Genomic DNA, 72,089 nt, shown 5'->3' on the forward strand with positions numbered 1-72,089 from the left:
GCTTGCCTATTACACTGAACAACATTTGAACCCAATGGGTCATTATAAAGATAAAGTTGATGATATACCTGTAGGAAACTATTTTAAAATCATATTTAAAATCCATATCTGTACGGACAAGAGAAAAGAGTATGTCACTAGCTGAGTTCTCTGAGTGTATGGTATATGGTAAGTAGGTATATTGTGTCATAGCATAAACCTAGCAGTGCGAACAAGAATCGTTTTCTTGTTTTTGAGCATCATGCATTTAGTTCTTGGTCCCACCACATCCTCGGGACTTGAAGTGCCTTGATTTCTTGGGCTGGAATAAGTAAGAAAAAATCAGTGACAGTTTTTATTACTGAAAACCAACGTATGTTTATTACTTCTCTGTTAGTATTAAAACAAATAACAATTTTGACAACGTTTATTTATGTATGTATGTAGGGATAAATATTTTTGTCAGCCCTTAAAATAAACTGCCTGCAAAATACGTGGAAGATATTCTAAGATAAAGCTTTTTTCACCAACAACCAAGAAAAACTACAGTTCAGTGGCTACTAACCTCATAGTTACACTCATTGTCGTCCTCCTCAGATGATGATGATGATGACGATGATGAAGAAGATGACGAGGATGAAGATGATGATGACGAGGAAGACGAGTCTTTGTGATGATTCTTGTCCTGAAATATAAGTTTTGTTATTAAAATAGGTAGGTACAAAAGATTTTTTCAATTTTATTAGCCTAGTCAGCTTATGTTTGCAGTAAGGGTGCGTCAAACGGTGCAAGTAGCTGGCGCATGCTATGCGCAGATTACAAGCATTTTAAAAACATGCGGATCTATCGACTTGCGCGTGCGCCAGCGCAAGATACCCACCTACGGGCTCTGTTGCGTGCGCGCGGGTCACTTGTACATGTTAACTTGCTCCAGCTACATGCACCGTGTAGGCGCACCCTAACGGCCGACCTAACCGATGAAAGTAAGTAATTCCTTCGGGACGCGGATGAAACCAAGAGGAAAAGACTGTAAGTTACAATTAATTTTTCAATTCGATTTAAACTGATCTTTCTTATAGTAATAAAGCAATAATTCAAACTGATTATTTCCACTGTCGGTTTCAGTATTTAACTTGATTGAATTTGTTCAGCGAATTTACGAACTCAACTTGTGTAAGTGGGCCTTAACGAAATAGATTATTTAAATTATCAACATCGCTGTAATGTTCCACGGAATTTGTAAATTAACAATTCTTCCGATAGTCAAATCCATTTTATTGGTTTTCGTGGTTATTAACATTTTTAACATATCGTTCATAATAACTTGTTCTTAAAAACAAGTAGTGTAATTCACAATATGCTGTGCTGATTATTTCAGCTTTTATCGATTTTGTAAGCTTTTAAATGAAACATGTAAAATTAACTGTAAACCCATCTGCAGTTTCTACTATTACACTGAAAATTGGTTCTTGTACCGTCATAAACATATCTAAGAGCGACTCAATCAAGGGGAGTTCCCTAACCCCTGTTAAGGTGTAAATAAAATAAACCGCCGGTAAAAGTTAGGGAAACAGTTTCATCATTACTGCTCATTAGAGTCGCAATTGAAACTCGCTTCAAGAAACTTATAGCGGTTACATTCCCCTTGTAAAATATTTCATAGTTTCATTGCATTCTTCATACTTAGCTAGATATAAAAAGGGCTTAAAATAAATAAAAAGACTGTGTGTACTGGAAGATTATTAATATCCCAATACTCAATTTAGTTTATTTGGGTTGTAAGGAAGGTTTTTTAATTATTTTCTGTGGTATGTTCGAGCATCACACAATAATTGATTTTTTTTTACAACATAAAGTAATCAGATCCAAATAGTACCAAATAGTCCCAAATAGCCAGTTTCAATGTAATATATGTATATAGTAGGTAATCAGTATTTGTTCGACGCGATCTCCATAAACTACGTCAATGTAAATGTTTTATTTATTGGGACTTCCCTGCACATTGCACAGTAATACAATATGTCTTCAAGTGTTGAACGTGGAGAAGCCCAGACATAAGTGTTACAACTATTATATTTATTGAGTGGAGTGAATAAGTGAGGTATTTTTCTGCGTGTTTTTCCGTGTAATGAAGAAAAGTCAGTAAGTAAGAAACCCATTTAAACATAATATACCTATGCTGTATAATTATTCCTATACTTAATTACAGTTCTTACGAAAACGAAAGAGCATAGGTAACTTTTTCAGATACTTACCATGATAAGCGCTAGTTCTCTCTTTTTTTGTGCACCTATGACAAACTTCATATAGGGAAATAACGTAACATAGGACCAGAACATTTTTTTTAGCAGGCTGTTGTTGTGGGTTTTTTCTTTCTTAGCGTCAACATTTCGTTATATAAATATTTGTAAGTGACCTGATTATTTAACAGTTGACATAACATACCAACCACTGGGATTTTTGCACTTACGTTTATTTTGACATACTTACGTTGTCACAGTCGCCGTCCTCTTCAGATGATGATGACGATGACGATGAAGAAGAGGATGAAGATGATGATGACGAACTGGAATCGTCATCGCATTTTTTCCTCTGAAAAAATAATCAAGTGAACATATAAAGTAAATAAATAAATAAATATTTTTCCGGGTACCTAGGGGCAGTAGTTGTGGAACACAAGAGTCGGGTGAAACCGCGGGAATACGCCTAGTATTAGGTAATAAAGCAACAAATAATGAGTATTAAGTTATACCACAAGTTAACTGAATTCTACGGCATGAGTCAACCGTGTGCCCCTGAGTTAGATAAGTTGTAATAACTAAAAAAAGGTAATTCCAAAGTTTCAAGGTTATCAGTCTTCTCTGCTTCGTTTCTGTTGCTAACTACAAACAACAATAATCAAAATTGAGTCGCAAAATACTAATAAGCTTGATAACAGACAATTAAAATATATTTACACCGAAATATTTATGCAAACATGATATTGAACCAGATGTTTTGTGGGTTACAATAACAACCGCAACAAATACAGATTGTAGGCGTCGCAGTACCCTTCACCCGTGATCTGGTCTAAATTCCAGCTTAATATTATTGTATTATAGGTAGGAGATACCAAACGCGTAATTTTTCTAGAACTTTTTATACCATGATAACTATACCGTCAATTGGTTTTTCGTTACCTAACGTAACGTACGTAATTTATTTTAAAAAATATCGCGAACTTACTAACTACTACTTATCTGTCTTTGAGTAAGAACAATATAATTTTTAGTGTAAAACATAACCTTGTGTGAAGTCAACAATCCTATACATTAATTTTCAATTCTTTAAATGGTACTTATTTATTGAAACACGTGAATGACACAGACGACTCAAAAACTTTGTCAACATACAATTGATTCAAGGAAATATAAATTGAACTCATGCGCATGTGTTAAGTACTTACATCTTCGCATCTTGATCGCTGTACGCCACTGAAACGAAAAATAAGTAAATTTAATTCACCTAGAATAAATAACACAAAATTGAATTCTGAGAACTACGTAGGGTAGACTGGGTACAGTTGTGCCAATTTTCGTTTCATCACCAATAATTTTGTTATTTTACTAATTAGCTCGCAGAAAAGGAACTTGTATCGCAATTTAGACATTTGTGTACGTAAAAACACTAATATATTGTTCCTTAATACTATGGTTTACCCATAAGATCGATAAAAAAAAAAAATGGGAAAGTGTCACAACCGGCCACATACCAAGGGCGGTTGTGACATGCATAAACATATATCAAAATGGTCTATAATATCTTTTATTGTAGAAATGTTAAACATAATAAGCTTACAAACATAGTTTTAACAATCAACAAAAAACATTTACTGTGTTAAAACTTGTAGCTGTAGAAAGGTTTGTAGCTTGAGCTACACGTACGAAATCCCTTGCTTCACTTCTTCATCTTTATATTTTTTGATATCACACTGCACTCTTTCGGTCTTCCACAAACGTATTCTGGACATCTAAAAGCAAAAAATAATAATATGAGATTTATTATATGTATAGATATTCGACACAACCGTACCCAAAAAAATTGTCACAACCGTACCCAACGCATCATTTTGAAAACAAAAAATCGCCATGATCTTGCCAAATACTTTACGTAAAATGAAATCACTTGTAATTAAATGTTAATGTTCAACATTTAAAGAAAAAAATAACAAGATAATCTTTATGTATAAAAATAACAGTAATTAGGAAAAGAAATCGAACAAAAATACTTACTTTTGATTGTTGAAAAGCAATGTGGGCTCCTGCTTACGTTAACGTCCTGCGCTGGCTAACGCAATATTGGGGAACGTGTTTAGGCTTGTGAGCCACGTCTTTCTCCCTCACACCCTCCCCCGTATTACGTATAGTTTCGTTACAATTGCGACTGTCACTACCGTACCCTGGCACAACCGTACCCAGTTTACCCTATTTGTTCCTATTTTGAAATTTGATGAAATAATAATGAATTGTTAAAATACTTGACGTCAGTTGAGACGAAATAAAATAACATTACGTCAGAATTTGAGGTAAAGGATACTTAAGTGTCTTTTTGCTAATTATTTGCTGTGCAATTTACAACGTGGAAATGACTTAAACAATATATTTACTTCAATTATTATTAAAGGGAAGAGTTTGCTTAAATGCGCTAATGAAAAAAAACTTCCTCGATTTGAAAAAAAAAAGTGTTATATAGCCTATAAACGTTTGATTATAACAGAAGCTCTGGAAGGTCTCGAAGTCGGAATCACGATAAATGGCAAGATAGTCAATAACTTGAGATACGCCGATGATACAGTACTTCTGACCTCAACGCAACAAGACCTGCAGTATATATTGAACAGAGTTCACGAGTGCAGTCTAAGGGCAGGTTTGAATATGAATGTTACCAAAACTAAGTACCTGGTTGCATCTGGTACCCACATCTCGGCCCCTCAATTAAGTATTGCAGGCTTAGATCTCGAACAGGTTCAGCATTACAAGTATCTCGGTGCTTGGGTGAATGAAAAATGGGAAAGTGACGAAGAAATTTGTACCCGTATCGAAATTGCCCGAGCAACATTCCAAAAAATGCGGAAAGTTCTGTGCAATCGCAATCTGGGAATTAAACTGAGAGTCAGAATGCTTCACTGTTATATCTGGCCAGTAGTATTATACGGAAGCGAGGCATGGATGCTTAAAGTGAACACCCAAAAGCGGCTTGAAGCCTTCGAGATGTGGTGTTACCGCAGGATGCTACGCATAAGCTGGATGCAGAAAATTTCCAACGAGAAGGTACTTCAACGCGTCGGTGAAACCAGGGCATTGTTGCAGACCATCAAACGCAAAAAAGTTGCCTATCTTGGTCATGTACTGAGAAACGATAAATACCAACTGTTGCAACTAATAATGATGGGCAAAATAAAGGGTAAAAGACGCGTTGGAAGGCGCAAGAAATCTTGGCTGCGGAACATCCAAGAGTGGACGAGTATTGCCAGCGTTGAAGACCTGTTTCGCTTGGCACAAGATAGGAAAAAATTTGCTGAGCTGACGGCTAACCTCCAGTAGTGGAGAGCCATCCGAAGAAGAAGAAGTTTGATTTGGGCAGTAGTCCCCTTGGGTTCCCAGGTGAAACCGCTCAAGAAAGCTAGTTTTAAGTATATAAGTTTTAAGTATATGTAAAGAATAATTTTGAAGTTAAGAAAAAAACTCTGTATTGTCATCATCCTCCGAGCCTTTTTCCCAACTATGTTGGGGTCGGCTTCCAGTCCAACCGGATTCAGCTGGGTACTAGTGCTTTACAAGAAGCGACTGCCTATCTGACCTCCTCAACCCAATTACCCGGGCAACCCAATACCCCTTGCTTAGACTGGTGTCAGACTTACTGGCTTCTGACTACCCGTAACGACTGCCTAGGATGTTCAATGACAGCCGGGACCTACAGTTTTAACGTGCCATCCGAAACACAGTCAATGGTATCTAACATATACTTAGAAAGTACATACAAACTTAGAAAAGTTGCATTGGTACTTGCCTGACCTGGGATCGAATCCGCGCCCTCATACTTGAGAGGTTGGTCAAAGGACCGTGGTGGCCTAGTGGGTAAAGACCCACTAGGCCACCACTGGTATTTTAAAGGCGGTAATAATCACCATTTATTGGGTACAATTCCAATTGCAATCTCAAGCTGAGAAACACGTAAAAACCCAATTACAGTTTGTACGAAGTGGGAATTACCTATAGCCTTAGGATATTGGGAATGGAACAAAACTCTAAGATCGTGATACGCTGAGATTTAAAAATAAGAAGAAAACTCACCAGGATCTTGCTTCAGTCATCGCCAGAAGGGCTAATGTTGCCAGCAGTAATAATAGAGCTTTGTTCATTTTGGTGGTACCTTGAAAAATAAAATGGTTTTGTTAATAAAACCTCCTTAAACGAATGAGATTTCAGTTTTTTTTTCAGATTACTTTTTTCCACTTACTGAAATTGAATAAACAACTCCTTTCAGAAAGCCCAATATAGACGTGTGGTTTTTATTTGGATGGTAAATAATCTCTTTTCATCACAAAAACGTAATGTTAACATTATTAACATTGTACAACACGTACGAGTTACGACCTTTTGTTAATTCGCCGAGTTATTTCTAAAAATGTAAAGCCTGTACTGTTTTATGTACTCAGTTTATGAACAAATAATAAAACGAGAGAAATAAACGGGTCTCTATATTTCGACCCACCTGTCATTAAAACGACTAAAGAATTTCATAATATTAGGACCTTTAGACCCTTAGGCCCAGAGATAATTTAGACACTTAAATGTAGAAAATATTACCTATACACAATCAATAAATAATTTTTCATTTAAAGGGAACTTATGGGAATCGAACCCATATACAAAGTGTAGGTTCACGACACGACACGAAAGAAGAAGAAGAAGTGCAAGTACCCATAGTTACCCTTAACAAACCAGCAAAAACAAAATATCAATGCCCTTCTTACAAAATAAATAAATACCATATTCAGAAAAATAAAAAATACTTACAGAAAATACACAACACAGGTAAGTAGTCGATAATTTGGTTCTCACAAAACGTCACTTGAACTCAATGTAGCAAAGCAGTCAGTCCCGGCGATTTGCATCGACTGAATTTTCGTATTTATCACTATAATTTGGGTCAAATTTACTTAACTCTAAGGTTGGGTCACTGGGGTTATTACGATAGTGCCAATATAGCAGATATGTTCTAGCAAATCGATACAAAACTATATCGAACTATTCAATCGATATGTGTATCTAATATTACGTTTTGCTCGCAATATATGTAATCAAATGAGCCTACTACTTATCCGTCCTGTATTTGTATGTTTTTCCTCATTCGTAGTTAAATTCAAGACGCAAAAAAATTTAATCTTAATGGCCAAGTTTACGAGTTATTATTTGTTATGATTGACATAACTAACAAAAATAATAAACATTACAAACTCATAACATAATGATCATAGTGGGTACCTATAGTGCACCAATGAGTTATTCAATAACACTTTCTTTATTTCAATATAACTATTCTATGTAACCAGATTTCAAGCCCGACGGCTAAAAGACAATTAAAAGTGGATATGAATGATTAAGTTCATAGGTACCTACTTATTTGAAATCAAAGCCATTTAACCGTATTGAATTGTACCACAGTATTACGTTGGAAATATTAAGTTCTACGTGAACCTCAATTAACTAATCTGCCCTTTGGTTAGAAAAATATTTCATTCCAGGAAGAGATTGGCGGATAAAAGTTCATAGAAATGCAGCATCCCCTTCGTACCTATCCGCATTTTATTTATTCTTCGCCAGTATTGTGCACGCTCAATTCACTCAGCTTTATCAGGATTATTCGATAAACGTTCCACAGTCAGCGAGAAAACAAGCTCCTTACACAAATAGGGGATTTTAATATCCTTAAGTAGTGATGATACTGGCCTCTCGTATAAAAGACTTGCAAAGTAATCCACAGAGGGCACAGCTATCGCGAATCTGCTTGAGTCATCTCATCCTTTTCAAATAAATAGGGTCCGAAAGATGTCTGAAAAGCAACGTTTTATTTTTATCCATAATTCAATTGCAAACAGATTTTTAGGGGTTATGTTCATGTCTTCCTTATTCTGTGTTTGAGATAAACTGTGATATTTTGGAACCGCTGTTTGATGTTGTGAAAAGTTAATGATCTGATGACCATGACTGTGTTATTATTTAAGTACCTATTTTATGTACAAAAAGGCCACAACAGTGTTAATTAATTACAAAGATCCCAATGATCACAACGGGTTTCCCACACAAAGACCTTAAAGCTTGCTATTTGCGATACCAGTTTCGATTTGCATACGAAAATATTGCATTTAATAAAAATATGTTTGTGATTTTTCCAACGAGATAAATCATTTCCAACCCTTTCCAACCGCGCAGACACGGAAACAGTCATTTGGAAAATTCAGCAGTACAGGAAGCCATACGTCACATTAGGCACGGCGCTCACGGAGCAAAGCGTCCCCGCGAATGTGTTGTGTGTTCTGTTCCGCTCGGCGCTAGTATATTCAACTCATTATCAACGCCCCCAATGTACGCAAATAAATCGTTTTTATTGCCCAACTCGTACTTATTGAATTTACCTTCCAATACTAAACGTTACGTACTCTCAAGTAAAATTATGAACCGGTTTAAAACTTCTCGATGAAGTGGAGTTCGAAAATAGCATTATAAATTCACCGGTTTACAATCACAGCGCTACTTGGCGAAGGTAAAAAAACCTTGGCGGGAAACTCGTTCTAACTTTTCCTATTTTTCTGCGTTAATTTCACCTGAACCCATTACACTTTGCAACAATTCTTAGTGAGAACGTTTCTATTAGGCTGTTCAAATTGCATTTTAAATGACTTTCCGAGACTTTGGAGAGGACATCTTGGAGACATTGCGTGTCAGCTGATAACTTCTTATTGGTCGAGATAATAAACATTAAAATTAATGAACTTCCAAAATATTATGTGTTATCTTATTTAACTTCTTTTCTCACCAGCCAGCTTAAAGAGGTGGACTGAAGGCGAGAGATATAAATGACTATTAATAAGTTTAATCAGAGTATATAAACAGAATAAATAGTCCCTCAGTAAGAAAATACTGATACTGTAAACCAGTCAATCTTGTCTCACAAAGAAAACGTAGAAGTCCTTTAAAGTATTTTTGTTATGCAAATCCAGGGGCAGGAGTTAACGGCAGGTAATCATACCGTACCCATAAGGATGAGACGTGGAAAGTACCTAAAGCGTAAGTACTATCCAAGTTGAGCAATGAAATGTTAAGGATGAATAAGTTAATTGGCCCCCGGGGCGTATCGGCGGGCCCTCCTGTGGCACAGAGGAATGCATTTAAATTGGATTTTAAGAGTAGAAATCACCGGCGTTCTCTCCGCCTCTCCCAGCCTTGTTAGAGCCAATCTCAAAGTTTACGTAAACGAATAAACCTCCGCCGTGAAACCGAATTTATCGGTATCCATTCAAACTATATATATCTATGAGCGTTTGTCCATTTGAATAAACCTCTAATGGTTGCATCTGCAAGAGGCCATTAAATATTAATGATCACGTTTCTTTCAGAAAAATAAAAGCATTACACACAATACAAACTGCAGGATTATCTACCCATTTATTTAAATACACAAAATCGACATACGACCTTAGATTTTATTGGCAGTATTATACGCCTAAGTATGAATGAATAGCATGGAAATAAGATTAATATATACCTGTTATGCGTAGCCTCAGAAGTGATATGATCACCTGTCATGCATTCTATTGTAAGCAGTATCCCACGATTGTTTAACAGAGCAATCAAAATAAAGGTAACCCATAAACACATTAACCAACATTCATGATTCAGCTTTGAGGAAACACAACATTGCATTAAAAAAAACAAATAAGTATGAAAAAAAGAGTTATTACTCAAAGTTGAAAAAAAACATACTGAGAACCGTTTCCATATTTCGTACATGAGCGATAATTAAGTAATTCCACAGCGTTTAATTACTTCTGCTGCAAATATTGAAATAATTAAGTGTTGAGAAATTAAACGGGAGAGCTCTCGTGATTTTGCGTTATGTGCTAAGGACTTACAAGCGTTTATTTGTATGTAATCATTACAAGCTTACTGGAATGAACGATTAACAGGATTTTGTAGCTTTGTACTAAATTATGCTGAATAAATCACATAAAAACCTTTTTACGCTTTATGAAACGTAAGCAGTGGGTTTTTTTAATTGCATAGATGAATTCATGTTTATTTTACTTTTAATTCTTAATACGTTTTATGTTTTTATTATGTCTTCGTTTCATATTATCATTTATTTTCTTTAACGGACTGATAGTAGGTTTACCGAAATCAAAGTAAAATTGTGCTTAAATGTTTATTAATAAATCTGAAATATCTTACAAGTTCAATAAATTGGGTTCACCCTACCCTGTCCTGTTGTACTTACTAACATTTTGAAGGGCCCTTAAGTCGAATTAATGAATGTATCTCCGATGTACATAATTAACATTTGCGAGACATTACTCAAGTGACCTCGCCTTCTATAAATCTCCGCAAGGATCCGTCTTCTCGCTCGAAAAGGTTCTGTATTTTTAAATACAGTGTAAACACTTGGAAACACGCTTTTATGTTTTTGTTTTATTTGGAAATGTACCTTCATTAGGGACGATGCACAAGACTTCTCTATATCGGTTTTTCTTTTTGAACGCCAGGATATTATACCTATACTTAGTTTGTATGAGGCATTGTAGGTATGTAGGTAAAGGTAGGAACTCGTTTACTTTAAATTTTGTTCGCTTCTTTATGTTTATAAGTAGTTATCAATATTTTAACAGGCTCTTTAATAGGCCGCCTGTAACTAATTAATTTGATTTACGTACACAGATATCATGCTCATATATTATTTATAATATAATGTCGGGACATAATGTCGGGACACCGCGTCAGTTCCTTTTATACGTATATGTACGGCAGACTGGCCAAACTGATTGGCTAAATTGAATGACAGGCGGGGCGTATGCGGAATTCCAGATAATATGTTGATGATAATTCATCATCTACGTTCGGCATACTAATTTGAATTTATATTCATACATTTCACAGTATCTCGCTGAAAACGTACTTGATATTGCAGATAAACCTACACTAGAAAAGCTAACAATCTAACATGCGGAAAAAAGAACAAAAATATATATAAAATATTGCCCACTCAATGACGTACTCTTTGAAACTCATCACAATAGATGCTCAAAGCAATCAATATCATTGTGATGACTATAAAGCTACGTCTACATGGTAGCGTTTCATGCGTGGGACGATTGCGGGCCCGAACCGAAATGCCCGTGGGACGCCGTTCCTTTATGCTTTGTACGGATTAATCTTATAGGTGGTGTACAAAAAAATACAAACCTTTCAAAATCAGAGTGAATGAGTTTTGAAAACCAAATGATTAGTGTTTTGCCATTGATTGCAAGAACAAATAAAAATGACAATTCCGCGCATTTTCAATTCAGTCACTGCACACATAGCCTTATAAAACAATCTTTAATAAACATCGGTTCCAATTAATGACCTGCTGGCAAATAATATTAATCTCGCAATGATAATCTGAGATCGCTTAGTAAGTTAATTATCCTATCACATCTGTGATGGTCATCCATTCAGACATTACGGCAATGGTTCACATATGTCTGACGTTCGCACCTTATAATGACACATTAGGCCAACATCACACCTCGCCTACGTATATGTTTAATTAGCAATTATTTTTCTGCTTGCTCAATATTTTTGGTAAATGGAAGCAGTTCCGATAGCAGATGATTTAGGGCGTATTTAGATGTAGACGATTATAATTTCCTCACAAATATTATTAGAGGAAAAAATATTGATATCTATTCGCAGGTGTGAATTGAGGAGTATGGCAGAAAACAATGATTTTATAAACAAGTTTAAGTAAATAAAGCTAATGAAATATATAAATTAGCACCAGCGCCTAAATCGTTCCAAAACGGTAGAAAACACTACTCAACATCTATAAACAGTCTCCGTACAAAACAGTTGAAAACTATCAACTACTACGATAATTACGTGAGCATCGATCTGAGAGCGACGTATCCACGCTACATCTGTTTAGCTTATTATAGAGACGGTGAGGAGCGGTCTCGGGAGAAATTCAATGGTATTGTTGAATTTTCGCAAATGGCCTGTGCCGTTCACGCCGCACGAGTCGACTCGTGACAGCTAGGGGATCAGGGACACTATTACTTGTCTCATGAATAAGTACTTGCTGTGTATACTCCACTAGCTGACTTCTTGTCAGCTTGTCTCTAGACTGATGGTGCGTTTGGATGCAGATTGCACGTGACAGTTTTGTTTTTGAATTTGTCTTTAAAATAAGAAGAACAAATAAGAACCTATTTAACCTTCCTAGCAAAAATGCGCAATGTAAGTATTCACATAATTTTCATCAAATTATTCCGCATCAATCTCTCGAAATATAATAAGGAATTTACCCTACTACCCCAACATTATGTATCTGACCTTTCATGATACGATATTCCGATTTGTGTTCAACCCCCTGAATTTTTGTTACTCATCCACTAACCTGACCGGGGCCTGTCCACTTAACTTGAATAATGATGTGCGAGGAAAAAGGATCGGTGAGGCGAACCGGCAAAATGCGAACCTCCGTGCAATCCGCCTGCCGCCGCCGTCGAACTCACCGATTGAAAAACGAATGTAGAACTTTCCTTTTAATCTTTATTTAATCTTGAACTGTTCATTTTGATGCACTATTCTTTTTCAGTAAAAAAAGGAAAAACAAATGCAATGTTTGCATAGCCAACCCGTGTCTAGTGTACAACCATAATTAAAAATGAAATCTCGTATGACATAAAATTTGGATGAGGACTAATAATAAAATGTAAGCAGAAGGCGGCAATGTAGTTGCGGTGCGTAACCCCTTGGAAAGAAAACGGCCTTCTTTACGAGCTATTCCGCTGAGCCAATATTTCTCCGCGACAGTGCTTGGCATCATAAAATAAAACGAAAAATTCCAGCGCACTGCCTTGAGCCGCCATGAAATCATAAGAGTCGAGCTTTAATGCCCTATCGGCCAACACACTTCGTCAGGTGATTAATATCGTAAATAGCCTCATGTGGTCTATTTTTCTTCTTGGAGTTAAATAAATACATTACTGCATCATTAACACCATTGGTTCTGTGTTTCTTGTTTTCTTGATCTTATACATATGTTTTATCAACATGCTAAACACCACCAATACAATATGACTATTAAACTTTTGTCTTAAGATCCTTTACTTTATTTTATGAGTAATTGAGGAAAACCATCGATTTAAGATTTGAAGCTAAGTACACAGCAATAATAAATATTCTAATAGCAGGTAAGCCAGGTCTCGTAGCGACTAGTCGAATGGGCGTGTGGAGTGCACTTATTATGTTCTGCGCTCGAGTCGCGTACGACAACCGCTTGACAAAATACTCTGCCAATTGTGTCGGAGTACCGCCCTCAATTGTTCCACATGAAAAATGGCCTATTCGGATTGTTCCCGAACAAATGCGTGCCGTGCGGGTCATTACGCTTTGTTTTAGGTATAAGTACGACAAAAAATTCGCTGTGAAAAAGCTGAAATTTTCGCTTCCGTCCTCTTGAGTTGTGAGCAAGCAGTGTTTAAACTAAGGCCAATTGTTTCAACTTGAAAAATTATTTCCCGCAAAAGAACAAACATACCTATTCTTTTATTTGGAATACAATGGAGCCACATCATGTACTTCATATCTAACACGTAGTGTAACCTAAAGTCAGATGATTCCTTCACTTTCTGAGACGGAAATAATAATATTTAAGGATGAAAGTTGACGATGGAAATCATAACAGAGATTTTACTGCTCAACGAGCGATTGGAGCGAGAATGCCAAAGATTGTTTCAGAGCTCGAGCGGATTGGGGCGATAATAACAATGTCGTCACTTCCTCAATCTAACTTCTTCAATATTTCCTGTCGAACCGATTCGCTATAAATTTTTATCCGTCTGGAATATTTTTATTCGGAGCTGTTTCGGCGTACTTTCTTTTAAGTATAAAAATAGAATTTTATGAGAAGCATATTAAGGCGGAAGATGTTTAGAATGTGCTATCAAATAAAGATATTCGACAAGTCTATTGTTATTTATTTCAATAAATACAAGACTTTTGGGATAAGCTGATTGTGTACCTACATCTCCTGCAATCAAACATGTATTGAGACTAAGTATTTTGTCTCCGATTAAGACAGCTAAATAAATTCAGACATCCTAAGTAGGCAAACAATTTAGCAGCGTGTGGTGTTTACTGTACTGTAAGTACGGTCTAAAATATAGCAATATCTAGTAAATAAATACCTTCCGAAATCTACATGCTTAAATGCCAATTTAAACGCTTACGTAAATCAACCAATTAACACCCTGGCTTAATTTGATTAATTTGAACAAATAAATTAATCATGAAGTTAGAACTAATGTTTATTACTTAATAGCTGTAATTTAATATAATAATTATGTAGTAGATATAAATAAACACGCTTGACATGGGTGATCTGTGTAAACATAGTAACTATGGAGTGTAGACACAGTATTATATTCTTATCAAATCCAAACCATGGCTAATATGAAATATTTTTTTCTGAGCCATAACTGTCAAATTTAATAGCCATCAAAAGGGAGTAAAAACAGCGACCCTCATTCATAAGATTCGACAACCATAAACACACCATATATCTTAAATGTCCGTATTATTTTCCTCTCAATCCACCCTTATAAAACTGTTGCATTTATTTAAGTGCATATAAATATCATTACTTACATTTATTTAACAAACTTATGATCGCAATCAGATTTTAAGCCTCCTGCTTAATAAGGGACTAGATGTTAACGTCAGAAAACGTTGGACATTGAGATTGCCAATAAGGGTATTGTCTATTTTTTTTTGTTTTCTGATATCATATTAATTCATACATTATTTTATATCGCCGTTTGTTTATATGTAAAGCTTTTTGTACTCTTTCTACAAGTTTTTTTTTAGTTTCAATTAAACATTTCGCATATCTTTAAGAAGAAGGTAATCTTAATATGTACGTACCTATATCTATTTCTTTTATAAATACTTTTCTGATTATTACAATTATGTTCTTAATAGATATACGCCCAACGTTACTATTCACCGTAAGATCCGGGAAAAGGAAACTTTTTTGCCTGGACTGATTTATTTTCATAATACATCTATTATTTTTAAAGCTTATAATAAAAGTTTATATTTAGACTTTATGCTGGAAGAAAAATAACGGATTGGAAGTAAAATACATAAGTACATACACATATTACAACCTGTCACACATGAGATCTAAAGTAACATAATTGAGGGGATTTTTTTACTTGTTTGTACCCTAAAGGCTCCTTAACTACTGAACCGATTTAGAAAGGACTTTCACTGTTGGAAAGCTTGTCAATAAAACAAAAAAAAACTAAACGCAACCTGAGTTTAAAACATGAACACGTCAAAGTTATCGAGAGGAATGAATGGTCATTAATTAATTAGAGTGAACCCTTTGCGATGTGTCCCTCAGGAGTCGTTACTTAATTACCATTACTCATGGGCTGGTCCCGACCTCCGCTAGATACGTCAAGATAAATGACTACTTACTTTTATACCTGTGCGGCCGAAATACTACCTATGTCGGACAGTGTTAAGATAGTTTTAGATGGACTATACTATTGGCATCATTGACTCACTTACGCTATTTCATGTCAACCTGGAAGACTTAAAGTAAATCGATGAATATATGAATAGCAGAATGTACAACAACAAAATCTTATGAAACTACATAAAAGAACTATTCTCAAGTTCGCCTCCAAGTATCTATTCATAGTAGTTTAAGTGGAGCTACCCCCCACAAGGAGTATTTATTTTTAAAGTTCTGTGGACCGTAACAGGTAACGTATGACCTTGCTTTATACTGCTATTTTCCTCCACAGGAAAGAACGCGGCGCAAGCATTATTCAAAGCCAAACTTTACTAATGCATTTTATGGTCGAGGGTAATATTTACGAGGCCCAGGTGAACGCAAAAAACGTACGTAAGCACCTCATCGGGGCCGATTTTAATATTAGTTTAACGCAATATTACTACGAAACTCATCCCCAGCTTAAAAATAAAGTTTAAGTTATGGATATGAAAGAATAAAGAGAAAAATAATATAAGGTCCGAAAAAAAGCCATTCTGCCTCTAAATATGTAATTATTTTTTTATCACAGCATCCCAATTGCTTGTTATCTTTCTTTTAGCACCCAAGACTTAAGAAGCCGTTCTATAATCCCAGTATTAAGAGTTATACGTGGCGAGGGATTTGAAACGTGTTTTCCCCTATTTTCGGGGGCCAAGCCGTCGCGTCCCGCTATCCCTAAGGATTTTATTCCGAAAAACCTCCATAAATATTTCTTACTGTATTTGTATCTTCCTTGGAGTATCGTTAGCACAATGTTTCCCTTTTTCCGCTAAACCGTGTTAGCATCTGCTCCCACAAACTAGACCGAAGACACACAGGCTGTCGGACAGTACCCAAAGTCACTGTTGTGTAATGAAATATTGTAACTATTATTAACACTGATATCCCTCAAAAAGAACAATATTTTATATCAATTAGTTCGCTGTCGGCAAAAATATGAAAACAATTTATTTCTGCGAGAATAGTAGTCATTTGTTTTGATTACCCGTTGTAATCAACATTTTGTATCCGAAGATGTACGATTTGTGCAATGAACGAGCTTGCGAATAAAACAACAGTAAAGTAGCACTTTTGTGAAATCGTTTTCTAGTTAAGTGCTATTTGAGCTTTCTGCTGAGCTTATTCTAGTGCTCTTATGGCACCTGGCAGAGACTGAACATGACAAACAAATACACTTTAATACATTTGCTCCAACGTCATTACAGTTTATCGGTACTTTGGCGCGAACCCGAAATAAATAGCCGCTATCAAAGAGCGATTACACAAACTGTTCACAACCCCATAAAAAGACAAACATTACGAAATCTCTGATGTCAAAGAAAAATAAATCGCCAATAAAGTTTAACTGTTCAACAATAATGTTATAATGGTTGTAACAAAACCGATGTTTTATAATGTTGACCATGGCCTTTATGTGAAATTCGGCTTTTGACAAATATTCCAGTATCTAAGATATCTACTGTGGTTTCTGCTTTGTTTCCACAGTATACTAAATATGTAATTAACTTATTAGGTTGTATTTTGCCTTTTGATCTTCGTTAAATTTTCTTAACTTTCAGTGGCCTTCGACTTAGAAATAAAATATAATAATGTAACTACATAAAATTGAACTTTGCCCTGGATCTTCGTTAGTAATTTTAATAATTATATTGAAAGCCAGTAAACCTTTAAAACATCCCGTAACTGTAATAGCTGCGAGTTTAACGATTTCCGCTTTACTTTTGTATTATGCCATTTACCTACTTTGGCAATAGATTTTGTTCGGTAAGGTAATATAAATTTTATTGCATATATTTTGAAGGTATCGAAACTCGAGCTTAATTGCAATTCACGCCATTCACGTTTATGTGCTTGGCAAAAACATCTGGCCCCTTGATTGCTTACGTTTTTATGTGCACTTAGGAACTCAAACACCACTCCCGGGGAAAATGTATCCAGGTACCTAAATAATGCAATCACAAAGCTCCACATTTATTGCCATATCGTTATTTACTTATTTAAATTACGTGCGCAAACTGTTTCAACACACACACACACACACACGCTCGCGGGAAGTGTTCAACATAATTACGAAATCATAAAATAGTTTCATAAGGTCTGTGGATTGTAAAGAGCCACAGGTCTGGGTTGCCAGATTACAATCTCTGCCGAGTTTACGCCACCTTGGTTGGCTCCATTAGCAAATTAGCTATATTTCTGATTACATTAATGTCCCAATAGCTTTTCATCACGTCTGTTGGTTTGAGTGGTAATTTTTTAGGCTTTACAGGTGGTTCGGTAGGTAAACATCAATTAGGTTAAGCAACATGTATGTTGCATACGTCACGTATTGATGCTTGTCTATAGCACATATGGTGTTAAAAGTTAGTATCTCTAATAATGCTTTCGTAAAAGCGAAACCATGTCTCTCGATCCTTTGGGGGATTTTAAGTAACCGCATCGTAAGGGTCAACTGAAAGGTTTGACCATACAACAAGCATTTGGAATTGGAACAATGGATATGGACACAGATGAACTCTAAATAGCAGATCCGTGTTGTGTTTCACGAGCTTTTTTCACTAAACATGATGAAAGAACAAAAAGGACATTCAAACTTATTCGTAGTATTCTTGCATCGTTTGAAAATATTTTTGTGAGAAGAGTGTTCATATTTTATACACAATTTACTTTAAGCTGCACTATCTATTCATTTCTACAACCAACATTCCCATATCATTTGGCATTACAGTTTCAACGAACTAGCAAATAAAATATGAATTTCACAGAGCCCTGGCAAAAAGTTAGTGTAGCCATAAATTCATTTTTATGACACCCACTAAATAAGCTATCCATATGTATGTATATGCCGCTAGTAAAAATACAATGCAGACAGATGGACACTACGCATGTACGTGGGAGACCATTTAATTGAAAAATCTTGTTTAATTTTATTTAGCATTTTGAAACGGAAATCGGGCTAGCGCAGATTGTTTTTATTCAGTCGTATAAAACTTTCAATTACCATTTTCGATTCAATTTCTGCGTTCTTTTTGGAAAGTTCTAAAGCCAACGTTAAATTCGAAGTATGAAACTAAAACAAGAGCCAACATTATGCAAATAGTTCCCCAAAACTAAAATAATAAGATGTTGAAGTGTAACAACAGCCGGACACGGGATAAGGGCATTTGAATAGCCCCTAGGTGCGTTAGTTATTCAGCTCGCGACTCGCCGGCCGCCGCCGCGCGCTCGTAAATCAAACTCGCCATTCGCTTATGCATTATACAGTTTTATTTGTGCGAGTCCGCTGAATAGGTAATAAACTATGGCAGGTGAAATGCCCTGCGTGTTCGAATGCGCCGAGAATTTGAAACGTACGCAAATATACGTCTGTTTACTGCGGCCGTGCCACAACATATAGTGTTACTGATTGGATTACCTAGGTTAGTGGTTTGGTGACGTTTTGGGATGTTTTTTCATGTTTGTGTGATTTTCTGATTACTTTTGATTGGCATGTTACATTTTAACTTATGTCCCTAAAATCACAGCAACCAAAATTCTGATTAGATAACAAATATTTTGTAGCAAAACTAGTTCCGTACTTACCTACCTATACATCAACTTACAAATTATAGTCACAAGAAATATATTCCAGACTAAGTGTAATTAGTGTTTTTTAAATTCGATCTTCTACCTGTTTGCTACTAATTAAAATCGGCATCTCATTAGCTAGTGTAGAGCGCAGGTTATTAGGCATTTTCCGAAGGTCCCTCCATCTCGCGGCGCGACGGACCAGAAAATTCAGTGCGGTCCTCATTCCACACGAGACCGTATACTAGTCCGTACGCCTGACGCCGGCCTGCGCTAATCCTCTTACTAATTTCATTATCTTTGTATCAGCTTTTTTAGTTTTTTAAATCGTATTGATTTTAATTGAAAATGTCTCGTAAACTTTCGTTAGTTTTCTATCGTATGGTTATTGATTCAATATTACTGAATCAATTGTTGGTTGATATATCAGAAATTTTCTATGCGTCTATAGATTCATCTTTTTTTCCTGTATAAAGAAACACTCATCATGCAAAGCCGCACACGGCGAAACGAACACTTTATAGGTTGTATCGATTTTATTATGATTACACAACAGATACAATCCGGATGGCGATCACCATTCATGTTAATGAAATAGCAAATAAAATGATCGTAATTACGGGAACGTTTTTACCGTATTGTTGGGAGCCCGTCGCCGAATCACCTGACATTACCGTAGCGACAATATTTCCAACGAATTGGCCATTTATTCAAGTACCAGACATAATAACTTTTGTAATTACAATATCAACATTTACGGTGCATACCCTCGGCGTTTCACCCTAAGGGAGGGTGATGTTTAACATACCATTTTTGTGGGAAGCCGTCATTTTAAAGACTTTGTAAAATTAAAGAACGCTTTCTCCAAATATAAATTCTTAGACATTTTCAAGAATAAAGGGATAAGTTCATACAATCGTTTTTATTACTACGTGCTTACTTAGTTACTTTTATGTTTCGTAACCAATTGTATTTCATGTTAATTTTACGTAGTAATGAAATTAGAAATGCCTTTAGCATACACAGTTATGTAACTGAAGATCTGAGACTAAATAAACCTTGGAAAGCGTATCGCCTGAAGCCTTTAATTGATATTTTCAATTATAATTGATGTTGCTTATGAAACTACTTGTGTGGGTAGATTTGCGCTTCGTGTAGTAATCAGGTTAGTTTTTAGTATCCCGATCAATTTGTTCACAAGATGAAAGGAGCGTTTTGACACTGGAACGGAATTAACTCTTCGCTCACGGCGGGCGTATCGTAAGCGTATTGTGAGTATATTGTGTAGGCACAACGCTACGCGCGTAGCATGGTAAAGACATGCTTACGCTACGACGCCGCGCCGCGTGCTCAGTGCCTAAGTGAACGTTCTGCATTTATACTTGTGAACTAATTGCTCGATAATAGAGGATAATCTATACTAATATTATAAAGCTGAAGAGTTTGTTTGTTTGCTTGAACGCGCTAATCTCAGGAACTGCTGGTCCGATTTGAAAAATTATTTCAGTGTTAGATAGCCCATTTATCGAGGAAGGCTATGTGCTATATATTATCACGCTAAGACTAAAAGGAGCGGAGCACCAATGAAGAATGTTTCAAATCGGGGGATATTTTCCTATTGAGAGAGCTTACGCTGCGTGCGCTGCGTAAGCGGTTAATGTTTCGCAAAAATCATGTATGACAGAATTGTTCCCCTTTAAAAGTTCTAAAAAAATATCAGTCTATCTTTTAAGGTTAGGTCACTATAACCTTTTTTTAGCCCAAAATAACTATTCCACGCGGATGAAGTCGCGGGCGGAAGCTAGTGAATGATACAAATGATTCAAATAATAAATGTATTTTTTGTTCAAGTCAATGACTTTTAGCCACAAATATTTTTATATAAGCACACGTTTTCACCATGAACAATTTTCTCAATTACCTACTCAAGGCTCAAAGTCGCTGGTCGTTCATGTTTGTCTAACGTGCACTTAGTACGTTGTAATATGATATACAATGCGAGTGACAGGTAGAAACAGCATATTAAAAGGAATTTAATCGAGTTTCACTTGCCTGCCTGCCTGTGTGCCTTAAACACATTACATTAGGTACAATTGGAGCGTAAAAGCGATGCTTTGTTGTTTAAATATCTAATAATTAATGTTTTCACCGACTTCCAACGAGAAAGGTTCGAAATTTTTTTTTGTTCGCAAGTTTTATTTTCGATTACGATTTGATTGATATTGTTGTGAGCTTTATTACAACCTACATCTGCTTATTTATGTATTTTTAAAGTTGAGAACCAAATTTTTAAAGTATAGTCACACCAAAAAATCTGGAACATACATCCACAGGGACACCAGTAGAATAATACCAACCTTTTTGCTATATCTTTGAAAATAAATTAACATGAACATAGCGTGTAGTACACATTTCATAAAAAAACCCATCGGTCGTGTGTATTGAGTGAGGTTTATACTGAAAGTTTGTACGGAGCCATGCGGCCGGGCCCTAAGGACACACATTCTACTTTGTTCTTACACACAACTTTAAGAAGTTGCTTAACAGATGTTCCGCCTGACTTTTGTCCCCAAGTAAGTCATGTATCCTTGTAACATACGTTTTATATGCCGCGGAAATAATGTCTGCCGTATACGATGGGTGTGTTGCTAGGAATGCCCTAGGGAATTATAAACCCTTTGATGGGATATCTGCATCTATGTAAAAAAGAGGCTTTTTATATAAAAATTAGCCGCCATTTTCTTAATACTTACTTTTCGAAACAGAGCGTCACGTGAAATAACGTCACGCGCGATATGAAAGAAAGATTGATTTGTAAGAAAGGGTAAACAAATTTTTAAATAGAAACAAAACACACGCCAATGACGTCACGCACGAAATGAAAGAGATAGATAGATAGTCAAGAAAGAGTAAACAAATGTTTAATTATACAAAAGACATGCCAATGACGTCACGCACGAAATGAAAGAGATAGATAGCTAGTCAAGAAAGAGCAAACAAATGTCCAATAAAACAAAAGACATGCCAATGACGTCACGCACAAAATGAAAGAGATAGATAGATAGTCAAGAAAGAGCAAACAAATGTTTAATTAAACAAAAGACATGCCAATGACGTCATGCACGAAATGAAAGAGATAGATTTTTTAATTAGACAGGGATAAATAGATATCTAAAGTCATCATCATTATCATCATCTCAGCCATAGGACGTCCACTGCTGAACTTAGGCCTCCCCCTTAGATCTCCATAGATATCTAAAGTGAATCTAAGAAAACAATTTTCAGGAAAAACATAACTCCAGTTTCTTTTGACATGAGTATAACTGGAGGTAACTTCCTTCATACGAGTGCGAAAAACAGTTTTGAATAAATTATCCCGCGAACAAAAGGTAGGTAATTAGTGACAATATGAATATCAAAGTATGTTGTAATTGTACTGATGTAGGTACTACAAAATACTGAGTATCTATTTTGATTACAGTCGCGTCGACAAGTACCAGTACCTCTGACAGGCAAAGCATATTTTCAAAACTGAAGCAACTCACTCTGTGTTACAGGCGCGAGCAAAGTGGAAGCTCAAAATACTAGCTAAACGTGACTAGCCGATATTGCATCATTTGTACACCACATCCAGCAGCGACTGCACGTTCTCCTGATCTTGAACGCAGTGTTGTATCGCTCGTATGTATAGGTAAACACTACAATACTTTGTCATTCTTACTGCGTTATTGAACTGCAGCACTGAAGCACGCATTATTCATTTTAACATTGATGAACTGATTGGTTTCATAGAATATCGCGCCTGGTGAATAGAAAGCCCAGTGCACATTGTCCTTTCTAAAAAAGACCTCAGAATACGTACGTAAATATATGTACGTCTTATATGAAATAACCGATCCTGATCACAACCGGATTCCATAGGCAATTAAACTTTCTACAAAAGATAGTACCGTGGTTTAGTAACCCGAAGCTTTAGAAAAACATAATTGAATCTAGTGTAAAATTTTCGGAAAGCAAAGACCTCTTCGAAAAACTCTCTCGTGTAATGGAAATCGTGCCCCTCGGCCCCCAGGGCATCGCGGATTCTCTGCACAAAAGGCCCAACAAAAAGGTCCTGCCGTCACATGAACATTGTAAAACTCGGCCTCGTATTCACGTCTCCACTTACAAACCAATAGCGTCTTAAAATCTTCACATGTAAGATTCAATTTTGTTCCACCAAGATTGTTTTGTAACAGTTTTTTCCAATCCGATAATGCGACCTTAGCGTCGGGATCATGGTTTACTACAAATTGTATTAGAGTAGTAGATTTAACTATTTACGCGGTGTACGTCCGGCGGAGCAGTTGCGTGACTCCTCCCTGCCGTGTGGAATGCTGATTCTTTTGTTATCATACGTGGCGTAAATTCTTTACAACATTGCAATCCTGTGAAGTTATGTTGAAAAGTCCATTATTTTTTTGCCAGCAAGCAGACGATGCTTCTTGAAATGTATATCAGATCAAGGCTATCGAAGTACATAGACACGGAACTACGTCAGAGTAGGATACTCAGCGTAGCTTCATCTCGAGTGCATCTCTCACGATCACGGGAGCTTTTGCCTCTAAGGAATCGATTATCCGTAGACGTCTCGCATTCCTCAGATATCGTCTTCATCTCGGCGCCGATATGACGATGTGCATTAAAATATCTATGTATAATGTTGTGATGCAATCATGTTCTACTTAGTTTTCCTTGATAAGTTACTTAAAAGGGTAGGTAGTGGTATTCTACCTTGGAACTAAGATTTTTACTGTATGATTTTGCGACTGTGACTGCATATTTGTACAGTGTGAAATTCGCATTAATTATGTTTACCTCATGTTTTGCAAATATTTGGACGCCGTTAGCATTGACTCGAGATAAATACAGGTAGACGTATTTTTGTGGTTTGTGCACACTTTTAATATATTTTACTGAGAATCTCTCCTACAGAGTTGTTTGTATATTTACACAATAATTTTGTAATGCATAATTTCGGCAGCATAATAAGTAGCTGTACATATTTGTTTAACCTTACCTTTTAAATAATTACGGTAAACATTATTGATGTTATTACTAAGAAGTTAAACAGACGTTTGACACGTGTCTAAGAAAATATGGTATTCGAATTGTACAAAACGAAACCTTCTCCAATGCTTAGATATGATTTAATAAGCTTATGCTACGTTCAGACGCGCGCCGCGCAGCCCGGCGGGCTGCCTGGCGGGCAGCGCGGCGTGCAGCCCGTCGCGGGCAAGCGGACATTCAAGCTGTTCACACGCGCGCCGTCGTGTCAGTCAGTGCAAGAATGGCGAGCAGCGAGGATCTCGGTGTTGTTGCTGTCATAGCCTTTGGCTTAACTTATTTTTATTGGAAAAAGAATCAAAATGATGAACGACGTTAACAATTCCGCCATGTTGTAATCTCCGATCGTAGCGACTTTCTTAGAACGTTTAATCGTCACGAAAGCGCAGGAGAGACTGACCGGCCGCGCGCGTGTAAACAGTCGCCGGGCGCCCGCACATTCATCCTTTGAACTTTGCCAAAAAACCGACACTCGCCCGGTTCGCGGCATTCACGGGCACGGGCGCGTTCACGGGCTCGGGCGTACCGTTTACACGCTCGTGAACGTGACTGTGCCCGTTGAATGTCGATTTGAACGCGCGCGTGTGAACGTACCATAACTGGTTTATTGATTTTAAGAAAAAAATATCGTAGGTATTAAAAAATTAAAACTTTTAAAATATGGTCAAGAAAAAATAAAAACTAACTTTTGTATCTTTGAGGGCAATAATATTAGAACTCTGTTACAAGAGTACAAATAGGTTAGTGGAGTGTGGACTCACAAAATGATGAACTAAGCTTCTAGTATTACATAGCGAAAAAATAAGATTTTCCATCACCGCGTACCGTCTTACAATCCAAATAAACATAAAGCCATGAAAACACAACAACAAGCATTATCTCGCCAAAATCCTTGTATCGAGTTGTGGAATCGTTCGCATTGTTGTCCTTTGTGTTCGCGTTCGCATTCGTTTTCCATCGTACACCATTATTCACATTAAGTGGACAGATCTCGGGTCAGATCCAGGCACAAGAAAAGCACAAAAAGTGCCCGCTTTATCCGAGCATGATAAATCTACTTCAAATCCGAGAATAGCGTCTTTTATGAACGAAATTGAAATAAACCGACCGTGCGGATAACGGCTAAGTAAGAAGATCGAGATCCTTTTAGAATATATTGGTGAATCATTTTCATTCATCAAGCCTACTTAGAATACCGTCTATCTGCGCACTTGTGTAGGTGGGCCCTTTAAAGTAGTTTCCATAGAATTTCATCGAAGAACAGTTTGCTTGGTCAGCGTTCGAACAAATTATTTTCTATTCCATTCGAAAAAAGTAAGCATTTAATTTTCTTACATTTTTTTCTCAAACAAGTCGATAAGGAACATTTTCTTTGGTGTTATCTCAAAGATGACAAAGATAGCTACGTAAAGGTCTACCTATACTTTGTTCTGTACGAGAATCGAACACGCAACAGGCAAGCTATACCTCGGTCGCTAGAACCACTCCAAGCGCGCAAGCTTTGTATCCAAAGTTTGCTGTTCTCGTGAGATATTTAATTGTCATGTTTTCTATTAATATTTCATCCAACTTAATGACAAATGACACAACAATAAGATTTTTACAAATTGTTTACAAATATAACATTAAAATTATTTCAAAAATCACCTATTACAAACGTGCTTCATCCAATAAGAGCACATATTTTTATTTCACACTAAAACATTTATTTTCTTTTTCTCTTATTCCACATAATAGATCGTTCGGAAGATATGTCCCTATTTTTAGTGGTGGAGATGAAATCGAGCGTGAAATGGTTACCACACGGAGCGGTTGTCTCGTGAACAAACGAATACCGGATCGCCGTTTGCCGCCGGGGCGTTTGCCGGAAAATTGGCTGGCACACCACTACGCTCCGGCTTAATAATAACAATGTATTGAATGTCTGCCCTCCCCGTGATGGGCAACTATCTGATAGAAACCGGCAAGAGTGTGTTCGTAAATTAAATGAAAGATTTGAATGTTCCTTTTAAATCACACTGAAGAAACTGAAATGTTTATACTTTGCAGCGTTTTCAGGCAGGTCGGTTTTGTAAGGCGCGACACATTCTGAGCGACAAAAAGCCTGTCGGTTTTACATGTCATTGTTTGAACCGAAACTCGTCAATTGATTGCTCGTTGGGGTGTCGTACGATCGGAAAAGCCGAGCGGAAAATCCGTCAGTATGAAAACTGTAATAAGTCATTAATGCTGCGCATGGCTGCTGCTAATTATTTACTACTGTAGGAAGAGGTTATTCTACAACGTTTAAAAATCATGCATACCCACTATCTCATTGCTTCCTGAAATCCTCATTCATCGCAACACAATTTTATCAGAAAGGATTATCTTTTGGTGATGTTGGATATTTTAATGGCTATAATTTCAAAATTTTAACATGAATGTGCTATTGGAAGAATATTAATAGTATTAAAAAATCATACGCTACACGGAACAAGCTGCAGTAGGGACTGCGCATCTGGTATTGCCTTACAAATTAATCTCTATTGACTATTGTCTTTGACTAATTGATTGACAGAAAATGTCTATATTTTATTGAACTTTTTTGATGACTTGTCAATTTAAATTGCTTACTTTTACAATTTATATATTTTTACTATCAGGCGTTTTTTTTTACTTCAATAAGTAGGTAAATTTCTGTTTTTAATAGTCTTAAAAAGGTCCTCTTATATACTTCTACATTTAAAGTAGAATAAACTACTTGCTAGATATGAATACAGAAATGAGTGAGGATGAAATGGAAGCTAACAAAATGCGAAATGCTCTTACTGCTATCGCAAATGAAATGCAAAAGTATGTACCCCAATGTATCAGTGCTTTAATTAATGTTCAACATCACCTTTATTTACTGTAGGGAGGTATATACCTACGCGAACATTGGTCACCAAAATCAACCTAACGGAATTTCTAAAAGCAAAACTTCTCGTCCCCCTCAATTGAGCATGTTGCCAAAGCCTTTAACAAAGGTTGTCAGATAGACGTATCTAAATTTATCTAAGTTGACCAGAATCTGAGAGTTAATTCGAATCAGAACAATCCACTGAAGCTTTCTCAGAAATTCCATCAGGTATTTAAACTTGTAATGATAGCGTCTAGCGTTTCAAATATACTTTTACTTACCTATACTTCACTTCTTCCTAAGGCTACACAGTGAAACTGCATCTTCAAATGAAACAGAAAAGAATGAAAATGGAGAAACTCTAAATAAACTTATAAAATGCAAGACAAATCTTAATTTGAGAAAGATTCAAATTAAAAAACTAAAAAGAAATCTCCGAACAGCATGTGGTAAGAACATCAGTAGATAATTATTAAAAAAATACACCTAAATATTAGATAGGTAGGTACAATTAGGTATATAATAATTGGTTAATTTGGAAAAATATATTTTCAGTCGTTGCTAAAACTATGTCATCAGCTAAGGCAGCCGAAACAGCATCACTCAGTACCCATTTAGATATCACAAGAAGTAAATATATGGACTTAGTACACCAACAGAGTGAAAAAAATGAAGTAATACACCAATTGAATGGAGAAAACCGTGCTCTCCGTAATCGGCTAGATTTTTACAACAACATTATTCAATTAGGCTATAAAGAGTTACAAAATATGCGAAATGAATGCGAAGAAAATATTTCTTTTGCCGAACAATTGAAACATATTATTGTTTGCTGTGGACAGTATTACGCAGATCATTTTAATGAACATGAGAGATGTACTCGATTAGAACAGAAAAATAGGTTCTTGAATACTAAAATAGTCATAATGGAAAGTAATTTGAAAGCAGCTACAGACGAACTCCGAAATCTTCGTACTTGCATAAAACCTTACCGTGAGAAAAGAGACACTCCAACAAATTCACGGCATTGCATTGACGTGGTGTGTTCGGAGTACAAAATGGGTTCTCACCAAAGAAACTTTGCAAATGTAACCATGACGTTTGAACTAAATAATTGCTCTTCACCACCTTCTATGAAAGATCTAGACCTAACCAGCCACTTAAAGACAGTTAAAAAACTTCTCGATGATCAAGATAATCTCATAAAAGATCTGAAAAGTCTTTCAAAGGGAATAAATGTTGATGAAACATATTTTACTTATTTTATTTACATTTACTTACATCATCTGTAAGTACCCATCCTAAAGGCTCTGAAACTCCTAAAGCTATTCGATTTTTTTTTTAACTATTGGTAAGCCTACACTATTACCAGTTGACAGCAATGTCAGGCTATGTTTAATGGCGGAACGGGAAGAAGTTCCCGCGCGTTATGTAGGTATACAGCGACCTGCCTAGACTGAAACTCCGGCTACACGACAGACCGTGGTGACCGAGGCCGTTGACAGCTTTATCATAGTGGCAGCGATAGCAATATTTTGGCCAGCTGTACAGTAGTTGGCTTAAATAGTAACTAAAGTTTGACATACATTTGGATCATAGCTTATTACCGGATTTGAATCACCAACAATTAAAAGAGAGGTTGTCATCCCTAAGTTTAAGCCAATTCAAGTTTGTTTTGTACGTGAAATAGTGTCCTTAGGTCCTAGGCCTAGTACCTAATCAAATTAGTATATATATTAGTATATCATTAGTAGTAATAAGAAATTCCATCTTTTCCTATCTCTATTCCATATTTTCTACTTATTCCAATTACTTACGCTGGGATGTATCTACCTGGGTTTGAAAAAGAGTTTTATGAATTTTAAGAGAAATACACTAGGTACTAGCTACTAGTTTTTCATTTTATTTATGTGTATTTTTTGAGCTTTTATCTTACGAGCGAAGCGGACGTACCTACCTACAGATCATTTCGAGATTTCCAGGGATAATACAGAATGGCAAAATTTTCAGCTTTTTAACCTTTTGGTGAGATTTGGTTCTAGCTCTATTTTTTTATTTTATTGAACTCATACGATAGGTATTTTTCGTGGTTGATTCTCTAACCAGGAAAAATATCGTATTATATTCATAAGTTTTAATCTAACGCCATCTTTACTTTTGTGTACGTACGAATTTAGTTTATTACTGTTATTGTCCACAAGATGGCGCTGTTTTTGCATTGTCAAGCTTTGACGTACTACATACACAGATAAAATAACTTTGATTGACATTCACGTTAGTGACATTTTGACAATCAACAACCAAATTATCGTCATCGCACGTGTATATTATTTGTAGCCTGTGACTGTGAGTGATTTATACTTGTATATAGGACTTGGCTACATAAATATAATAACGATTTGTTACATTCATCTAAATATAACACAGATGCATGTTGCTTAAAGTCTGTGCATCGTCAATATTGAAACACAGTGCTACAGTTGTAAACTTACGACAGTTTTGTAGTAAAAGCGCTAAAATGTCTTTAGAAGAAGCTAAACAATTTGCCGCTCACCGGGCTGTTAATGAGTACGTAACAAATGATTGTATATTCGGCGTCGGCAGTGGATCAACTGTTGTATACGCGGTTCAAAGGCTCGCTGAAAGAGTGGAAACGGAAAATTTGAAGGTGACCTGCATCCCTACATCATTTCAAGCAAAACAGCTGATCGTTAAGCATAACCTAACATTGGGCGAGCTCGATACGAATCCTACGATAGACGTGACAATCGATGGAGCCGACGAGGTGGATGCTCACATGACGCTCATCAAGGGTGGTGGCGGTTGTTTACTACAAGAAAAAATTGTTGCCTCTTGCTCCAAGAAGCTTATTGTTATAGCTGACTACACAAAAGATTCTAAAAAGCTAGGAGACAGATACAAAAAAGGTATACCAATAGAAGTTGTCCCCATGGCTTATGTACCAATTCAGAATAAGATTGCTGCTCTTTATGGAGGGGAAGTGAAGTTACGCAAAGCTGTTGCCAAGGCTGGCCCTGTAGTGACTGACAATGGTAACTTCATTCTCGACTGGGTGTTCACAAACCAAGACTTGGATTGGGACAAAGTAAATAAGTATATAAAAATGATTCCTGGTGTTGTAGAGACTGGTTTATTTGTAAACATGTGTGAGAAGGCATACTTTGGACAGCCTGAAGGCAATGTAATAGAGAGAGTTGCTGTATAATTTAGCTGATAGTTCCAATCATGAACTCTGCTATTGTGTTATGTATTTTTGGTGTTCTTGTTTTAAGGATCAATTTATCAATGTTAAGAGAACTTAAGTATATTCCTAAAATAATGCAAGCTATACATTGATGTAATTAAGAGTTGAAAAGTACTAGCTAAGCGAAAATATTTTTGTATGATTTTCTGTGTACTTAGTACATATAAAAAAAGCTATGAGTTACATAACTTTGTGTTTTTATGAATTTCGTCATTTTTTTATCAGCATAAATATTCTTTATCAGCAAAAAACATTGACCAATGTTGATTTCACAATCAAATGCCTTAGTGGGTGGTAACAATATAATAATATGTATGATAAGAATTAGTTTCACTGATAGTTAAACAGTAGTTTACTTGCTGGTCCATTTACTTAAGACACAATTTAAAATTTTCAGAGGCTAGGTCTGTGTTCTTGGAACAATCTTCCAGTTGGATCTAAATAAATATTCTAAATATGTAGTTATTAGAAAAATAAATAGATAAAGTTTCAAAGATTTACTTCCTCCTCCTTGTTAAATGTGTACTATGGATTACCCTCAAACTTAAATCTCATAGAAAAATATTGTAATAGAGGTATTACACTAAAAAAGCGTCAAAAAACTCCTCATCACTGTTGACCACAAGCATGCCCAAAAGGCTGGCAGCATTGCCATACTGGATGACAATGCTTATCCTTTGTCCAAGGTTGTTAGTAGCTAGCCTTTTGGTCATGCGAGACGTCAAGCAGCCTTTTGGAATCTCATAATATCTACTATCTCTTCTATGTGTGGGTTATTCTTAAGTAGATACCAACTCTTGTTTGTCATATTAATGAATGTGGTTGTATAAATTCTTGTTACTGAAGTGAGCATTGTTGTGTTTGTGTCATGTCCTGGATAATATTTTCAGGTACATTACAATATGGGTAAAAATAAATGATAATAAAAGAAAAACTCTATGATACTTCTTTGATTTAATCAAATAAGAAACACACTTTGGCAAATTAAAATTTTAACTTGTTTAAAAGTAAACAAATCTGTGTAAGAGGTAGAAAAAATAAAATGTTAAATAGACTTATCATAGTATTAGGCCTTGCACTTAAAAACTAAATTTTTGTTAATTAACAAGAACTTGTGGCAGATTTTTTATTTGCTTAACAATAAGTCTTTTGTAAATAAACTGTGTGATCTAAACAGATATATAATTCAGATCTTCTATTTTATAGCATTACATTCATATAGATGCCCAAGAACATGTTTTATTATACATATATTTAGGGAATGTAAAACAGTTGCTATTATAATAAAACTTAAATGCATTTTTACATTGTTCTTATTAATAAATATTCCACTCTTCTGTACACATTTTTACAAAAAATATCAAGCAAGAATTTTATTTCAAAACACTTAAATTGTGCAATCTGCCTTTAGCTTGCTGGCACTATGAGTTATCATAGGTTGATTTAAAATCTATTCAAACTAAACACCTACAACAATATGTTATCTTAACCAGACCAATTAAGAATAAATTTCGATTAGGGGGACTGAAAAGGTCATGTCTATAACATATTTCATTTAGCACATTACTTTAGTAATTCATTTGTTAAATGAAATTTTACATTTACTATGAAAGAATACAGTGGTCAGAACCATATCTTAAAGCATACAAACCAATTTTGTCAAACCACACTAAAAATAATAATTTGTGCTCTAATAAGCGAATTTCTGTCTTGAAGGTATCCTCAATGAATTGTAACAGCTTGATTTGAAAACGCAGACCCTTTTTAATAGTGTTAACATGAATGACTTGCAGCCAGTTTCTTCATCAAAAGTTAAAGCCAAAGTAAAAGTCAAAGTAATGTCTACAGTAAAAGTAACGGTCAAATTCAATTTTTCTATTAGTTTTGCTGTCACTTTAGCCTTGAAAAAACGTACTTGACTGTTACTTTTACTTTAGACATTAATTTAGCTTTAACTTTTGATGAAGAAACTGGCTGTTAGAAAGACATAACATTTAAGACATAAAGCTTCTATTCTCTATCTATGACAACAATAAATTGACATACACATTGAGAGGGAAATGAAGGTTATACAAAAATGCCCAAACATTAAAAATTGGGGTGTTGAAACAGGAATAACCAGTATATTCAACCTATCTACATTACACCAAACATTCAAATATATTTAGATGATGATAATAATAAGGGCTTCAGATAATACTGAGGAACTTAAAACCTGGACACCCTGTGAAAATCATCAGAGTAGTAAATATTTTGTCTTTTCAAACAAACAGGTACTTTTTTGTGAAACTCTAAAAAAATTGCATATTTCTGTGTATCACTAAAACATTCAGTTGCAGTTGAGAATATTTAAAATGTAAGTGAACACACATCAACAGTATAGTGTAAGTATAGTGCATCTGTAAATGTCTAATAGAGACTTGTTTTTTTCATGATGCGTAAGAATTCTTCCTGATTGATTTCCCCATCACCATCTCTGTCAGCCTCGTCTATCATCTCATGAAGTTCTTCATCTGTGAGGTTCTCACCAAGCTCTTTAGCTACTCTCTTCAGATTTTTAAATGATATCTTGCCTGGAAATATAAAATTATAACAAAATTAAACAAACCAAGTTAAACTCTAATAGTGATATGCATTAGACTGCAACTTCAAAGGTTCTACTGAAATAATTTATAGGCACCAAATAAAGCCACACTATTTGATTAGAATTGAGCTGAAGGAACCAACCAGAAGGTCATGACACAAACGAGGTAACTGTTCACTAGACCAAGACAAGTGGAAAGGGCAAAGAGACAAGTATGCCTTCACTCGATTTACAAGCTAAGGTGATCTTCACACTGCCCCGCATCACGCTGCATCTTGCGTGTCGACGCACCTACGCGCGTTCCTGCGGGAGTGCAGATCTGCATTATCGTGCGGGTTTTTCACGCACTCACGCACGTAGGTGCGTTTCGTAGATTCACGCAAGGCGGCTTCCATTTTCAAATATACTCGTCACGCCCATTCAAAATCACGCGCGGCAATGCGGGATTCAGTGTGCCATACCTTGCGTCTCGCCCCGCACCTACGCGCGGGGGTGCGTGTTTCTCCGCATGTATGTGCGTGATCCGCATGAACGCGCGTGGATGCATTTTCAGTGTGTTGGACTATGCGTGTTTTCCATACAAACGGAGATATTTCCATACAACGGAAAAAAAACGCATCCACGCACTACGCTGCATTATGCGGGGCAGTGTGATAATCGCCTAAGTCCTATCTAAAGCTTTAGTGTACAATAACTTACCAGTTTCGTCATCATCAAAAAGTTTGAATGCTTTCATTATCTCTTCTTTAGTATCCTTTTCTGCCATCTTAACAGTCATCAACTCTTGGAAATCTTCAAAGGATACCTTGCCATCTCCCTTATCTATTTCTGCAATCATCTTTTTAATTTCTTCTTTTTTCGGCTCAAAACCTAATGCTCTGATAGCTACCTTCAATTCTTTAGTATCTATTTTCCCTGTATTTTCTGTGTCAAAGAGATCAAATGCTTCTTTTATATCTCTTCTTTGTTCGTCTGTCAACTCAAACTTAGGTCCTGACTTCTTGCGTACTCCTCCAGTGTTATTGGAGCCAACATTTTTCTTCTGAATATTAGCTACAGCAGTTGCCTGTAAATACGTAGCAGCACGTATGAAAATGGACCAGAATACAACTTAAAATATAGCTTATTCTATTATGTATGCTTATTATTTATCTTTTAAGGTAAATGGATATAACTACGAAATGAAAATGAATAATTGAGTGCTCTTCTAACACTTACCATCGTGATAATTTGTAAAATAATTTGCTGCCTTGAAATTCGTTACCCACATACAAAAGTTGTGTTAGAAGCTAACTATCATGTCTGTTATTCGCAAGGAATAGTAATCTTTCCAATATATTGATCCAATTTCTATGTTTTCAAAATGAAATAATCACAACATTGAATTAAAATCGTCCATTTATTGATACAATCGACAAGTTTAAACCATTTAAACAAGTTTTTTTTTGGAGCAATGTCAGTGTCAGTGCTGTCCTGTCAAGTGTCAGTCAGCTTATTCTATTTTTGTTTATGGCAATCGATGCCGTTGATGCTGATGTCGACGATTCTGCAATTTGCAACACACCGTGTTAGGGATAACGGTGAAAGGTGTAATAGGTAACAAGTGTAACAACCAAGAATTTTGATACTGGTTCCATCCAGAGGGCTTTCACGAAAGAAGTATCGCAGACGCAACGCTATTAGTGTCTATGCGATAGCTCAGTAAATACGAACAAAAATATATAGTTCCATTTTCCGCGGGATTTCTTTCGTGAAATAATAGATCAACAAAAAAGGTATATTATATTTAAATAGAATATTTCTTATATTTAAATAGAATTCCTTTTTCCACCTCATAGCCTAGCCTTGTCTCAACTACGTTGGGGTCGGCTTCCTTCCAGTCTTACGGGATGCAGCTGAGTACCATGCTTACAAGGAGCGACTGCCTATCTGACCTCCTCACCCCAGTTTCCCGGGCAACCCAATATCCCTTGGTAAGACTGGTGTCAGACTTACTGGCTTCTGACTATCTGCAACTACTGCCAAGGATGTTAACTGACAGCCGGGACGTAGGTCCCGTAGGTAGATAGTTTAACGTGACCTCCCGAGATATTATTTTAGTTATCCCCGTTTTCAGCCCACGTGTGTATCTTCGCTATCGTGCCGATCCGTACTGTGTGTATAGGCTAATAAGGTTATGAGCAACCGCATGCATGGCATTTATCGATGTTGAATACATAGTCCAGGTAAAGTAGGCATGTACAAAAAAAAACGAAACACTTATAAAAAAAAGAATTCATTATAATTTATTACGATATCAATAAATTTGATTCATGCAACAAACAAGTATCTATACATTTGTTCTGTAGGCGGAACATTAGTGTTAAGGTGCAGAGGGCATGGTGCCGATGGACTTCATGAGGTGGTAGCAGTGTGGCAGGCGGGAGCGGTGGCCGATCTTCTGCAGGGTGGCTGCGGCCTGCGCCAGCATGCCGGCGCGTTCCCCGGGCGCGGCGAGCACGGCGGGCGGCAGGTGCTTGCACGCCATGTACAGCGCCACGGCGCGCTCGCCCTCGCCGCCGCCGCCCTCCAGCGCGCGCTCTGACGAACATGCACCAAAATAACTTATTAGTTTACTTGCTTAATTATTGTTTTTGACATCTAATTTGACTTAGATATAATCCGCTTTGTTAGTTAGCTACGTTAGTTGAACATATTTTTTATTGACTGTTTCATATTGAGGAAGGCTGTCAATACGCCACAGAATGTAATAATATTAATTGTAGAAGCAAAGCCTACCTTTAAATAAAACTACTTTTTACTACGGATTTTATCGCGGATATATTAATATTATTTAATTCCGACGTTTCGGATTCTTTACAGCATCCATGGTCACGGGTAGTCTGCCCGTGACCGTCACCGTAAAAGTAGTTTTATTTAAATGTCTAATATTCGCGTAAGTGTCAGAAATCAATAAAGCCTACCTTTGCCACAAATGATGGAGGAGCGATTGAGCCTCGGTCGCAGGCTGCCGTCCAGCAGCTGCTGTGTGCGTCTGGGCGCTGCGCCAGCCATCATTCGGCAAACCGCAGATTGCAAGAAAACGCGGGAAGTCACCCACTGCAAATAGATTAATAGAATATTAATAGGCTATAAGTAATCATCGAAGTCGTTTCCCCGTAAAGTCTTGAATACATAGGAAATTGAATTCAATTCGCTTTAATACAAAAAAACACCATCTCTTATATTCCAAAATCTTTTGTCCCAACCCAGAAGACACAGAGAGAGTAGGCTCGGGTTAAGCTAAGCATGTATCACACATAATAATCAACTTCCACATAATTATCTTGGAAGCCTACCCCAACATTGCTGGGAAAAGGCTCGGAGGATGATGACATAATTATCAACTTCATCTGCATTGCCTATCCCAACTATATTGGAGTCATCTGCCAATCCAACCAGATGCAGCCGAACACCAGTGTTTTACATGGAGCGACTACCTATATAATCTCCTCAACCTGGAAACTCCCTAAATAAAAATTCAAATAACAAAGAGATGCTTACCGGCAAATTTTGCGATATTCTCCTCAAAGAGTGCAGGTCTCGTTGGAAAGCGCGCAACTGTACGTGAGGTGCAGGTCCGCAGAACGTTTCCGCGGTGACGGCGCATGCGCGGTCCTCGCTCGCCTCCCACACTCCCGCGCGGACTTCCAGTAGCCAATCGCAGCAGAGAACTTGCATAAGCTGCCGAAAACAATATTATATTTGTTTTAATCCATTTGGATAAAAAAGTAAGACATAAAATAAATCGTATAGTTTGGCACAAAAATAGAGAAAATCATAAAAAATATACATAGATTAGATCGATTTTTTTTAAACTACCACTTCAATTACGTAAGAACTCATTCACACACTGTTAAGCCATGTATTCACTGGGAAACAATGTTTCAGATACACAGTTTCTGAAACATCACGTAGATGTTTACAGCAACAATGTTTCGGAAACTGCCGTCCACACCGTCAGATGTTTACAATATGTCGCCCGAGGAAGTAGTGTTGTTGTGTGGTGCCTACATTTATTTGCATAAGTCCATTTCTAGTAAAAAGAAAAGAGAAATTACTTGCTATGAAGACATTTATTTGACATTTACAAACAAATGAAACACGCGTCCACACTTGTATCCATATGTTGCGCAACTGATTTGTTTCTGTGCTCCCCGCCACGGGTGGGGAGCACAGAAACATTCGATAAACACGTAATGTTTACAGAAACAAAATTATATGTTTCTGAAACAAAATTATTTGTTTCAGAAACACGTAGATTTTGTTTCTGAAACAGTGTTTATAAACAATTGTTTCTCAGTGAATACATGGCTTAAGGTCAACATTTTGTACAATAGACACATTGGTAAAGTTCTCGTCAAATAAACTCGCAGTTCTGAAGTTGGCTATAGGTGACTTTATGATGCTTAAAATAATATGAACAAAACGCTACTTCAAAAGAGCAAAGCTATTCTCGAGGAATGTAATATTTATTTGTGAGCACAAGTATTTAAAATAAAATAATATGACAATAACTATTGCAATTAAAAAATTGAGTCAGCAAGTACAATGCCGCCATTGTTAGGTATGCTATCAAAACAATGTCACATATTTTGAAAATGTATAGACCATAGGACAATAGCATTGTGCCAAGTTTTTTTAATAACAATGTTAGTGTATTTAACAACATTTGATTTAGATTCTATACATAGCATCTAATACATACATAATGCTTCATTCACTTACATGAAACAACGCAAAAAGAAGCACCTTCAAAGGACCTTTTATTTCCTGTATATCATTCACTTGAATACAAAAAAAAACTTCAAAAACTCGTGATCGTACATTATACTAATCTTATTTTATAAGGATAATATTGGACCCACCAATAGGTTGGAAACATGCACAATATGCAGGTTTAATTAAGCTGTGTGCTAACTGATTGATTTGCAACTTTATTTCAAATACATTCATTACAATACAAATATATACAAAACTACAGAATTTTCTTTAAAAAATACAAGTATTCAACTTGCTCCAATTTAACTTCTTTACCGATAATACACGTACAACAAAGCCAAAATAAAATCTATACTACATCTTAAAATCAAAAATATAAAAATTAGAAATAAATAAAGAAAAAAAAATAAACCATGCAAGAAACAGCTCCGATGCGATGGATGCAACTAATGCGAGATTTGCCTTGTAGTAATATTGCACAACTCGTGTAACCAGTGCAATGCAACTACAATGCACTCCCGTAATAGTTATATCTTCAAGCTTCTTCTAGTAGCTAATCACATTAAAAAAACAACTGAAATAAGCAAATAATAAGGTTTAAATTGTAATAAAATAATAATGGAAGATTTTATACGAACCAACATAAGCTGTGTAGGTTTGCGGCAGCAGTAGTAAGCTAAGGAATCCGCTAATCTGGTTCCAGCAATGTCGCACACCTGGAATGTTTTAATAATACATTGTATAAATCTAGTACTAGTAGTAGAAAATTCAGTATTAGTCCAATAATAAATTCATTTAGTTAGGCCCTTTACAATAACAATAAAAAAACTGTTACATATCACAGAGTCAGTATAAAAATTAACCACCACAAATAACAAATACTTTAGTCCTTTCTTAAATATTCACGAATAATTCACACACGAGACAGTTCGCAATGAGCAATAAACACTGTTTATAATAAGTAGCACACACCTTGAGTATGGTCTCGGCGGTCCTGTCGAACGAGTGCTCATCTCGGCACTGAGCGAGGCTCAATAGCCCGCGCCGGCTTTTGTATGCCATATGCAATGCCCTACGAATAATAGTACAATAGCTATATTTTCATCAGCTCATGTTTATGCTATGAAAGACAATAGTTATTAATACAACAACTATAAACTATACACTTTTGTTTTATAAACACCAGTGCGACTAGAATTTCTAAGTTTCGCTTGTATGAGAATCTTCTCATTGTTAATTAGACTGCTGTTGAATAATTATTTATTTTAATTAACATGTTATTGACCCGCATTTTACTGTATTGGTTTATCACTTTGTGTATCGAAACACGTGTTGTAATGTGCTAAACGGTTTTGGTGATTTTCTGAACAAAAAGACACTAAAACTACTTCATTATAGCTGAATAGCAGGTAAGATAGTTAATATCCCAACCATATGAATTTTAATTTAATGTAAAACTTTGTCATAATTACTTTGTATAGCATCTATTAGCAATATTTCCATCTCACAGCTCTACAAGAATTATAATGTTACAAAACAATCTTGATACTTTACATACCCTGGTAAAGGATCTTCGCAGTTGGCGAGCGGTTCGGGCAACATGTTGAGTCGATCGCCGATTTCCACGGCTTTGCCCGTGTCGGCCAGCAACCAGGTAGCGGCCACACCCACTAGGTTTGCCCACCATTCCATTACAGGGTCCCAGCAGCCTGTAGGTTAGTAAATTGTGTTTTGTACTATAAAATGAGGAAGAAACATGGGTTTCTTTCGTATAACAGGGTTTCGGCCATGTCTAAAAACCTATAATCTGAAGAGATTGTTTGGTTGAACGTCCTAATCTCATACGCTATTTCAGTCAGATTTGAAAATCTTTCAGAATTTGATAGCTAATTTATCGTGGAAGGTCACTTTTATATAAATAAAACGTCGTTTAGTAAACAACTTGAAAATAATAATATCAAAATCAGTTTAGTGATTTATCCGCGTAAGTCAAGAACCTAAACAAGTAATTTGTAAGATTTTGGTTCCTAGCTCTAAAACTCCAAAATCCACAAAAAAAACATTACTTTAAAAGCTTCTTGTAGGTACAGGACTCACCAGTATGCTGAGGGGCATCAGTAGACACGTCATCAGTGATCAGTTTGATCAGCTCCAGCACATCGCGGGTATTGCTTCGCTCGTCAGCACACAGCAGCATTTGCAGACTCTTTTGAAGAAGCTCCAGATGGTAAGCCTACGACAGTTAATAGTAAAAATTAGAACTCCCAAGTACTCCCAATAACCTGTTGCAATAAGTACTAAAACTATGCTAAGTGTCACTGGAAATAAAACAAAATAAGTATCTTTTCCTTTATTCCTAATGAGACTTATACTAAACTGACTTAAAGGCTCTATACTTTAAAATGGATCATTGCAAGAATAGTTTAATATCGTCCTTTGTGTATCCATTTGTTAAATTACATTCATGAAGATAGAAAATGCAATTTAATAATGCAGATTCCCTCGATTTTTTATATATAGTATGGTACCTATATAAAAAATTCGAGAGAATCTGCATTATTAAATTGTATTTTTGAAAATACCGTTGCTAGCTATAAATTATCTCCTGAACTTATCTGAAAAGACTGATCTTATTTCTTCTATAGCTGTTTAACCATATCTTAAAGAAGTGGGAACCATATCTATAGATCCTGTTTATTTTATACATGCTTAACCATATCTAAAGAAGTGTATAGGGAGTGTAGACATTTGTTTATTTTTATAATATTTAGAAATCCGATACTTTTCAGTATCAAAGTTTAATATTCAGCTTCATTAGCAAAAATAATAAAACCTTCCGTGTGAACATTCCGCAGCCCCTTTCTAAGGATTATCTAACACCTTTATTATAGTTTATATTGTAGTCAAAAGATAAGCTATTATGTCATAATATTGATATGTGGAAGCTAAACTATGTTCCCCACCTGATTACACCTGAGTCATCAGTGTAACAATCAGATTGTTTTAATTCATTTCGTCCCTACCAGCTGCTAGTGACGTCACATTCATAACAAATAAATTGTTCTATAGTAAAACAGTGCTAGTCTAGTACACGAACGACTTCTGAACAACACGTATTAATTAGGTTCTTCGCCGAATATACATATTGACGGGTTGCAGTCTTGAGTTAGTCATTATGTTTCATATTCCTTGTAGAAGTACATAACTGTCATATCTGCTATGAAGTGAAGTTGTGATGATTATAGTGCACAGATCACCAACCAAAAAATGCAGGTAAAACAAGTGACTGGCTAAAGTTAAGGTGCAAAACACTTTCTTGTGGAAAATAAAACCACAAGACATCCAAAAGTTGGCCTTTCCATAGGGCTACTCCCACAGTGCCGCCGGGTTTATGCCGTGCGGCATGCCACCATATCCAAGCAGTAAACGTGAAAGTAATACGCGGTTGGGCTACCGGATATTTCTTTGCAGCAATGCTGGCTGCCGATTCACCGTTACTGTCGCCCTCATGTAGCTATTGCATTTAGCCAATATTACATAGATTTAATTAAAACTACGACTCACCCTCATAGCATAAGCCAATGGATCAGCAGGGTCAGGCAGCCTGCAGAACAGAGCTGCAGTAGCTGGGTTACGTTCGTAAGTCCAGCGTCGCGTGCGCAGGAACCGCATGCCCCGGGGGCTGCCCACCCAGCGTAGACGCACCGGCCATTCCGAGAGAGAGTCGGCACATGACACGCGGCACAGGCTTAGGTAATAACTGGCGACAGAAATTATTGTTAATGTATTACAGGCCTTCCCAATTTTCTATTTATATGTTGTTTTGCTTTATAGAGAAAGAATTCCGACATAAACTTCATACAAACAATGACAAATTCCTATCCCTAGTAAGAAAAACTTGCTCAATTATTCTCCGTGTGAAAGGAGGTCTGTGTGAGTGGGACGATAAAAAGGCTGAAATTTAATTTAGTAAGAAAAACAACAGACAGATTATTGTAAACGGTCGTTAGAGATTATATCTCTACCCTGATAGGTAACTATTATTGGTTGCTAATGTTATTTATTTAAAGTAAGTATATAGTTATGAATTCATGCTATTTTTATAAATAAAGAGAAAAACGGGAGAAATGTGGAATGTAAGTCATAGTGTATTCCAATTCTCTGATGTCTAATTCCAACAGTGGTATCATGTCGTAGGCAGTAAGTACCAATAATGCTGCAGTTTCAACACAGGAAGTGGTGAAGGGTAGGCAATTTGGAGCTCCCAAATTGCCTTTTGTCTCACGTTTAAAAAGTGCGGTTTTACTGCCAAATTATATAAGCTTGAGTACATATATTTGCACTTTCCAAAATAAATTAGTATTTTTTTGTTCAGTGATTTTATTTTCCCTTTCTTAGCCCCCCATCCAAACACTTACCCACACAACCAATTGCCGAACTTGGGCATATAATCCTTGAAGACCAGTGCTGCGGTAACATAGGTATCAGCCAACAGATGTCTGTTGCCGGTCACTTCAGCTAAGTTGACTGCTTGTAACGCTAGAAGCACTCGCTCGCTGCGGCCGCTGTGGCTTGACAGTATCTCTAGCTGTGCGAGACGGTGGGATACGGTTGATACTTCAGCCGCCCAGTGTTGCGTAGCTCGGCGTGATGGGCTTCGGAATGGAATGTTTGATTTATATATCATATATAGTCGAGTAGCTGTGCTTGTCTGAACTGCTGCTTGAGTATCCCCAACAGCAAAAATGTGCGAAATGACTTCATTGCGTATGCGAACGGCGTCTAACTACAGGAGGCAGAGTTATTTAACGGGGACTTTACGACTCCTTTAGCGTGAATTAAACCGGTAACAGGAAGTAAGTTGAATCCCAGGGGGATTCTTATTAACTTTGTATCACTTGTTTAAACATGAAACGATCTAGGTAACAGTAACAAAAATATAAATATTCAATTAAATAATAAAACTAAGTTGTTTTATTTACTGCTTTTTATTTGCTCAAAATGCTTAGTATAAAAAATAAATGAACCTACTTTTTTATTGCTTTTCATTGATCTGTTTCATTTCAATGCACGTATTTTTACTGGGTATTCTAGAATTTCAATGTAAAAAAGAAACTAATGATGTTTAAAAAAGTTTGCATCCCAACCTGTCACTCCACAAATCACCAGCTCTCCTCGCAAGGAAGGCACCAAAGGGCAGTCGTTGTAGCATCTGACGTAATACAGCGGCGATGAGAGCAGAGTACTTCGCGTGTCCCTGCCCACCCGCCTGCACACTCTTGCCTGACACCGCCAGACTCCGGTGCAATTCCAACCGAGCGTTTTCTAAGTCACCCTGCCAAGTATAATGAAGTATGATAAGAATTTATCATGTCATTTTGGAGTAAATGTGGTGTTTTAAAGTAAGTATGTAATAGGGGTGTCTGCTACTGTCTCGATTGTCTAGCCTTTTCCCAACCACGTTGAGGTGGGCTTCCAGTCTCACCGGTTATACCGGAATACAGGTATTACTATTAACTCACAATCCTACCACAGACTAAATCAAAAACCCGCACCATATTTTCGAAAACAGCAGGTTAAGTTTCCAACGCAAAGATAGGAGGGTTTTAATCATATTCTTATTGCAAAGATTAGGTTCTAATTGTATTCTTGTTGGTATGAATATTAACTTTTAAATAAATAGAAAGTGAAATGCCTTCAGGACAGCAGTTGTAAAGTTACAGATTAGATGAGTTGGTTTGAAACAATATTTGCAAAGAGGAAGCATGCTTTTATTGCTTTATGGTAGATAGAACATATCATATCAAACAATCTTCAATAAAGAATCAAATATATATTCTCACCTTTTTTATAAAATTGTCCGCTTGTCGTTTATGTTTGTAAAAAAGTCCAGCTTCTTTCGATTGTGATTTTGGTACAGAGTCGCCATACACTAATAACTTGATCAGACATCCTCCCAATACAAGGAAATTTATCATGTATATGAAGAAAGTACTGAATAACCAAGCTCCCCATGACATTCCCGTCGAACCTAAAATTTACAAACAATTGTTAATAATAAGAAAGGCATAGAATAATAATACTATTATAGACATATAGATATTATTACCCATTAAAAGGTACTTCTACTTCTAGGACTGGGGTGTCGCTTTTGACCTATTTAATTGTTAGATAAAATGGTACTTACTAAAATCATCATCAGCCAATATTTTCCTTTGATCAACCCTTGCAGAGAAATCAGTGACAGAAGACTCCATCATGAAGTTACCAAAGAATGAACTGAATGGGTTGAAAGCTATTAAACCAACCATAAAGGCACACAACGCCAGCCGGGAATGGTCGCCCATACCCATAACAATCTTCGAGTTTGAGTACTTATCTTCAACCTGGAAATAATTTAACAATAGATCAGACATATCACCAGAATTTCACATTCTGGAATAACTTAAAATTTTATAGGATTTTTGTTTCTTACAAACAGATTCAAAATTGTTACCACTAACCAATTTGAAAAGTTATCTCACTGTTATACTATTCTCGATTAAACATAGGCTATATTATATCCCATTATGGCATTATGTCAGTATTACCCATGGGATATGAGTAAACCACTGGAAAAAGGCTACATATAGTAGCAAATAACCAATCAGAGTTTCTGGTACACATTTTCGAGTACATGATTATTTTTTGAACCAACATCCTATTAAGGAAGATGTTCTCAATTGGAATGTATATTTTTAAGTTACCTTATACTCAGGCGAAGAAGGTGAATCACTGTCAAACCCGTGTGGTGAACTGGACGGTGATGAGATGTCGCTGTGCGGAGGAGTGTAAGTAACATCAAACTGTGGCTCCTTCACTCCAGACTTCTGGAACGCCAGCTTTAGAGCCATGTTCTCTTGTTTTAAACGAGTATTCTGATTCTGCAGGTACTTTATGTATTCTATTGTTTTCCTTAATATAGCTGATTTGTTCAACTGGAAGTAGGGAGAAATTAAAATCATATCCAATTAGAATCCATTGGACTTCTTTTGATCTCACCTATAAACTTATTGTTATCCTATAGAAATATTGGAAAAAGCTTGATAATAAGTTGACATACTTATAAGAAAAGTAATTCACATATCACATGATAATACCATTACACATGGTAAATAAGAATTGCATCATGTCATAAACAAAGATGATGCAATACCATTAAGTAACAAAAAAGGTGATACAAACTTTCGCTTCTTCTCCGACCAGCATATTCTTGAGTTCCACTATTCTATCATTAATACTAGTTCTATAACGTCTTTCAATAGCATTGTGCGCACTCCGTTTCACTTCCTTAACTTTAGGTACACCCATGTTGGGTGCCTGACTTAAAGTTATCTTTTCACCATCGAGAACTACTGGTATGCCTGTTAAGAGAGTTGGTCCATTGTTGCTGGTGAAGAATGTATGTATGGGCCGGTTCTCTGTACCTGTCTTAGTGTTTGTGATGATACCTTGCGGTGTTCCTGGAAAATATAGGTTTAGACATTAACATAAGCTGCATAGAAAGGAGGTTCTATAAACAGCACATGAACAAGATTCAAGTTATTTATTTTCTAGGAATTCCTGTATGAATCATATTTTAAGTATTTACCTTGTACAGGAGGACTGGTGTACATAAAAGTCTGAGTCTCAGGATTTATGATATTTGACTGCAACACAACTGGAGAAAAGTTTGCATCAGATGTTTTTAAAAGTAATGGTGTTACTCCTTTGGCATTGTTTTGTATCAGCAGAGGCTGGCTTGTAGGCTTTCCTTTTGCTTGCTGGTTTACATTCATTTGTGTATTTAAATCCATCTGTTGCACATTTGGTGCCAAATTTACATAGACTGGACTCTGGACAACCTGTTGCACAATCATGGGGGCCTGTGCGGGCATTCTCTTGCGGCCATGCTGCGTGACATCTGGCAGCGGCGCGCCATCGTTTAGCGGCAAATTATAACTCTCTTCTCTGGCGTACACTCCTTGGACAGGGCTACCTTTAGCCTGAGGAGGGCTTACAGGCTGTGTCTTTGCTCTGTGCGTATACTGTGACACCATTGGGTTCCCCGTAGGGTTGTAGCATGGCGACACTTGAGGCTGTGTTGCTACCTCGGATTTTACTTTAGTATCAACACTGAGTAGAGGCAAATCATCTACGCGAGCTAGTTCATCTTCAAGTGTTTTCATAAAATCTCCATCACAACCACTCAGAAAGTCTGAAATTGTTAAATAATTACTTCTATTACTTATAACTTTACGACGTAAGAGTTAGCTTTCTAACCAACAACAAACAAATCACTTACCTTCGATTTCTGCGATATCATGACCGTTGAATACATCCGAATTTATGAATAGATCATCCTGCTCCATTTTGAAATCCATCTTTGATTGATTATATTAGAAAATATTTATTTCCACATTGAAAATACACTTGTTTACGTTTTTTGGCATTTGATATCTAATATATAGTCATTTGACATTTGTCTGATGATTCTGTTCAACCAATCAAAATAGAGAAAATAGGTGGTGCGATATGACGTCATACATTTTCGTTCGGAAATATCATTGGAAAAATTATATCTTAAAATAAAACAATCAGTTCTTATCTTTTTTTTTATTAAAATCGATTGAATAACAAAACTCTGCTCAAGATACTATGCAACGCGAGAAACTGCCCTACAAGCCCACCTACCTTACCACTATGCACTGTCATTTGCCGGTAATTTACAAAAGATGGCGCTTTCTTCATGCTTTCTTCACAATTGTATCCATCGATATATATGTACTACGTACTAGATAGAACGTTCCGAACAAAAAGCTTACCACACTGAACTGCACTGCAGACTATGCAGTGCCCAAAATGGCAAATCAGAGCGATTTTGACACCTGCGTCAGATGGATGTCTATGAAACTATATACAATTATAAAATAGAAAATACATATCAAGGTATAAACTTACACATATAAACTATTCGAGAGTCAAGTTAGTAAAATTACACGCTGTTCATGCTATTACAACGCTTGTATATCATACTTTTCATTTACAATTCAATTTTACAAATATGCATTAATTTGTTCCCGCCCGCCATCTTGAATTATGGATTAAGAAAATCGTGCAGAAACAGATGTGCCATAAAACTAGCAGTAGGTAAAATATCAATGAAAACAGACTTCACTTTGTCATGGTATGTTCTTACTTTCAAGAAAAAATAATTAATTTCCCGAAAATTTGTGATAGCCCTCTTAAGAAAAAAAACATCGTAATTAATATTAAAAACCCTAAAAATAAGTTCCTGGTTTTAATATATTACATGATTTTGCATTCAATTAGATATAAATAAACTTTTTGATATATTACATGATTTTGAATTCACTTAGATATAAACTTTTTGAGTAATGAAAAATGTAGGCAAAATACGAGCGACACTTCTGCAATTAACATCAATGAGGATGACTACATGCCACAATACGTCAACGAAATGTCAACAGACGACATAGCGGGTAAATTATTTGTATGGATGTTCTTGTCTATCGCTAGAATATATGTCAATGATTGTATCATTGTACCAAACAGAGGCTTAAATATTTTTTTATTAAATTACTTTTACTAGATTGTACTTGTGGTTAAATGAATATCAAAGATGAAATTAGAATTGATGATTTGCTGGGTTTCGCTACAGCAACAATGTTAGTTGGAGTATTTAATTATTATAATTGTATTTGAATGCGCAAAAAGCCCATGCTTTGAATCTATATAGAACTATATTTTTTACAACAAAGTAAATTATTTCTTCACTGAAATCAATACGATTCAAACAAATAAAGAAAATGTTATAAGCACGCATAACGGTATGCGCCATCTGCTGTTACAATTCAGCACCTGTACAAAGCGTTGATGTAGCGCGTAGCACTTTCGTAGTCGCAGCGTAGTCATCGACTACAAACCTCACCATAGCAGTCACTGGATGGCGATGTTGATGGTGTGCAACAAAAAGTATAATGTTTTGTTCATTCAATAAGATATATAATATTTTTAAAACAACTTATTCAAACTATTATTCAGACAGAAAAAAGTTTTTTTTTTTTCTTAGATATTGCTTGTTTTTTTTTGTCTTTTTATTTAGGATACGCTATGCCACTGTGTCCTATGTAGTTAGCAAATAAATTATTCAGAGTATCATTAGCACGGCTAATTAGCTGTTGTTGCAGTGCTGTACAGATTTTCTGTAATTTTTTAATCACGTAGCCTACTTACTCTACTGCCAAAACCTTAGGTTTCCACAAGGTATTGCTACGCTTTATATTAGTCATGGTGTATTCTTTTATTTAAAAACGTAATTTTAATTATTTGATTTCAAGAGTTCCTGTTGTATTTACTGGTGCTTTCAGTTAGAGTTAGCTTTCAGCACTGTTTTCGAGGATTCATTTGAGGTTTTGTGAAAGGAAAAATGAAATCATGATTGATATTAAACGTTTAATTTATATTTATAACATTATATTATCTGTAAATATAGAGTTCTTACTATAATAATATGTAGTTACGAGATAAACAAACTCGATCTAATATAACTTAAATGTATACATACAGTACAACTACATATTAAAGTACATACGATATTTTCAAATTCCAACTTACTTGATGAACTATAGTGCGATAACATCATACTTAATAACATTTATTTATAGGCACAAAAGTGGATATATAATAATTACATTATAACATTTGATTTAACAAAAATGTGAGGTATTTAATTGTTACGGCGGGCACCTGTAGGCACCAGGTCTTCAGAGTGCTTCGCCGATGATCAACCACAAAACACAAGAGTGCATATAAGGTACCTACTACTGGAATGTCCTAACATAGATAATGTTTTAATTACAACAAACAAAGGCACAAAATAGTGAAACCTACTAAAGTGTAGCTTTTTACACACACCATCCGTGATTAAATTAATTAATTACACATTGCATTCGCAAAATTAATGTAGACACATTCGTAGATATCTATGGCATTTTCAAACTAGACTAAAGTAACAAATCAGTCTTCCAAGCAATTACCAAATAATAAGTAATGTATTTATTAACTTAAGAGTAATATAAAATTATATGTTTTCTTAGGACTTTATTATATATAAGTATTTAAGAAACCAAGTTAGTAGATGTGATAATAACATGAGCAGAAATTACTGAGAAGTGAAAATGTGCAATTTTTACATTTAGAGTTTTCTTATTAGAAAAAGAGTTTACACTTCGAGCGAAACACACGTTGTTACACTCATACCTAGATCAAATATGAAAAAATAAACTAGACATTTTACGTATAACAGCGCATCACGACGATTTTTACTAGTTTACCACAAACCTAATAATAACATTGAGCATTCTTAACTAGGTGTTGATGAAATCTCTTAACTCTAATATGAACCACCGTGCTTGTGCAAAACACTTTATATTGAGGATATGGTGAGTACACCTACATAATTAACAACGAACATTTATGGCAATCGACGAACAAATCAATAAATTAATCTAACCCGTAACGTAAGGAAACAACATAGAATAGATCGGTACGAAGATACGTCGCTATCCGCGGTGACATGAGCGTCGCACACAAGGTTCTGTTCAACATGCATCGTTACGAATAAATTAAGGATATGATAACTGTTTCACATGGATAGTATGGCATGGTGCGACGCGGTGGACTAGAGTAGCTGTAGCGAGCGTGAGGTAGTAGCGGCATTTCAGTCTATAAACATCACAGTCGCGGACAACAAATTGCACAATAACTTGTCTGGGCGAACCCGCCCGAGGTGCGGCGGCGTGGCCGGCGCTGCCTCCTTGCCCTTCGGCCCTACAGAGTTACCAGTCCAACTAAGACAACATTATATGCTAGTTAAAGCTAACTTATTCTGCTATTCATTAACAAAGACGTAAATGTTATAAAACAAAAAAACTAAAGAAGAGAAAAAACAAAAATAAAAATCACAATAAGGCGTTGTTCAGCATAAAACGGAAATTTTATTTCGTTTTCAGGCTTGAACGAACGCTTTGAAATAAATAGAGAAGAAGAGAGGTAGAAGAAAAGTGGCCGCGGGGCCCATTGCAATCGCCCGGCCGGAGCGCCCGGTCATCGGCGGCGTGCGCACGCGGCACTGCCTACCAGTTAGCCTACCAATAAGTGTCTTACTCCTAACTTTGTACGCCTAAGTCAGTCTTTTCGAATGTACATTCCACGATGTCGTATCGTTCAATCTCTTTCGCTACCACAATCTAAAGCGAAATTACGCGGCGGAACTATAACGCCAGGTGGTTGATCTATGTCACGTCGACGAGGTACTGACAGGTCTTCGACGTGATCATCATCTTGCACGGGTGACCGCGGCGAATGTGGCGGCGATCGAGGTGGCGTACGGGGAGCCAAAGCTGCGTGTGCGGCCGCGGCTAATGCCATCGCGTGTAGAGCCTCTCGTCCACCGTCTCTAGTCGCTCCCTCTAATGCTTGCTGTAGGAATGACGGATCAATAAGGGGTGTAGATGGATTTCCATCTTCACCTGTGCCTCCAGTTCCACTCAAACCATACGGGAATGCAGCTCCGTTTGACTCTCTTTTGACCCCTCGGCTCATTGGTCGGCTGGTCGTTATGCCGAGTTTCTTTACTTTATCATACAATGTACGTGAAGGAACGCCGTATTTACGCGATGCTTGTAGTGCGCTCATTCCATTACGCACACATTCGATAGCTGATAATATGTCGGATCTTGTGTATTGTTTGTATCGCTTCCATTCAGGTTTCTGTTGTGGTGGGACATATGGTGCTAATCCGGCTCTCACGTCTTGTTGGAAATTCGTAGGCGGGGGTGATGGATGGAAAGTGCGTTGGCTTTCATCTTCGAAAGATCTTTCTGTGTATGGAGAATGAGCATCTTCTGACCGGTCTGATCTATTGTAATGGGGTGAAGAAGCTCTTGATGAGAGTCTACGTGGGCGGTAGTCGAAAGGACGATGCGGGCTAGCAGCGCGCTCCGATTCATGCGCAGACCCATTAGAATGCAGACGAGGTGGAGCGTGTTGGCTGACGGGGTGGCAAACGAGTGACATTGGTTGCGAAGAGTCCACAGGTGAGGTTTGGGCCAGGACGTTCCTTAAAATGGGAGTGTCTCTAGTAGCCAACATGCTGGATAGTTTCTTACGTTTCAGTGGGTTCATGTCAGCAGAGTCGTAGGCGGCGGAGAGTACGGGTGCGGCGGGTGGTGGTGGCCAGCGCGAGGGAGGCGCAGGTGCAGGCGGTGACACGCTGGAGGGCGCGGCGGGCACCACGCGCGGCGGGGACGCTGCCGGCGTGCGCTCCGTGCTGCCTGGCCGGCGCCGCAGCTCCGTCATGTCGAACAAACCTTTAACCTCTAACTGCTCGGCCACCTTCATGATATGCGGGATGTGAGCCTGTGTCACGTTCACCTCTCCCGTGTACATGTACTCAAGAAGGGCTCGCATCTCAAAATCCTTAACTCCAGGGAAAAGGATGCTGCAGTGGTCCATTGGGACATCAGCTAATATCGACTGAAAGTACGGGGAGTTAGCAGCAAGGACAACCCGGTGCGCCTTGAACGTCACCTGGTCGTCGACCACTAATGTGCAGTCCACGTAGGTCTCTCCCTTTATCAAGGCCTCTAAAATCTCCACTAAGTTGGTTTTGTGGTGATTCCATTTCAAACAAAATGTTTGCGGGCCTTCGACGCTCCCCATCTTTCTCAGCTGTGATTCTGTAAGAGAAAGAAACAAGCTATAGCATTTTGCATATAATGAGATACTTTGTCATATGGGCGTAAATACGTACATAACTATAAAATCTCAAAAACCATCATCTAATGGTGGCCACGTTTAGTAGGTATTACGCGAAGGCAAATATTAATTTAAATGGACAAACTAAATGCAAAAAAAAAACTAATAAAAAATGTGGAAAAATAATTAAAGTGAAATGAAACATCAATGTTAATTATAATAAAAAAAAAAAAAAACAGAAATTCTTTCTTCAGCACAGTTTCAGAAATCTTTCATACAATCACAGCTAATCACAAAATCGCGCATTAGTCACAAAATATAAAAAAAAATATGAAAACTTGAATAAACAAAATAATGAAATAACAATAACAATAAAATAATATCTGATATATAGGTACCTGGCAAAATTTCGTTATTAGTAGAGGCGGGATACATCGTAGAAAAATATTCCAAGTCACGCACTAGTCGGTCAAAAGCGATACGAATCCTTGCGACTTAGTTCGTGCAACCTGTACGCGATGCGCATCGCTCTGCGACGCACTGACTGACGACGTATGCCGCGGCCCAGCGCGACTGCCCGACTGCACCGCCCTTCCCCATTTACATATTACGCTCTATAGCCCTTCCATACTGCCAAATTGACTTTTTACCTTTTATTCGGCAGGTATTATTAAAGTTAGGGGACCGATGAAAGCAGTCACGCTGGAATCCCTCCTGTTGTGTTTTCTATAAATTTTGCACCACACCGGCTCACGTATTTTCGTCTTTATTTTCCAGAAGCTTATGCATAAAATGGTATAGCCAAACTACGGCACTTATTTAATTCACACAAACCTTGAATATAAAACAGGTCCTGCGTTATCAGCCGGCTACGAAAGCGTAGCACCTCTACGAAAGTAAAATTATAAACAATAAATGAAACTTACCTCAAGGAAAGTTAATCCAGCGTCTGCACGTAAATGTGGTTGTTGTTGAGAATTTTGATATCAGGAAAACTCATAAGAAAATGTTCGCACACTTGCACTTAACAAAGTTCGTAGCACGGTCGGGGTTGTTTCGCGCGAATGGAGAAGTGTCGGCTACGCCCTGCGTGTGGGGGCGGCGTGCTCTTGCGAGCGTCTGGCAGTGACTGTGTTGGTGGAAGGCGGCCGGTCGCGGCAAGCTTGTGTGCGCCTCCTCCCCGCGCCTCTTGTGTGCGCTTTTTACGCACGCAGCGCAGCGAGCCGGAGTGCAGTGCAATTGCGTGCGGGCGGTGGGCGCGGGGCGCGGGCCGGCGCGCCCGACGAATTGCAGCGCGCTGAGGAGGGCTCTCGCGCCTGTGTGCGTGAGTGCGCACGCGCATCTATACAGCAATTGTCGTAGTATGCATCGCGAGCGCTGCCGCTCGGCGTCAACACGATAAAATAAAGCCGAAATCAGCTTATAAAAAATTAATGCCGCGCCTCGCCGTGCCTTTGTATGTTAAAGTTTGAACTTCGCGGCTTGCCTTCGGAATCAGGAAAAGAACTTCATCAGTTTTCTAACAAACGGTTTTTATTAAGACCCTCGATTGAAAGGACACGTTTAAATGTTGTTAAAAACATGTACCTGACACAGCACCGATACAACAATTAAAATTCAATGTAGGTATTAGATAAAGTAAAACATAATGTAAAAAGACACTTCTTACATAAACCTTATAATTGTATATATCAGTATGTATACAAATATTCAAATCAAGAACTTTCCTTATTCGTAAATTCCGCCACAAAGTTCTAACAAGCAATGAATTCCGACGCGCAATGTTCAACATTTCGATACAAACATGACCGTCCTAAAATTCCCAAAAGTGAGTGAACAACGCCACCAATCGGGGTCATTGACACATTGCTCGCGTAGGGAACGCCAAAATAGCGCGAAATGCACTCAAAAATAGACCAAGCTGTGTGTGCAATATTTTTTGTTAAGCGATGCATGCGTGCCTGTCTTCCGCCAAACTTTGGGGGAGCATGTTTGTTTACGTCATTCTTACTTTTATAAGATACATCTGAACATTTTTTAGAAAGAAAATTCCTTGTAGGTAATAACTGTGGTTTGAATTTCATGACCCATGTGATTAATTAGTATTCATAATTGATTAGGTTTATATCAAATGGCATGCCTTAATTTAGGAGTGTGTGATGGTACCAGAGAGTCTAAGTATTTCCCAAAAAATATACAGGAAAAATTTATACTTAACTCTAATAACAGTTCAGGTACATAGGTATTGTGTTGATCGAAAACTAAAACGATATGTGTATAAACACATAACACAATAAAAGTACACGTTATTTACTCTCCTAAAACTGCTGCGAATTCAGTTAGACAATACAATGGACCATAAAGTAAGTAATAATAAACGATATTGTACTTGAATAAATGCTGAATTCACCACAAATTAACAGAATAAAACGTCAATCTTCATGATCGGGGTTAAACATCCCACAATCAAGATGATACGGGACGCGAGAACTTCCCGCGAACACAATAGAATGAACACATATTTCGGATCATTAATGGTATTAACTGTCATATTATACCTATATAGAAGCGAAGCACATTGCGATTTTGTGATGTGTCTCAAACAGGATCGTAAAAAAATGCTAGCCGGGTTTTAATTAAAATATATTTTGACGTGAAGTTAGAGAGTTAAAAGCAAAAATATTAGAGAGGTGTAGGGGTTTTTTGTACCAAGTTATACTGTAGGAAATCGAAGAGTGAGGCAATTTCATCAGAAACACAAAAAATAATAATTTAACCAGTCTTAATTCATTACATTCATTCCTTTGACTTTCTCACGAAATATGTACATGCAAAACCCCGAATTCCTAGTCTAAACAATGGCAGCGAATGTCAGAGCAATTCTCTCCTATCAATGGCGAAGTGTGGAGTGCACTCAAACCTTTCAAGAACCATTTGCATATCGATACTGGCCTCCACTTCGAGCACCAATTGTTAATGATTCGATTACTAACGTAAATGTGGGAAAATTTGGAGTTAAGAGAAATAGTTTGAAATGATTGTTAGACGGACTGCAGCTAAATAATTATTGAAACTATTGAAAGTCTGCGGTAATTTTTATGATTTGATCTTCTTATTTATTTAAGAAAGCCTTTTGGAAGAAAAATTATAATGAATTCCGTGGCCTTTTTGAAATCAAATTACGTATCTACCAAAGTAAACCAATATTAAAACAGCAGATTGAATAAACAGATGGCTGAATGGACCGACTGACAAACATATCGACAGCAAAAAAGAAACCCAAAACTCCGGAAATAAAAGCAAAAATTATTATCATCCGTGTACAGAATTAGCAACTATTTATATCAATTTTGCGGACAATGGCTTGCACCAATTAAATGAAAATGTATAAAAAATACGCATTTCGTAACGTCAGCGGTCAACCACACGACCGTTAAAATTTCACGATAATTTGGCTATTGCTCCGGAAACACGAATGCAAATGTGCCATTGTCAATACTTAACAGTTATGACCTTTGATCGAACTGCGCCGTCTGTAATTAGCTTAGTGATTCGCGGAAGATGTCACATTACGTATCGAGGAGGCCAATAAACTTTGTGAACCGTTCACATTTGCACAAATTTACACAAGTAAACCAATGAACTTAGGTACATAAATTTTAGCGACAATTGATGAACAATGCGCTTAGTGGGGGATAAGAGTGTATTATGCTAATACCAGCATAAACAGGAACGCATCGCGACCTATCCCACGAACGCACGCGCAACAAAAACTGCGAGACGGGGGATAGAAAAAGCTAATAAAAAAGCAATAATGCGATCCCGCATGGTGGCTTGTTGAGACCCGAAATTGACGAGACTGATGAACCGTAAGGGACATTTATGAACGATAGCTGAAACTTAACCCACAGAGTTTCGATTTACCATTTTGCTTCAGATATTAAAAACAACTGAATTTTTATTCAGTTAGTAATAACGCAAATAAATACTTAACAAAACATGAATTCGTGTTAAAAACATAATTTTAACATCCACTATCAATGGGCATTCCCCATAATCATTTACGATATTTATTTGTGGTTCCAATGTAATCTAACAGCTAAGAATTAATGGTATAAATATTTAAAAGTATCCTGGTTATCTACGCTGGTAACAATAAATGCGTTAAGTTTGCATAATGAGCCAAGGGTTGCCAGCATAAAGAGATAATTGTAATTTTACGCGTCCTCGTTATTTGTCACCAGTATCCTGCCACGCGCCCTGGATAAATTTATTATTCTATATTATCTGGGGTGCTCTACCCTTATCTACAATTAACTATTAAGAGATATTAAATAATAGACTGTACAGAATCTATTATTTTGCACACTTCATTATTATTATTTTTTGTGTTTATTATGATTATAATATATGTTTCAAATGGGAACTTATTTTTGCACTTAATTAAAAAAAAAAAAAAAAAAAAAAAAAAAAAAAAAAAATGTCGGGACACCTTTTTCACACACGGTCGGTTAGCCCCATGGTAATAATACAAATAAATTACTTTTCCTGGTTTCTTTATTGGATAGTTTGGTTTACTGTGTTTATCTCGTAAACCTGCTACGAATAATTAACTAAATAAACTTAATACGGTATCTACTGCCTTCCAAGAATGTATGTAAGCTTTTAAAGCTTGCAAGGTACATAACCGCGATGATGATATAAAGACAGAACATGCTGGCCTGCCTAATATATTCAGTTTGGGTCTGTAATCGCTGTCGTCCACGCCCGGCGACCCCGGATGCGGTTCATTGTAGCGAAACTCCCCGGACCCCGAGGTGAAACAATACACTCTTTCCTTCTATTGTCTATTGCCTGCCCGCACAAGCATTCCTATTCATATTTTTATGTTTAAATGTACACATGTACCTATGTATAATGCGAAATTAAATTCAAATGTAATGTTTATATTCTCAGAAACAAATACTTTACGTAGGCCCAGGTTTAACAATACAACCTTACCTAGTTCGTTATTTTATTTGAAATTAGAAAGATATAATCATATTAAGCACCCCAGAATATTATAAACATAATTCAACTCGTAGTAACGAAAACGTCATTTTTTTTTATAAAAAAATAACATCGGTTCACTCAAAAACCGGTCAAGTGGATACAGAAAAAACTATTAAATTAAAAAAATGGGCGGTTCTGCTAAGTATCGTTGTCAAAATATCGGCGAGCACCTGCGTAGACGGAGCGGCGCGTAACGAACTAAGTAAAATATAGGTAAATCTTATGTTACGTCATAAATAACACTTTCTAAAAAACACTTCTATTATCTTCTAATGTTAAAGCCAATTAAAAATACTTGTACATATATCATGGTTTTGGTACTTTTCGGTTAACCCAGTCAATTAGACGCACATAATTCAAAGCTTTACCTATCTCGCATTTTACGACACTTAAGCTTAATTTATCCGGCACTGCGTGATAAGCATCTTATAAAGTATATCCAGAGATAATTCGCTTCTCTCGCGGCCATGTTGCCTTCGACCGCGGCTCGATAAAATAAAACAACCGCGAGCTCGATGCTTTTGGACTTTTTTTATACAGGATCATTTTTCTTGCCGACTCGGCCAAGGGATTATCTATGATACTTGTCAATGAAAACTAGTCCTAAAACGCATAGTAATAGGGTTCCACGGTTTCTGGAGGCTGTGGAGTGGACGTCCTTGGGCGGACTCGATCTGCTAGCCGAGAGATCGTCCCATCGCGCTGCGCTGGTCGTTGCACCGAAACTATACTTTTAAAACGCATTGGAAAGTAGAAAACTTTATTCTTGTGATATTTTCGAGAAACTTCTGTCCGATTTCCAGTTTGTGCAGGGCAAAGTTGTTGTTAAAGTGTATTCTGAGTTCAATACGGTATGATTTAACGGCTTAGAAGGGAAGAAAACTTAAAACAGCAATAGGCATACTCAATACTCAATACTCAATAACTTTATTGCATTCCATAATGTGTACAGGCTGGTGGGTAAAATTAAAAGAAACAATTATGGACCCTGTCGGGCACAGCAAAGTTAGTTTTTAGAGGAGAGGACGAAGAGCGCTTTTTAAACATTATAATATTGAATTAAATGTAGAAAATCTTATTATATTTAGATATTTGAGTAGGTATTATTTCTGTGTAGATTTATTTCCATTTTATTTATTTATTATTTATTAAATTTATATTCGTATACTACCTATGTTGAAAAATTAAATGGAATAGTTAAATGTTTATCTCTTCTAATTAACAGTTTTCTTCTCATTGACACAAATAGCAAGTAAATAAACATTATGTGTACATAAATATGCAAGGGAATGTTTTGTAACTGTAGAGCATTAGTTTTAGTTCGCGCCCATCGCTAATGAGGCAAAATGGTTGCCCTCGAATTTACGACTAGGCGATGTCGCTAAATGTTGAAAAAACCGCCTCATGTCGTAACAACGGACCAAACTGCCATCATATGGGCTGTTATCTACTGTTTTAGAAAACAACTTTCGCAATACTACTCTTTGTAAAAATACTTTGAAACCCACTAAATTTTGAGTTAGTCATTAACTACCAAAACTTTTGTATAGAGACTGCTCAAGTCATGATCTTATTGATGCGAGTGCGAGTTAACTAAAACTGTGAAAAGTTATTACTGATTTCGTAGCTTTATTTCAAAGTTGTCTATTCTTCTCTTAAAATGCTGAACTAAGAAAGAAAAAGAAAACTCAGTAAGATTCAACTGATTTCGAGTCGTCACCGCGTTTTTATACAACGCAATTTTAACGACACTGAAAAACGGAAATTCTAGTTCTGCCACGCAAAATATCAACACCAAACAAAGGGGTGAAATAAAATAAACAAACGACAGTCACCGATAGGGTTGTGACTAGTTGGTAGTGTGTTTTAGCAAAATCAATAGCATGTTATGAGGTTCCGTTATTTCCGTCGCGTATAATAACAGTATGGACATTGCCGGTGCGAATAGATGGACGGTGCGATATGCGGTCGCGGGGACTAATTACGGGTATCATTTGCAATAAACTTGTCCACCCTGTATAGTGGACACGCGTGAGGTGGTATGCGAATGTGAAGCCACACTGTATTGTGTACGAATGATGAGTAATTACTGGGTTCCATGTACAACTTGTACCGGGTTTTCCTGATTTGATAAACGAGTTGATTGGCTTTTGTGGTAGACCGTTTGGACAGAAGCCATTTCCTGTAAAATATAAAGTCTACATTATTAATCCCACCGCATTTTACGAATTCAAATAAATAATTTTAGAAATTGATGTCATTCATTTTTCCTGCTTAATAATGCAGCCTTCAATATTTCTCACAAACATCAATATCCTAAGCGGCTATAAAGGACTAGGTGTATTAACAAATAATATTGCAATTTGTATCCAAATACCGATCAAGCGCCAATAACGTATGTCAATACTAAACCCTACAATGTTTAGGGGTTTTATGCTCGCTTTATTCGCGAACACCCCTCGCGTTGCCATGGGGTTGTGGTCAAAATTGTATTTTTATTATAATTGCTCCGTTTTATTGAGAGACTGTCGAGGGTAAACATTGTACAGTTCCAGTTTTTTTTTTCTATACACTGTATTAAACACGAGTATCATATAATTATTTAGGAATAATTGTAATGTTGAATGTCCTCCAAATTGTAAACGGAATTGGCAAGAAGTTTCTGTTGGATTCTTTAAAAATGTAAATGCATTCATCTAATTATTCGAGTTAATATGATAACGCATGAAAAATAAACAAGAGTTGAGTACCATATTATCATTGACTTGTAAATATATTGTTTTAATATAAAACGGCCACGGGCTAGTGAGCCATAAACCTATTAGAGTTTATCTCCATTTATAACGGCTGCGCAGTAAAATACAAAACACGAAAAACAAAAAATAAATATCATTTAAGCGTAAGATAACTCTGACAGTTTTACTATTCAAATAATAGCAAAAAAAGCGAATACGTCCGCCTGTCCATACTCAATTGGACCCGCATCAAAAGGCTTAGAATAAACCCCTTTTCTCATTTTTATATCACGAAAAGATTGCCCATGACCACTTTGTTGGCAAATATGACTTGATCCTATTGTCCGTAAGAAAACTATTCGTGTCGAATTTAAATGTTGTCGCTGAAGCGGTAAAATTACTCTTCGAGATGGAATAAAATGCTTACATGTTTTTTGTTTAAATCATCTTTTAGCATGTTTTGACGATAGTCTTCATTTTGACATTGTGTGTGAGAGCTAAATAAGCTATTGATTTCGTCTGTGGTGTGTTCTCCTCTGACATTAAAACCATACGGAACTTATTGTCCTAACGATTTGTTAAAACGTCATCACTCGAGGCTTGTAAATCACATTCGTACGTTCGTGTACCAATTTCACCACCGATATTGCAATTTGTCATTTCGTTATCATTCATTATCGCAATGCATTAGGTTCTGAGTACAGATAGTGTTATCTTTAACTAGAATTCGCCCAGCTTGATTACAGAACAGAGGCGCAGCACATGTACTGCAGATTTCTATGCTCGATACTTTCTTTATGAATAGTTTTTGTGGATGTATTAAAGAATTAAGACGGGGTTATGAACCGACTTCTTATTAGTAAGTAAGAGATATGATTTTACATCTTTGGAAATTCTCAATGCAGTTGTCCTTTATTATTATCAAAAGTATTAAAAGTTTTGCAAAAAACTATATACAATAAAATTCTCAATTCAAAATAAAATAGTGTTAATGTTAATTTAATTACAATGACATGTCCAGTGTCCAATATCTACAAAGCTATTAGTCAACGTGCAACTATGCCTCGTATCATCAGTTTCACATGTGCGTAACGCATGCATTTCACAATCAATCTCACGTATTGTGAATTCTATAAAAAAATTGGTAATTTGTTTGCGAAAGTAGCATTTTTATGCAACGCACATAATGTTGTTAGGTACGTGTGACGCGACCAATGCGTATCGCGCAAAACGCAAGCGCACGCACGATTCCTAAGCGCAGATACAATGCGTACGCCCGATAACGCAATCCTGCTTCGATAACAAACTGGCCGTGGTGATACTGCATATAAATTTGCTCAGACAAACACTCCGTTGGACTTTTACCCGCTCTATCAACGATAGATTATATTTAGAGTTAATCAACCAACCTACAAATACTTTTCCATACAGTGTAGCCAACTAAAGTGGCTCTACCACATACATTTACGTTTGCCATTCACAACGGCGAATATAGTAGCGAACATGTGGTTGTGTGTACACAAAGACAAGGCCGTCTAGAGAGATTCGCATAGCTCGTGAATCAAGGGGTATCCCCGACCTACAAAGCAATGCAAGTTTGCATAAAAAATGCGCAGTCCACTTTTATGGTGCAGCCACCGTAATGATGACATAACAATGATAAATGCCGGGCGCGTGCCCTCGCAAAAAAGTTTACTTTGTTGTAGGCGGGCGTGAAATTACGTCAATTTCGCACAATTGTACCAGGAGATTATGAGTCTGCGAGAGGTGTCTTTGTTGTTGCGAATAATGGTCCGGTCAGTTTTGCGCGCCACATTATATGAATTTGGACGGACTAAAATAGCAATGTTACAATTTGCCAAGTACTGCAATAAGCAATAATTTCAGTTAACTACTAATAACGGGTGTCAAGAAATAATTATATCGATTTGTTAATTTAATTAATGTTTATTGATGTGGTCTTTGGTAAACAAACCATAATTTTGATGGAATCTAAAATTTTCTTCGTCTCGTTGCCTAACATTGTGTAATATGATCGTTTAGTTAACGCTCTTAGCATATTATTAATTACTGACCAGTTGAAAAAACAATTGTATTATTTGTGCACATAAATAATTGTTAAATTTACCTCCAACTTGATAGGTTTTAGTAAGCCGCAGTGGAGATTCGCGTAATTTCATTAGGAGAACATAAATTGATGAAACTATCAGAGCGGCAACGAGGCATGACGTCACACATTTACATAAAACACATGATTACTATAATATCTACAAATAACGCACATGGATTTGATAATACGTGCATATCAAGGTGAATATAATCCTTGAAATCGATAACGTATCAATTCATAGAATTCTATTTCTTCAGTTACACGGCTAGACATAGACATTTTGAAAATGTTGCCAATTACAATATTAGTACACCATATTTTTACGCTCACGTATGGCTACAAATTAATGTCTAGTAGTGGTCGAAGAATTTTTAATGAAATAGACGTGGCTGAATGGTATTCGTAATAAAGTAGAATATTTTTCTTCATAAACCACAAAATGTATTAACAAATGTTTACTAGGGTACTAGGATGAACAAAGAGGTGGCTGATAGGAGGTATAATTTGGTAATACACGTGATATGTGTACATAATGAGTCTGAGCCGCTTATGTAGTAAGAATTACGGCTATCAGCCGTGACGAATGATGACGATGACTCATTTTGGCAACTGGTTGGCGAGAAGGCGTTGCCAATTTGCTATCTCACACATACATAAATTCGCACACACTAACAAATTCTGCGATAACGATTTCTGATACCCTAGTACTTAATATACCTACTGTTAATCGCAACGCTATTGGTCGGTGAACAAATATTTCATCTGATGTTTATGTTGTATTCAGGACGTACGAGTTTTATCCCTTTGCAGTTCTTATAGTTAAATGAAACAATTTCCTCATTCGTTCCACGTTTATTATACAAAAAGATAAATGTTTAATATCCATCTATATAGATAGTTCTGGTTATGCTTACCTCTAAAAGAAGTAGGTACACAACTGTAAATAATCATACATGCATGAATAATTAATTTACGAATCAATTGAGTTGCGATATTTTTAACCTAAACAGATTGTTAAACAACGCTTCCGAGGCTGGCCGATTTTGAGGCCAAGGTTTGACTGCTAAGATGTAGATATTTTTATGTAAGATAATTTTATCTGTTTTCGAAAGGTTAAAAAACTGGTGCCATTCATTTTAATACGTTTTAGATAAAGTAAACAGTGCATAAAATTAAGACAAGTTTAGCATAATGAATGATGACGATGTTATTTTACTTAGAGAAATATTGACCTGATAGAGGACATGTGTCACGTCCTCCATCCATGTATGTTTTTAGTTCATTAATTCGTAAATCAACCCCTTGAATGTGGTATACATTGATAGTTGAGTAATGGGACGCTTGTGGGCCGTCCGCGTCAGTCCGCGCGGCCTCGTGACCAAAATACGTGCTTTGAATAATTGAAGCATAGGGCCACTACCACCTCCCCTCCTCTACCCCCCTAGCTCACCGGACTTTTAGTTTTTATCGGTTCATTATAATACGCCGCGAATTATTGATGGATCTTACGTGTACCTGCGATTAACAATTTTCAGTTTTACAAATAACATACCCCTAATATATTTGTAGCCCTGTATTAAAAGATGAAAGTTCTCTTGATGTCTAGGTAAAGAACTTAGGGAAAATTTGAGGCTAAACAGAAAAATATGAAAAATAACCAGCACATTTCGATGTCAACAAAATTGAAAACAGTAAATTCACGTCACCCACCAAATAATTGAGGATACATTTGTCTATAAGTAATTATATAGAAAGATTCGGCTGTCGTAGTTTCAGCTACTATTTGTCTTCCACACGCAAATGTGGCGGGGAATTAGTGTGAATAATTGATACGTGTCATTTGGCAACCACCCTGGCCCACCACCCCGTGTCACCAAACTTAACATACCCACGTTCTCTAAGTACTTCGACTATGAACATTTCTTTAAGAAGTTTTTTTGTCTAGTTTGTTTTACCCTGAAGGACTTGAGATCGGATCAATTGCGTAGTTAGATGAGAGGAAATTTATTTCACTGAAATCAAGATACACATTTTCGCTTAATGATCGTTTTGGGAAACGTCTGACAAAATCTTCAATTGTAGATACATAATATTTAAGTGACATCAATGTGTAGGCATGAGTTATCATATGGAAGATTCCTTCTAGGATTCCATACTTAGATACCACCCATGCAGGGGTAAGGAGTATCTAATTAAACGGAACTAATACATAGTTTGTTTGAAAGCGAGGTGGAGGAAGATATGGTGTTGTCCACGCACTTTGGTGGTGGCGTGGTGGTGATGCCCCACATCGATATTTCGTGCATTATTGAATAGTCGCGTGTGGCCTCCCGAATTTCCAATGTTTGGCGATTGATGTGTAGATTGACTTTTGTCATTTGCCTCGGCCATGTCAAACAGTAAAATGTTTTTCTATGCCTTCTCCACAAATTGTTGGATCGAATCGTAATGGACTGGCGAGTGATTGAAGTATATAAATATTTTTTGTCCCCCCTCTATCTGATTGGCACGACGATGGATGAAAGCTGTCCGTTGTTTTCTTTATTCACGTGATCGATTAGTCGATGTTTTGTGGGTGTTACGAATTAGTTCGCGATCGATGATAACGAAATAATGAGGGGTAATAACAATACCTCAGCGTTACCTTCATATATGCCACGCATGAGCTTTTTCCAAAAACCGAGTACCTACTTCCACATATTCTTTGAACTTATGAAGGTTCATCTACTGATGAATAGATTGCCTTAGGCTTTTGTTTAAATGAACCTCACGCTTATTGTTTATCTGGTCAGCCTTTGTACACAAGTGTTGAAACCGCTATGCGGAAAACTTAGTGATAAGAGCTACGTAACGTTGTGCAAATGTAGTGGGTGGTCGGCAAAAAGTTTAGGATAGCCATAAAAGCGGCATCTTTGCAAGCAATGATATAAAATTTCGGCATCTTTGAGACTAAGCGCCAATGCGGATAACTTTTTTAAGAAAGTTTTATTTCGACGAAACAGTTACGTGGTCCTTTGTGAAGCCGCTTTGTGAATTAGCAATCACTAAAAAGGATTTTTAAGAGAAATGTTTTTGACCAACCTTTTTTTGTACCTAAATGCTTTTGTTATGCAAGGGTTGTTTAGGTATTTAGAACTGCTTGTTTTGTAGAAACTAAATATCGTTTTGTAAACATACGTACACGCACACCGATCATGGTATTTTTAAGAGACTACTTACATGCATAAGTATCGTTTACCAGTTATGTAAGTTATCTTAATAGCTCAACCACGAATAAGCTCTGCGTTTGTCATGAAACTCTTGCCCACACTTAACATAATACACTTAAAACATTCATAGTCCTGCTCTTCTTTCTGTGATAAATATTACTCGCGTGAAACATTGAGTTATCTGTCGTGTACGCCTTTACGAGCCATTAGATTCATGAGGAGAAATGCTTTCCAAAAATACCGTTACGGTCCTTCCAGCATCAAATAAAAGAGAAACCCTAACCCGCAACAATTAACCCTTTTGCGCACGTTTTCTGCGGAGAATAGCGCAAGAATAGCGCAATTTTTATTGGTTTACAACTTGGCTCAAATGTTGCAGAACTGTCCGCAAAGACGCCGACAGAAGATCATAATAACTAAATAAAGGGGTACAATAAAAACAAACGGAAAGGGTTTACAACAATGCGGAAAAAATACGCAATGACTAGTTTTATGATTGCGTAAAAAAAACTTCGCAGGTACGAAAAGGGTCTTTTGTTGAGCCGTCTTCGGGCTGGCGAAGAGTTTAAAAAAGAGGTCCAAACTGCGAATACAAGTGCCATTCACCGGTACAATGATAGTGTATGCAAATAGATGCAAATGTTTTTACGATGGTTCTTTTTATTATGACAATGAGGGTATTGTGCGATCGGTCGGGGCTACTGAATTCGATTATGAATATTGTAAAGTCATTATTGATTCCGAATAGACGTTTTTTATAGTCTATTCCAAAGTGTAACTTTTTAGAAATAGTTGTTGGTGTTTCTGTTCTTTTAACTATGTACTTCTAAATACGTCTCAGATCTCACGTTAATCAAGTCTAGTCTTTGGTCGCGAACTTGCCATTTTGTCACGTCGCCCTTAGAGTTGCATAGTCTTTTATTGGAGGGCTCATGAAAATTATACTTAACTGACTATAAATGCACAATTTATGTTTTTCAAATACCCAAACACAATAATGAACAAAGACACTCAAGTTTCCATATAAAACTCCTTTCACGAAAACTACTTCTAAAACCATATCAACTGCATGTTGTTTGCCCCTTTTGAACTTGATCTTTTTATCAAGTGTGGATTCGAGCCCGAAATTATATCAGCGCTTCGTCGCCGCATTCCGCGTCCAAACACGCACACATACACGCACCCTTCTCATATATACCATAGCGATGCACACTAATGCAGTATAGTTAGTCAATATCATTGTATGTCGAATTAGTTGATAATCTACAGAGAATATTGGCTGGATCTGAAAATTTTGTACGAGGAAAAGCTTTTTGGGCGTAATTGGATTTTAACATGGCGCAAATAGTAAGTTTCAATAAAGTTAGGGTTATTTTATGATATAATGGGGCTTTTGTCGTTAATTTACCGTCGTAAAAGAAATGATGATTACAAGAACCTGAAAAAGTGTTTGTCCAAATATCTACTAGCCATTCCCGAGCAAAACCATATTGTAAAAATCTCATCATAAAGAGTAACCATTTATAAAATTCTTCCAAAGTCATGCATACAGTTTCCCATGGCAAGGATATATTAAATGTATACTTTATAGAATGTGCCGCCAAAACTATTCAAAGAGATTCAAAGATGGTGTGAGACAGCGTTTAGTCTATCAGCGCGTCCATCACATGCATGAAACTGCTTCAAGACGATACAAACACATACGCACACAGACGCAACCAGCGTAGACGGTCGTAGCACATACTACTAGTTCGAAACTCAGATTTACTCACAGACGCGGATTTTCACGTGAGTTTCTTCAATGTAACTCGATGTTAGCGCGCGCTACGGGTTGGTTTTGAGTGAGTTGTCGGGTTTTGTGTGTGTTTCGGGATCGTGGTTCGGCGTCATGCATCTATACGCACACTAGGGGATTGGCTAGACACGAATATTGCTCGCTATGCTAATGCAGCGGAGATTGGGCAGGTCGATGGCCGCTCCCGGACGCTACGGAGTCATTCGGCAGAACCCGTCGGCCACCCTCGCACGCCTTCACAATCATTTAATCGTCTCCTTGGTATCTCTACCCAGAATTCTTTGGCGTTTTCTTTTATATTTGCTTTATATGGTCGCAGAGACAGATAAGATAGTGCTGGCTGCTAACTTAATTGGACGATATTTTTAGTAATCTTATGGTGGGAATGGGAATGCCAAACTAATATTAACTCATAGATATAGGCTCAGGACACTGGCAGATAGACAAAAGTATGTGCCTATATCACTACGTGATGTAGGAACATGTAAGTTAATGCTTATCTTGGAAGCATGTAAAAAAAATTAAGTACAAGGTACTGTTGCGTAGTTAGAAACTTTTTCATTTGTAAGCATCATAATTGATACTGTCCGGACAATCATTTTAAAATATATTCGATTTGTTCTATAGAATAAGTTTTTATATTGAAGTATGTGACTTCACCTCTCGAGCCCAAACAATGAACGCTAAGTTAAAGTTTCTTTCAATCTTTTAATTGAAATATCCTGAAGATCCCCGGTTCCTAGCACGCCACGCGCTACAGTACCTTAAGGTACCTAAGTTTACTGACTAGTAGAGGCAAATTTAATGAAGCAACATCTTCAAAACCCTTAACGAATGGATAATAATGTCTAATGACAAAGTTAAAATAGTGTCCGGGCAGCGTCACTGGCCAGTGACCTTGAGTGGTGCGCGGGCGCAATAGATTAGTCAGGCGCACATGCAACACACACGCACTACCCTATTGCGACACACTGATGTGCATGTGTGTGAGTAGTTGCATCACGCTAGGGTGAGGCCTGCAAGATTTTTACATCCAGATGATTTTGATATTACGACTCTATAATAAAATCCTGATGTCTGTAGCATCTGGCTAGTTCGAAGTTCAAAGGCCTACCTCAACGTGGTAGGGAACTGACTCGGCAGGTCCTAGATCACGGTATAAGCTACGAAAGAGGAATAATTATGATAGGAAGGTTTCGAAGTTTTTCTGTATGCGTGAAATATTAATTTGTTATCCCACTTTTCCACTAAAGAATAATCATTTTAAATACAAACCGTTTTCGAAATAATAGGTACAATAATCAAACCTATCCCGTAATTTACCGCATATTATCTTAGTGCAGTCAGAAAAAATGTTGGTTGCGTGGGCGATTTGACAGGAGAAAAGACAGCCGACGACGTGGCGCATAATGGATGCATAATAATGGTGTGCCACATCTCGTGAAAGTGCATCGGTGCAGCGGCAGCAGCCTTGAGCCGAGCCTTTCCCTCGTCCATCAAACGGCGCGGGTCGCCGCTTAACATTACACCGTACATTAGGCTATCGAGCGACATTTATCGCGTAACCGAGACTTCATTAGGCGGCAAGACACGAGACATGAAAACTGCTCTGCTGTTTACTTTCAGACCATTTCAAGACCCACCATTTAAAAAAGTACTGGCTGTGGGGATATTTGCGAATAAGTTTATAAAAAGGTTTGACTAAAAACTAATTTTGAAAGATTAACCAGTGTTTATTTTGAATTTTCAAATATACAAGCATAAACAGACAAAGCGTGGTATAAAACATGACTAGCTTTGATTCTGAAAGGGTTCGTTGTTTACAAAGTAACAAGTAACAGAACTCCCCTTGCGGTGGTGCGATAGGCGTGCCATGCATGGCTATAAGGCGAGTACATCCTGGAGTGCGCGGGGGGGAGAGGGCTGCGTGGGTGCGGGGAGACACAAGCGGTTATTTCGGTATGCACATTGCATGCGGCGCAGGCGACGCCGGCATAAGCGCAGCAGCGCACTTGCCACTCGAAATAGTCAGGTCAGGGACCGCGAGTATCGCCTCGATCCTGCCCCAAGGTCAAGTCTCTGCAGCACCGACACCTCCCACCCCCCTCCCCCTACGCCGCGTCTATGCACATTAATGCCTCACGAGTCACGCCTGGCTATGTTCTGTACACCGAAATTCGGTTACCGGGTTCATTTTAACGCTTCATTTTATTATTTAGACACGTAGGATGCACTGATATGAGTTTGTCCATCTTGCTTTTATAAAAGAACAATCGCTTCGAACGGTAGTCTCGCACGTTAAGTATTGCATAAAAGATAAACAAATAAATGCATATATAAATTTAGTTATCAGAACGAATGTTGCTAAACGTGACCCAATGAAGTTTTAATCGATTCTTAATTGCAAAAAGCCAATTAAAACGTCGCGAGATAAAACCGCGAAGTGCGCAGCTATCGTTAGAAAGGCAAGGGTCACAGTAGGACTTGCGATTAATAATTAAATTGCAAGAATAAAAAATGAGTCCTGAAATTCTTAACATTACAAACAACTTATTTACATTGACTCTTTTTTAATATTAATTTCGAATTACTTTAGAACAAGAGTTACTTCACCTCCAAACAACCTACTAGTAGCTTCCTTATATAACACAAAGCTATACAAAAATCATTAGTGATTTAATTGGTTTCAAATTGCACAACTAATTAATGATTCTCAAACCCTTTTGCAAAGTGAGTGTCACGTGTGTGATCTCGTTTGAGTCATCGTAAAATACTTATCAACGTTTCTATGGAAAAGTACTACACATACACATACTACAAAACACGTTTTTCAGGACAAATAAGGTACCACCAGTATGTATGTATTTGGAAAACGATGGAAGGCTTTGTATCGTACTTTATAACATTCTTTCTACGTCTATTAAATGATTTTTTTAACAACTGGATTTTTCCGAATATTCTGACGAAATAGGTACGCACTCAATTTTGGTGAGACTTTAGATACAGGCTGATTAGAAATTATTGATGGGAAAACCCCAAAACTGCTGTTACCAGTGCCTGATGTACTCTATATTACTCAACAGCTGTGGTTACACCCGAAAACTAATGAGGAAGCATATTAAGAGGCAAACAAAACATGCAATAAAGGGTAAGAAGTCAAATACTGTATAGCCATTTACTTCAACATATGTACCAAAAGAATACAATGACAAAATGCTGGTTCGGCCACATAAACAATAACAGGATTCACCCTCGTGTCAGCGAGCATTGTTTTGGCTTCAGCTTCCCTCAGGTTTAGTCATCGACACCGGACTGTATGGGGGACCCTCACCAACATGTCCTTAATTACACTGTCACCTGAAAAACGATATTGCCATAGAAATTCCAGTTTTGCAACAGAAGTGAAAAAAACTTGATTTTTGCAGAATACTCAGATGCTAAAAGATTTTTTCTGCACATCATAACTTATTTATGATCTTTGGTTTCTACAGAAAATGTAACTGGGAAGGTTGTAAAGTTTGCAATTCGGCACTTGGACTATTTGATTATCGAAGAAAATAATAGTGTAACAGAATAAACGCTTGAACAAAGCATTTATCAAAATTAATCACATAATGTATCTCCTAATAATTTCCAAATCAATTAAATTCAAAACAATGCCATAACAAACGCCCCGTTTCCATTACCATATCAATTGTCCATCTTTGATCTAATCTTGGCAATGATTGAAAACAGGAACAATTTTGTTTAAAAATTGTCGATGTTTCTAGGCGCAAAGGAGAGATCAAGGCGTCCGTTGCGAGGACATTGCACTTCGTACCCTTCCCCCCTCGGCCCTTTGGTCCTTCCCCCACTGGCCCTGCCGAAAGTCGCTAACCAGTGTTAGTAGCCGACCGGATTAGAGTGTTTAGTCACCGATGCATTTGGTATGTTTGGTTTATACACAAAAATGATCAAGCCCTGACGTTGAGAAGTAAATAATGTTAGTTGCACAATGACTCAAGCTACAATGGCAGTGATACGGTTGTTTTTAATTGGCTAAAAGATAAGAAGCAGCTCTTTAATTTCATATTAGTTCGTACAATTTAATTAAGCTATTGGAAACATTAATAATATTTTGATGGTTCCAAAAGTCAGTTTTATAGATTTGCTGTAATTGAAACATAAAAATCACACACTAATTAAAAACATAGAATCTTTACAACCAGATGTTAAAATTAGTTAATATTAGGTAATGATAAGTTAATTAAACTCTTTCTTATCCCATATGCGACTGTCTTGTTTTGCTTCCAAATACTTTTAAAAACATGAAAGTATGCCAACAAAGAGAACCATAGTTATCTTTTCTTTTTTAATCAGATTTTGCAAATACGGCATGCCTTATAAATTCAATGTGCATTGTACGATCATCACCTATATTTCCTGATAAAAATCTCGCTGGCCAGTTCTCAATCGAGCAGTGTCCATTGAATGGAAGGATTGCATCAACACCGTCGCATTGGCTACAAGCGGCGCAGACGCATCGCTTCCCGTTACTTGCTATGTAACTGGTAAATAGCGGTTATGTACTTAAATATTATGCGCACAGTCAGCAAAACTGTCTCTATAAGTCCTGTAAAGAAGTGACGTTGGTATGTTTTGTGGCCGTGTGACACACAACGACAAAACATTATAGACAGTAATTTAAATATCTCTACATTATATCAATTAAATATCAACAATTTCGTAACTGAATATATATTGTAATTCTACAATGACGTAAGTTGAATTAAAGACAATTGCTTTACAAAACTTATTTTACATAATTATTTTACTCTTCAAACTTGAACTGTAGGTACAGAGTTTACATCACACTTACATGCTTAAATCCAGATAAAAAAGTCAAAATGAAAAGTGCAAAAAAAGAGAAAATATATATATAACAATGATGACTTTTGCTGACGTTATGTCTGCAAGAGATGCAGCGACGCCGGCGCAGGGTGCGGGACGCGGGGAGCCGTTCGGCCTGCCTCAACACGCGGCGCGTTCTACGACGCCCGCGCAGCGCGTGACGTCGGCATTTCCTGGATCACGGAGTTTGTACTTGCTACTTACTTAGCATGCATTTTGTAGTTATAAGAAAGTGATTGTTTTATTAATGAATCATTTGGACCATTTTAAATTGTCTAAAACCAACAACCCCTTTCATTTATCACAAACTAACAATTTAGAAATGGAAATAACGAAAGAAAAAATAGGTCGTAATACTTTACTTATGAAAAATGAAAAGGCCATGATGACTGACCATCGTGATAAAAATAAGTTTCCATAAAAAAAGGATGTATAAAAATAGAAAATCCCTAAACACCTCACTGTTGTGGAAGTGGACCGTTCCCAAAACA

General features: G+C 36.9%; 6 protein-coding genes across 7 annotated transcripts in view; 2 read left to right on the forward strand and 4 right to left on the reverse strand.

Annotated features, from left to right (window-relative positions):
* Positions 1-7,320, reverse strand: part of LOC124632841 (osteocalcin 2-like) — a 7,531-nt gene extending 211 nt beyond the window's left edge. Inside the window, exons 1-6 of the mRNA XM_047167827.1 lie at positions 7,038-7,320; positions 6,312-6,390; positions 3,425-3,452; positions 2,470-2,571; positions 545-664; positions 1-301 (exon numbers count right to left, since the gene is read on the reverse strand). The exon at positions 1-301 is cut by the window's left edge and continues 211 nt beyond it. Of these exons, the coding sequence (XP_047023783.1) occupies positions 248-301; positions 545-664; positions 2,470-2,571; positions 3,425-3,452; positions 6,312-6,379 (372 nt within the window). The 5' untranslated portion in view covers positions 6,380-6,390; positions 7,038-7,320 and the 3' untranslated portion in view covers positions 1-247. The remainder of the gene's footprint in view (positions 302-544; positions 665-2,469; positions 2,572-3,424; positions 3,453-6,311; positions 6,391-7,037) is intronic.
* A 19,960-nt stretch (positions 7,321-27,280) lies between these two features.
* LOC124632611 lies at positions 27,281-28,689 on the forward strand. Its single transcript, XM_047167506.1, has 3 exons — positions 27,281-27,351; positions 27,701-27,846; positions 27,953-28,689. Exons 1-3 carry the CDS (start codon positions 27,281-27,283, stop codon positions 28,687-28,689), a joined length of 954 nt encoding a protein of 317 aa, XP_047023462.1.
* Positions 28,690-29,681: 992 nt separating this feature from the next.
* Positions 29,682-30,850, forward strand: LOC124632341 (ribose-5-phosphate isomerase). The gene has a single exon (XM_047167139.1). The coding sequence runs from the start codon at positions 29,829-29,831 to the stop codon at positions 30,621-30,623; it is 795 nt and encodes a 264-aa protein (XP_047023095.1). The 5' UTR covers positions 29,682-29,828; the 3' UTR covers positions 30,624-30,850.
* Positions 30,851-31,601: 751 nt separating this feature from the next.
* LOC124632342 (caltractin) lies at positions 31,602-34,687 on the reverse strand. The gene is made up of 3 exons (XM_047167140.1): positions 34,465-34,687; positions 33,946-34,312; positions 31,602-33,235 (listed from the first exon to the last, which is right to left on the reverse strand). Exons 1-3 carry the CDS (start codon positions 34,465-34,467, stop codon positions 33,072-33,074), a joined length of 534 nt encoding a protein of 177 aa, XP_047023096.1. The 5' UTR covers positions 34,468-34,687; the 3' UTR covers positions 31,602-33,071.
* An 818-nt stretch (positions 34,688-35,505) lies between these two features.
* On the reverse strand, positions 35,506-46,507 carry LOC124632387 (sterol regulatory element-binding protein 1). Its single transcript, XM_047167207.1, has 16 exons — positions 46,331-46,507; positions 45,638-46,243; positions 45,232-45,509; positions 44,754-44,984; positions 44,195-44,393; positions 43,851-44,038; positions 43,155-43,342; positions 42,426-42,662; positions 41,572-41,767; positions 40,105-40,240; positions 39,566-39,716; positions 38,980-39,079; positions 38,646-38,723; positions 36,790-36,969; positions 36,210-36,345; positions 35,506-35,826 (listed from the first exon to the last, which is right to left on the reverse strand). The coding sequence occupies exons 1-16, from the start codon at positions 46,407-46,409 to the stop codon at positions 35,609-35,611; spliced, it is 3,201 nt and encodes a 1,066-aa protein (XP_047023163.1). The 5' UTR covers positions 46,410-46,507; the 3' UTR covers positions 35,506-35,608.
* A 1,980-nt stretch (positions 46,508-48,487) lies between these two features.
* Positions 48,488-52,858, reverse strand: LOC124632844 (broad-complex core protein isoforms 1/2/3/4/5). Of its 2 annotated transcripts, none has more exons than XM_047167830.1 (2): positions 52,734-52,858; positions 48,488-51,788 (listed from the first exon to the last, which is right to left on the reverse strand). In XM_047167830.1, the coding sequence occupies exon 2, from the start codon at positions 51,769-51,771 to the stop codon at positions 50,275-50,277; it is 1,497 nt and encodes a 498-aa protein (XP_047023786.1). In that variant the 5' UTR covers positions 51,772-51,788; positions 52,734-52,858; the 3' UTR covers positions 48,488-50,274. The 2 variants fall into 2 exon arrangements, with proteins under 2 accessions (XP_047023786.1, XP_047023785.1); XM_047167829.1 differs by lacking the exon at positions 52,734-52,858 and adding an exon at positions 52,206-52,318.
* Positions 52,859-72,089: the final 19,231 nt, after the last annotated feature.

The sequence above is a fragment of the Helicoverpa zea genome, chromosome 8 (assembly GCF_022581195.2).
Source record: "Helicoverpa zea isolate HzStark_Cry1AcR chromosome 8, ilHelZeax1.1, whole genome shotgun sequence".
NCBI lineage: Eukaryota > Metazoa > Arthropoda > Insecta > Lepidoptera > Noctuidae > Helicoverpa > Helicoverpa zea.

Excerpts from the sequence above, each read along its gene's own strand:
- LOC124632611 (XM_047167506.1), top strand. The coding sequence starts at position 27,281 with ATGAGTGAGGATGAAATGGAAGCTAACAAAATGCGAAATGCTCTTACT. Across the intron at positions 27,352-27,700 it reads ATCGCAAATGAAATGCAAAA|GCTACACAGTGAAACTGCAT; the intron begins GTATGTACCCCA and ends CTTCTTCCTAAG. Across the intron at positions 27,847-27,952 it reads AAATCTCCGAACAGCATGTG|TCGTTGCTAAAACTATGTCA; the intron begins GTAAGAACATCA and ends ATATATTTTCAG.
- LOC124632341 (XM_047167139.1), top strand. The coding sequence starts at position 29,829 with ATGTTGCTTAAAGTCTGTGCATCGTCAATATTGAAACACAGTGCTACA.
- LOC124632342 (XM_047167140.1), bottom strand. Across the intron at positions 33,236-33,945 it reads TTTTGATGATGACGAAACTG|GCAAGATATCATTTAAAAAT; the intron begins GTAAGTTATTGT and ends TTATATTTCCAG.
- LOC124632387 (XM_047167207.1), bottom strand. The coding sequence starts at position 46,409 with ATGGATTTCAAAATGGAGCAGGATGATCTATTCATAAATTCGGATGTA. Across the intron at positions 42,663-43,154 it reads GGTGATTTGTGGAGTGACAG|CCCATCACGCCGAGCTACGC; the intron begins GTTGGGATGCAA and ends TCCATTCCGAAG. Across the intron at positions 39,717-40,104 it reads TGATGCCCCTCAGCATACTG|GCTGCTGGGACCCTGTAATG; the intron begins GTGAGTCCTGTA and ends ACTAACCTACAG.
- LOC124632844 (XM_047167829.1), bottom strand. The coding sequence starts at position 52,242 with ATGTATCCCGCCTCTACTAATAACGAAATTTTGCCAG. Across the intron at positions 51,789-52,205 it reads TAATAACGAAATTTTGCCAG|AATCACAGCTGAGAAAGATG; the intron begins GTACCTATATAT and ends TTTCTCTTACAG.